Below are 72,089 nucleotides of genomic sequence, written 5' to 3'. Positions count from 1 at the left end.
GCTAGACTAGAGGTTAACAGCTGATCAAGGGTATTTTAATCCACTGATATCCTCCAAGACCCATCTCTCTGCCCCACAAGCCAAATGCAAGTTGTGCAAGGGTGTGAGTTGCCATTTTTCAGGTGCATAATAGTGGTCATATTCTCTACAATCACTTCAAATGTGTACTATCTTTAATTTACTATTTTGGTAGGTGGAAGATCTAAGGGCTACCACTTGGTCTTCCTTCTCAAAACAGCCACCATTGCATCAGTCAGTGAACTAATTTGGAGACTCTGCCAGTTGCTGAATATGCTTGTTCTGACTATGCATTCCCAAACTGGGGAAGTAATCACAGGATGGACTCAAGGACCCATTGGCCTACTCATATCCAAATCAAAACTCCATTGATTACCCTGCATTCATGAGCCCCTTCTCTGACTGGACCACAATGGCATTTGGAGTTTCTCGGAATGTGTCAGTTATGAGACCAGTATCCAGTGATTGCCATAAGCACTGTTTATTCTTCTTCAATATAACACTCTAGTAAATTGTGATAGATCCTTTGAGGAATGTTGAGATTTTGAGTATAAAATGTTGGCTATGTCAAAGGATTCTTCTTCAAGGGGATCAGGTCTCCCATTCTCTCAAGGGACTCTGGATCTAGAAACTGACTCATGTTTAGGAATTGACTGAGAGAACATGACTCTATTCAAGTCTGACTTTCATTTCCAGACTTAGAGTTTGCCATTGAAACAATTCAAGTAAGATTATAGGAGGCTGTAAAAATATATGTTTTACAGACACCATGATCATCAAAGATCTTTCTGCCACTATGATTACTGCTCTAGCTCTGTTGTCGAATATGGTAACTATGCCCCACCTCCCTTCTGGCAATGAAGTGCCATCTTTTTGTCATTCCTGGGCAAAATCAGGAATCTCAGTACCCCCTTTGAATTCAAGAAGTCCAGTTCCCACTGTTGGTTTTGACCTGTAGAGAACAGCCACCACAGACCTTTCCAAGGATACTGGGCTCCTTTAAAAATATATTTCTTAGAGCTTAAATGAATGGAGTTCCCTGGATCCTCCTTGTGGGACATAGTTCAGGGTTGAGTGTATAAGTTTTACATTACAAATCTTCTCTTGCATTACGATCTCCCTAAGCCTTTTATATCTTCTTCTATAGTACAGCAAGGAACTCCTGAAATTTCAACTTCAATTAAGGTCAGCTTTGGACCCATGTGTCAGTGAATTAACACAGCAAATTCTTAGAGCTATCCTAGCTGCTTAAGCTAAAACATTAAATCCAGAATCTCTGCTACTTCATCTTTATCAACAGATTCACCTCATTCCAAGATTATAATTCTCATTCATCACTCCAACTATTTTAGGATTCATTCTCATACATGTCCCCCAGGATTCTGTTAATAAAAGCTGGTAAAATCTTACAGTCATCTTGGTGTGTATGACATGATGTTCTGTGTCACATTTTGTACCTAATCCCGAGCTGGCCCCAGGGTTTGAGCCTGGTTATAGATCTAGAAGATATTGGGTCAAGGTAGTCCACAGAGAGATCAGCAATGCTTTGCAATGTTTTTTTTACCTCAAAGGAGGCTTTATGTTCTTCAAAGAAGTAGAGGTTATCTTCCACAGACAATGGATTAAGAGGCTCCTCTTCACAAAGGAGGTTCAGCAGAATTTAGGAGTCCGACATCTGTAGCTTTATCAAGATCTGTCCACATGTCCCCATATCATCTTTTTTGTTTGTTTCTGCTTCTTCCAAATCAATTCTGCAAGGTTGTAAATTCATTTGCACTGAAATTCAGGAAACTTAAGGACTAGATTTTAGGTTTGGTTTTCAGAAATCTCAGCCCTGTGTTTCCAGTAAATGAAAGCTTATCTTAGGGGAGCCATCAATACACTCTAGTCCATTCTCTGAATCTGGAGATGTGAGACCACCATTGTCTTTCTCCAGTACCCCCATGCACTTAGAAATAGCCCAATGTCTAGCAGAGCACTATGCACCGCTTACCAGTCCCAGGCAGGGACTGCAAACACTTCTGGCCATTACACCTTGGTATTGGAGTAGCCACAGAAAACACAACACAGCTGAGTACTGCATAGAACAATGCTTAACCAAAATAGAGAGGAGACAGAGCAAGATCAGCTCCAATAGTCAGCACTGGTCCCCCATGGCCGGTGGGTCTCTTCTGGCAGACAACACAGGGCAATTCACTCATACACACCCCTCTTATGCTTTACGGGAAGGATCCCCTTTGTTCCTCTCAAAAGACAGATACAGCAGTGGGGTTGGCCAGGTTCCATAAGTTGTTTGCTCTTAAGGAGGACAAAAGAGCATACGTTGGGCTTACAACAAAGAAAGACATTCCCACAGAAGATGATAAGCCTGGCACAGGCTCTGTGAGTGCTTTGCCTCCAGGGGAGGAAGTGTCCCAGGCCCAAGGCCCATTCCTACAAGGCTAAGTTGGGGCACGGGGGTAGGAGGGGGTCACACGATTGCATGCACCAAACTGTCTTTCCTAGCACTGATCATCAGCATTTTGTCATAAGGTGCTGTGGACTACCAACATATGCTTTATCATTGGCCGCAGTGTCCCTAGTGCTGCTGAATTTCATCAAATCAGAAAAATACTTTTAGCTAATTCAGAACCAGTACACACACCCCATCCTCAAAGTTCTGTTTCTATCGAAGCTCAAAAAAACAGGCCACATTTGGCACTACCAAGGGAGAATTAAAGGGGAAAAGCCTGCTTCTATTTTGAATTTTGTTCAGAATAATCCATTTCGTCCACACATAAAGGGTTAAAAAACAGAAATTGGCTTAAACTACAAAGCATAGATGTTGAGCACATTCTTAAAGCCAATAATTCTATTCAATTAAACAAAAATGTAAACAATATTCAAAAGATCCAAAGGTTTTTTTTATTATATGTTTCAAGTTTGGAAAGGACTAGAAAATGACAGTTTTTAATATATTAAATGTTAGTTTTACTGATTAGTTTGCAAGTATAGAGCAAATCCTAGAAACAAAATAAATGAAAAATGGGCACACTAGGTTTATCAGGGAAAGCAAATTTCACAAGGCTATGCATCTGATTAAGCAGAGCATATGGTCTAGATGGCAATTAATGCCAGCCCTGTGGTGTAATATTTGCCTGTATGTGTGCAACAATACTTCCTTTTCACACTATCCAATTACAATAAAATGCATCTGCAGCAGAAGTTAAGTGCACTGTCAGCCAGCAAAAGCCAATGATTGGTATCTTTGCATCTCTGTCAGTATAGAAAAGATTTCCTCTTTTTCTTGAGCTTTTAGAGGCAATGTTTAAAAACACACACACAGCAGCAGCCGCAGCAGCAAAATCCTCTTTGAGGTTGCTTTTAATCTGATTAGCTGACAAGTAATCATTATCAGTATTGCACTGAAATGTGATTAGGCATATACAGGCATTTCTTTCAGGTCCTGAAAAACTCTACCTTCAAAACCAATTCTTAAAGGATTCAGTAGAAACCAGAGATGAGCGTGGTTATCTAAATGATGCTCTCCTTAATGTTACACAAGGCACTAGGATCCAACTCGTTCCTTCAAGTGCCCTACTGACAGTGCCAAACAAATGCTGGCAGGTCCCTCTAAGCTCACTCTTTCTAGGTACAGATCCATCACCTAATGCCAATGTATTTACTGTGACTTGGCTCCTTGTAAATGCTGTCTTCTAATGTGTTGTATTCGGCAACAAATGAATGTCTCAGGGAATTATGTCTGCTATGTCAATTCCTTTCTATAAGACAGGAAACTTTCACTCCATTTTTGTTTAGAAATGCAAACTTTGCTTAAATCTTTTTTAAAAAAAATGGGGGGACATTAATGCATTCCAGAATGTGTTCCAGTTACATTAGTTTAGTCTTTTGGGTCCTTTCAAACTTTTCAAAAATTAACTTTCACTAAATTTCCTCAAAGTAGAGTCACATTTTAAGACTGCAGGATTAGTAACGTCCAAGATCACATTGCAAAGTCAGTATTAAAAGGAGCAAAAATTCTCAAATTAACTGATTTCTCTGCCTTTTGGGTGACCTTACACATGCCCCCTTCTCCCTCCCACCAAGTCAAAGACCCATCTCACTTCCATAGGAGCCTCAATCCTACCAGGTCCAATACTAACGAGGAGGGAAAGACCTTTACCTAACTAACCTCATCACAACAGCACAGACATAGTGCTAGTTCATTAATATGGCAAAGGTCAACAAAGGTCTCTGTAGAAAATTGTCATACAGAAAGGTACAGTTCAAGCAGGTTGGAAAGCAAAGATGTCCAAATGTTCATAATCACCACACCACCCTGCAGCTATTGAACAGGAGAGAGGCAATGATGCATTAAATTTTTGTCTCTGTAGCCTCTTTTGTTCTAGAGTATGTTTCTCTACTTTGTATACATAGAAGTATTAAATACATACAGAAAAGTGCAGAAATCATGTATATATGACTGATAAATCCTCAAAAGCCTAATACACTTGTAATCATTATCCAGATCAAGACCCAGAACATTACCAGAACCTTCTCACCAGTTTCCCCTTATTTTGAACCATCAGAGCTATACTGGCTACCAAGGAGCTGGTGCCGGAATATTTCACAGACTTGGGTTATATAAACTACTTTTTGTAGACTAACCAGTGGCAAAATATTTCACATACTTGAGTTACATAAACTACTTATTGCAGACTAGAATATTCCACATACTTGAGTTATATAAATTACATATTGCAGACCAGGAGGCAGACCTAAGGAAGGTAAATTATACATCACTGAGTTCAAAATATATCCAAACTTCCACCACTTCTTGCCACCCCAAACTGTTACTGCTTCATGCCTGGAATTTTACAATAACCGGCTAATCCCCACTCTCTTCCTTTCCCTTCACAATATTCTTAAACTAGTAGATAAAGTGAACATTTTTAATGGACATCCCAACATGTCTCTCAGGTTATATCATCCCACCCCTCATAGCGATGTGTCTCAGTCTTTGCACATTGAGTGACTTGAAAACTACCAGTGCCTACATTCATCACCCAGAGAGTCTAATTTAATTGGTCTGGGATGTGTCCTGAGCTCCCCAAGTGATTCTAACATACAGACAATGATGACCTCAAGGCCCAAAGTGAGCCTACATTACCCCCCTGATTGCATCTGTTACTATGCCTCCTCATGCACACCATCCCCCACACACTGTTCCTTGAGGACAACAGACAAGCTCCCACCTCTTACTCTTCTGTCTTTCTAGGTTGTTTCCCCAGAGATAGGTAGCTCCTTCACTTGCTTTAGGTCTTTAAATAAAAATTTACATCTCAATGACCCTTCACCAGCCCCCCCGACATTTCGTATTTCCCTTCCCTGATTTATGTTCTCAGCAACAATTGCTATCCAATATCCACTTTCAGTATACCTTCCTTATGTTGCTCCACAAGGACAGAGCTTTCTGCCTCTTTGTTCAGTGTAGTGCCCCAACTCATGGAACAGGGAGTACTTATCACACAGCCAGAGCTTGAGAAGCGTTTATTAAATAAGTGAATGTTTTAAGTAATGAAAATTCTTCTAAAGAGCCTTGAGTCAGCCTCTAACAGCCAATAATGGAACATCAGTTGAAGTCATAAGCATTTAGTGCATTCTAAACTGAAACTGGTTAAATGAAAGCAATCCAGATAAGAAGGTATAATTTACAGTAAAACAATGACATCTTTTCTGCAACTTAAGCTTCAGACAAAAGAAAACCCTAGAGAAAAGTCACATCTTCCTCAAGAAGCATTTAGAACTTTAAGGACTGCTAGACATCTAAAAGCCTCCAGAAATTTATATGTATATAGTATAGTCTGTCTGGAAAAGTCCAACCATTACTAATACAAGAAGAATGGTATGCCTGACATTGATGTAACCTGGCAGCCAAGGAGTGCACAGGAATCCACGTGTGAACAATGGTGACTTCACTGTATTAGTCGGTGTGGGTGGCAGACACCGTCAAATGAGCATATGTACTGTGTGGCCGTCACATTCAAATTAAGCAAGTAGAGCAACAAACCTGCATCAAATTTTTCATTAAGCTTGAACACTCCTCTGAGGAAACTTCAGATGATTCAGAAGGCCACAGCTATGGGCAACTGGTGATTGGCAGCTTCATGACAATGTGCCCGTTCATGTATCACATTTCTTGCAGGGTTTTTTTGTGAAACATCAAATCATCCAGGTGACTCTCAGATTTGGGGCCCTGTGATTTCTGGCTTTTCTCAAACCTAAAGTCACCTTTGAAAGGGAAAAGATATCAGACCATTGGTGAGATTCAGGAAAATACAATGGGGCAGCTGATGGTGACTGGGGAACTTTGTGAGGTCCCAAGATGCCTACTTTGAAGGGAACTGAGGCGTCATTGTCTTATGTACAATGTTTCTTGTATTTTGTATCTTCATCAATAAATGTCTCTATTTTTCATATCACATGGCTTGATAACCTTCTGGGCAGACCTCGTATACATACATGCAATAGGGAATAGATTGACTTTAACCTCTCTCTTGCATATATATACACATACACATATATACGCATATAGGAGTGGGCAAAATAGGTTAATAATGATAATACAATGATTAATACATAAAAATAATACAAGAATGAACTCTTCTGCATACTCACAACTGTAAACCTATTTTTGCCCACCCCTGTATAGTCTTCATAATTCACTCATTTTCAGTATTAGAAACCACTTAACATATGATTATGAAAGTGCACTTATTTGGGATGATTACATTAAAGCACTTGGCATGACAACTACCCCCCCCCCAACTCCCAGCTGCCTCAGAAGGACTTCCCTAGAGAAATATAACATCCTGATTTCATTTATATTTCCCCAAAAAATAAATTTTGAAATAAGAACTCCTGAGGTTTCCGTCCTGTCTAAAACATTGGGCTGAAATATTTTCTGAAGTACCAAACTGGCGAGAGAGAGAAAGAGAGAGAGGGAAAGACAGAGAGAGAAACTCATTAGTACAGCAGAAAGAGAACAGATCAGTAAATACAAGGCCATTTCCAACTGGACATATAAGCACTGCTGGTAAGAACAGAGTCACAATTCCACTGGCCCAAGCTTTCTGCTTGCTCAACGGAGCTAACACATTTTCATCCCATCTCAGAGACAGTGACATTCCTGAGACTTATTTGGAAAAAAAAAAAAGTTACAGTTTCATGATACTTCAGTGTTTTTGTTATCACTGTTAATAATGAAAAACAAACTGTGATGCTTTGTAGTTCTGATGCCCATACTAATATAATAACCAGTCTACCTAAATACTGTAAAATTCATTCTAATCTCAATAAATATTTGATTAAATAATATAACTCTCACATATCTGAATTCTTTTCTGCTTCCTGCACATTCATCTTACTATAAGAATTTCAGATTATAAAAATAGCATTAAAAGAGGGCTTCTACAATTTGGATTTCCACTTAAATTCTGTTTTAGTGATAAAATTTCATTCTCCTAAGCTATAAGCCAGATAATTTTTGTTTCATATTTCTCTTCTCATGTTCCCATAAAAACCTTATTTTCTAGTATTCTATCACTTAGAATGCTCTAATATATAATTTACAAAACAAAAAATAACCAAAAGTTCATTATTTAAATTAATCATTAGAGATAACAAATGTTGGTTAGGATGTAAAGAAAAAGAACCCCCTTGTGCACTGTTGATTGAAATATAAATTGCTACAGCCATATGGAAACCAGTATGGAGGTTCCTCTAGAAATTAAAAATAGAACTTACATATGATTCAGCAATTCTACTCTGTGTATATAAAAGAAGTAAAACTATTATCTCATAGATATCTGTACTCCCATGTTCATAGCAGCATTATTCATGGTAGTCAAGGTATGAAACAACCTAAGTGTCCATCAACAAATGAATGGATAAAGAAAATATGGTGTGTGCATATATATATATACATATATATAAAAAATATGGTGTATATATACACACCATATATTCTTTATCCATATATATATGGTGTGTGTGTATAAATATACACATACCACACACATGTATATACACCATATATATAAAATATGGTGTGTGTATATACACACACATATTTTCTTTATCCATATATATATATATATAAAACAATAGAATATTACTCAGCCTTAGAAAAAAGAAAATCTGTCATTTGCAACAACATGGATGAACCTGAAGATATTATGCTAAATGAAATAAGCCAAAGATACCACATGGTATCACTTAAATGTGGAACTTTTAAAAATAAATAAATAAATAAACAAAATATTTTTAAAAATCCAAATGTGTAGAAACAGAGTAGAAAAGTGGTTGCCATGAGGTAAGAGTTGAGGAAAATAGGGAGAGGCTGGTAAAAGGCTAGAAATTTTCTGTTAGGAGATGAATGAGGTCTGAGGATGTAATGTATAGCATGGTGACTATAACATGGTGATAACACTGTATTGTATAATTGAAATTTGATAAAAGATTGGAACTTGAATGTTCTCACCAGAAACCAAAAAGGAAAGGTGATGAATGTGCTAATAACCTTGACGGGAGGAATCCTCTCACAATGTATATGTATACCGAGTCATCAAGGCACACACCTCAAAGATCTGAGAATTTTATTTGTCAACCATACCTCAATAAATCTGGGAGAATAAAATAAATAATGCTCATCTATCGAGTACACTGTCTTATATGAGTGTGGTTCATGGCACCCTCATCTTATAGTATCTTCAAAGATCTCTGGTCACAGATCACCATAACAAATAAAGTAATAATGAAAACTTTGAAGTATTGTGAGAATTATCAAAATGTAACACAGAGACATGAAGTAAGCAAATGCTGTGGGAAAATCATAGTACTAATAGATTTGCTACTGGACTGCCACAAACCATCTATTTGTAAAAAAAAAAAAGAAAAAAGAAAAAAGAAAAAGAGAGAGTGCAATTTATCTGTACAGTGCAATAAAGCAAATGCAATTAAATGAGGTAAATCTGTATTATGTACACAGGACATACTTTGAGAAATAGTTTATTAATGCATTTATTCAAAAAGTATTTCATAAGGACCTACCACATTACAGTCCCTATTGTGAGTCCCAGGGACATGATGAATAATGAGCAGTGTGCCTGCCCTCGAGAAAGAGTGCCTGGGGAGTAGGGGAGAATGATACCCATAAATTCAATTGCTACACAATACAAACGTTATTCTGGATATATGTGCAAGGAACATGGTAATGCACAGGAGGATGAATTTTGAGTTGGGATTAATTCTTTGAAAAGGGTAATCATTGTAAAGCATATCCCAAGACAATTAATTTTTTAAAATAGGGAATTATAAAATTTAAAAACTGAATGAGACCTTATCTCAAGTTTCTCATTTATACCAAGAAGAAAACTGAGGCTCAGGTAAAGCACTTTATTTACATAAATTGGTAATAGAATCAAGACAAAAACCTCTTGATGGTTTAAAAAATGCCCAGTCCTGAGGGCATTTTATTAATCATGTCACATCATGGTACCAATACTGACGATATGATTTTCTATGTGGTTTCAAGACACGGAAAGATATTTTTCATTTCTTAGCTAACGACTCCCACATACTTTGGCTACATATCTAGTCAACTAGCCCCAGGAAGCATTAAGTAAATAAGTGGCATCAGGAAACTACAAAAGCAAGAACTGCATTGTAACAACAGCTTTGCTACCTTTTCCTCCTAATGAGATACGGAATTAGCAGGAGCATTGTATTTTACCTGAAGCGATGGTTTATGAAAAATATTTGCCTCGTGCATTCGTTTGCTAGGGCCACCTTAACAGTACACCACAGATTGGTGACTAAAAATAAAGAATTTCCTTTCTCAGATTTCTGGAGGCTGGAACTCCAAGTTCAAGGTCCCAGCAGGGTTGGTTTATGGTGAGGCCTCCCTCCTTGACCTGCAGATGACCCTTTCTTTGTGAGCATGCACCCGTACTGTCTCTTTTTCTTCTTAAGCAGAGGTGTCCAACCCATGGCCCATGGCTGCATGCAGCCCAGGATGCTATGAATGTGACCCAACACAAAATTGTAAATTTACTTAAATCCTTGCTTTTGCTCATCAGTTTTCATTAGTGTTTGCAATTTAATGTGTGGCCAAGACGAGCTTTCTTCCAGTACAGCCCAGGCACCCCATAAGGTTAGACGCCTTAGAGGGTCACCAATCATATAGGATTAAGGCCTCACCTTTATTATTTCATTTAACCTTAATTACCTCTTAAAAGCCCTATCTACAAAAACAGGCACATTGGTGATTAGTGTTTCAACCTTGAATTTTAGGGAATACAATTTATAACACCTAGGGCTCTGCACATGCTAAGGACAGCCTTGCTAAAAACACTCCTTTTATATCAAATAAATACACCTAACCATTACCTAACAATTGTAATTTGGCAGGCATAGAGATATTTCCAGGGTGTTTCCAGAAATTAAAAAAAAAAAATCACAGATTTCCCAAGTTAAAAGTGCACCTGAACAGCAAGCTAAAAATGGTCTCCACCAATAATTCAGCAACCAGCATCACAAACTGTGAGCAAACACTCAGAAACAAACGTATGCTGAAGAGAAATTACAGGATCAAATGCACAATGCAATTCTCATGATTAGAGCTGAAATTTTAAAAAATAAAATAAAAGTTATAGAAAAAAAGGAGCAGAACCAAAGAAAAATCTTTACTTGTGAATTTGTTTAAAATTCTTTGAACACATATTTTCTGTGTCCTTTTGTTATGTTTTTCAGCAAGTAACAGATGGATTTATCTTTCTGCAGGACCAAAAAACAAAAACAAAACAAAATTAAAACTCTCAAAGCCACCATGATACCTCTTAACCCTGAGCTAGAGATACCATTCGTTAACTTATCCCTTTAGCGGACTAATACAGCCGCTTGGCCTGAAAAGAATTCAGACAACTTGAAATTTGCAGGGTAGTTCAAGAACTAAAAGATTTTGACTGGTTGAAAGGTAGAATGAAAGCATTATCAGTCTGAGAAGAAGCTTCTATTTAGGATTGACCCTAAAATCTTTGATCTAAGATTAGATTTCTAATCTGTCAGACTACCTACTTACTAAATGAATACCTTTATTTCCCAGTAAGTTATATTGCAAGGGCATTAATGAAAGTATTGAGAATAATATGAGATCATAAAAAATCAAAAAACTTTTCAAGGAGGACATGATAGCCTCTGGGACATCTGATCTCAAAAAAGAAGAAACACTTTAATCTGAATATTGAATTTCACATTTGCCATTATTCTTAGAAGAAACATAAATATTTGATAGATTAGGAAGGAGAAACGACTTTTTATCACAATAATTTTCTATTCATTTATCTGATGCAATTATTTATAATAAAACACACTGAATAGATGAGTAGGATGGTAAATCTTTAGGACATAAAAGATAGTTATCTCTACATTATCAAACGAACAAGTGAAAGTTCAAATTTAAAATGTATCTACTATGTAGTCCCATTTAATATGGACCACTCAAGACATCTGCTGTACTCTGTTTCTGTAAAACATAAAATAGCATCTATGTTCAGACTATTTCCACAGATACCTTTCCTCTGTTAAAAAAATATTTTTTTGAGAATATCTTATATTCATTTGGCATCCATATTAGGGCTCTTCAGAGAAACAAAGCCAATATATTTATACAGGGACAGATTTATTACAAGGAATAGGCCCATATAATATGGAACCTGAGAAGTCCCAATATCTGCAGTCCGCAAGCTGGAGGCTCAGGTAAATCAGTGGTGTAGTTCCAGGAAAGCCCGTGGTAGATGCACCAGTCTAAAATGCCGCAGGATGCAAACTCATGAAAAGGTAATTTTTCAGCTGGAGTTTGAAAGCAGGCAGAGACCAGTATGACTGCTTCAACAATCCTGCAAGAAGTTCTCCCTTACTCAAAGAGGAGTCAATCTTTTTGTTAAATTCAGGTCTTCAACTGATTGGATGAGATCAACCCACATCAGGGAAGGCAACCTGCATTACTCAGTCTACCAGTTGATTTTTAATTTTTATTTTCTTAGTTGTATTTTTTAATTTATATATTTTCATGTGTATGCTATTATACTTGTTCCAATTAAATGTTAATTTTTGCCAGAAACATTCTTGCAGACACACCCAGAATAATGTTTGACCAAATAAATGTCTGAGCACCTATGGTCCTGTCAAGTTGACACATAAAATTAACCATGACAGCATCTTTTCAAATAAAAATATATGACTTTTTATTTTTTATGAATAATTTAATGCCTCGGATGTGGTGTTAGAAATTAATTCTTTTCTGGTGCTAAAAATAGAAAGGCATAGAAAATAATTAACTTGGAAATTCAGAAAAAGAATACAGAAATAGGGGTTTCTAAAAAAAAAAGAACAAGAGTAGAATTTTTTTTAGAAGTCCTCAAATATTTATTTTAAGATTTTATTTATTTGTATACTTTTATTTAATCTTTATTGTATTTTTTCCATTACCACTTAGTTCCCTTTGACCCCCTCACCCCCGCAATCACCTCGCTGTTGTCCGTGTCCACGAGGCCTCTTTCCTTTTTGTTCAGTCCCCCCACCCCGGCCTCCAGCACTGTCATCCTGCTCGTCATCTACGGGTCTGTCCTATTTTTTGGTTAGTTCAGTTTGTTCATTAGATTCCACGTATGAGTGAAATCATATTTTAAAGCTTTTTAAAAGATTTTACAAGAATCTAGCTAAGAGCACAAAATCACACTTGGATCAATATTATCAAAGGCATAGAAGGCGATGTCCTTTGATTTAGCCCCATAATGATCTGTTAAGAAATCATGAGCCCTGGCTGGGTGGCTCAGTTGGTTGGAATGCCATCCCATGCACCAAAAGCCTGCAGGTTCCATCCCTCATCACAGAATATAGCTACGGTGTGGGATTTATCGCCAGCCGGGCACGTACACAAGACAACCAATTGATTTTTCTCTCACAGCAATGTTTTCCTCTCTCTCTCTCTCCGCCCCCTCATCCTCTCTCTCTAAAAAAATCAATAAATATATCCTCAAGTGAGGATTTAAAAAAAAAAGAAATCAACAGAGACAAGAGGGAAGGGGGCAGCAGGGAAAGGGAAGGGAAGGGAAGGGAAGGGGGAAGTCAAGGAACATATAGCAAGGACTCATGGACAAAACCAAAGGGGAAGAGCTGAGGGAGGGAAGGAGGGAGGGGGCAAGGGAAAGAGGTGAGGGGGAGGCAGAGACAAATGTATTTAAAAAGTAAATAAATTAATTTAAAAAATCATTAATATAATATATAGAATATGTAGCACTATAATATTAAAATAAAATATTATATTGTAACAATTTTACTATATTTTAGCAGACATATCTTGTGCAAATATATGTAATTAGATCATTCTTGTAAATTTTAAGTTTAATCTATATTCCTATTGACAAACAATAAGGAAAAGGAAAAAATCTTTAAATGCTAAATTTAAATATTTAATATATAAATAATACATAAATAATATATAAATATAAATATTTAAAAATTTAATTTATTCAAATTTTTACCAAACACTTGCTTCATACAGTTCCTGTTGAGGAATATTTGTGCTCTTCTTTCCAAATTGTTCTAATTTATAAGCAAAACTAGAAATTCATTGTGTGTGTACATACATACTTGTATGTGCATGCGCGTGCATATGGAGGACTCCAGCCCGCGAAGTCCCCCGATTCGCCGCGGATAGAAGAAAGAGTCATTCCACACACTGTTTGCCTGTCCAGGAAAGGGGAAGGTGATTCTCTCTCAAGGAGAATGCTTCAAACCCCTGTGCCCAATGGCTTTTATTGAGAGGGTTACAAGCAGGGTATAGGTAGCAGGAATGTATAGGTAATCTACTTACATCAGTAACTCAAGCTTACAGAGAATAGGTGATGTTCAAAGAAGACAATGGCAGGAACACACCGAATTGCTTGAGTCCGAGATGAGCAAACATTATAGTGCCAGATGGGATTTGGGTCAGGGTCCAGGAATTTTGTGAATTTCTTTCCCATCCTAAACTGATTATCTGGTATAAGATTAACAGAGTTTGAGAGAGAAACAAAGCATACTTCCAGGAGTGTAATTTACTTCCAGGTCTGACTTCCCCTGGGGGCACTCAGAGCTATTAGCAGGTGCTGCCTATCGACTGCATTACCAGTATTCCCGCCAAGTCTTATGGAGCCTCTCCCAGGCCCAGCTTGCAGGGACTACAGTCCTTGATACCACTCAAAGCAGCCCCCTACATGTGCATGTGTATGAAAGCTATTTAAATGATAATAATTTAATCAAATTTTAAAAACACAATCAAATAAAACATATTTATAGTCTAAATATGACCCCATGATGCTACTTTCCCCACTTCAGATCTTATCATCATTTCTCTCCCAGTTCTATGCACTTTTAACTGCCTGGCAATTCTCTCTTATACAATAGGACTTCATGGTTCAGATCACAATCTTCCTGTATATTCCAAGCATTCCCACCATTCTTGTTGACTTCAGTTACGGAATGAATTTCTTGCCCATCACTTCAAACCCATCATTTCCTAACATCTCAGCTCCAGTGACATCCATTTCACCTCAACTCCAACAGCCACATCCTGGACCTTTTTCTTGGTCCAGGTTCACTAAATAGGTACTGATCTATCACAAACTTCCTAAACTAAAGGATGAACCTCTCTGACCACAACCTTCTTTCCTCCAGGATCTTTCACCCAGTTATTTCTACAGCATCTGTTGTTTTATTACTCCTTGATCCCTTCAATGAGGGTCTATCTCTTACCTTCAGCCTTTACTTCATTTTCCCTAGACTTCACAGTTCATCACAGCAGCAACCTCTTGCCATTATTTGTAATGTTTATTTTTTGTTTGCCTTCACCAGTTATTCCTAACTAAACACCAATACATGATCAATCCAACTTCTCATCTGCTCTGTGCTTACACCCAGACTGGTAAACTTTTCAAGCAAAATCTCACAAATAGGTACATTGGTATCACAACACATTTTAGATCTCTAGTATTGACAAAGTGCTTGACAAACTTTTTGATGTTTTCCTTCTTAGCTTTCTCATTCACTCTGCAAAGCATGTAGTTCAAATCTCTCCATTACCCTCAAACTCCAACGAATCCTACATCACTCAGTAAATGCCCTTTCTTCTCCTGTACAGAGAAAAGAGAGGCCAGTGGAAGGAAACTACCTCAGCACTTTGCAACCTCGCCTGCTGTGTTTCCTTCCTTCCACTCACAGAGAAGAGGGGTTAATTTCCTGGGACTGATGCCTCCTCCCCGTGCTCTGGATCCATCCACAGGGGCTTCCTGGGGGCCTTTCTTTTTATCTCCTCTCTCCTTTTTCTATAATATTTTTTCTCTTGTTCTTTCATTCATCTAAAGAGAATGTAAGCATGCTTATGATTCTGCTACCTTAAGAAATGATTCTATGTCTCCCTCCACAACTGCTTTCTCTCCCATTTACCTTCATTTATTCAAAAATAGGCACATACTACAGAGTAACCACAGTTCCTTGAGTCATCCAGTTTTTCAGTCTCTGCTTCCTCACCTTTCATTTACTTCTCAGTTCACTTATATCAGGTTTCTACCATCAGTTCACTTACAGCTCTAACTACTGTGATCAAGGACCTTTATTTTGGTAAATCCAATAGCCACTGTGCAGTTATTTGATGTCTTTGCAGCAGATAATATGTTGAGCATTCCCTTACATCAAACTCTTCCCTTCATATAGGTGGTACCACAATTTCCTAATTATATTATCTACATTTTTGAGATGGAATAGGCAGAGGATGGGCCTTTTCTGGTCATTGCTTAAATGTTGATAGTCTCCCAACCTCTCCATATTTAGTCTACAAACTCTCTCCCTAAATCACATTATTTATTTTCATGAGCATAATTATCATCAGTAGTTCAGTATCCTCCTGAGTTCCAGAAAAGTTATGCAATTGCAAACACATTTATCCACTTAAATGTCTCAAGCTCCACTTGTATAAAAATGAAACAATAACTGCTCCCACAAATGTATTCTCCCTTCCATGTTTCCTAGCTCTATGAAAGGCACAATCCTGCTCATTAAAACCTTCCAATATCTCCATCCCAGCAAAAAGCTCAAAATCCCCACTAACTGATTAAGCCAAAAAACCTGTATGTTTTTAGATAATTTTTCTTCTTCCTCATCTGGTTGACTCCACCTCCTCAAACTTTTGCAAAACTGACACTTCCATTTGTCTTTGCTGCTAAATGCAAAGTGCCATTATCCCTTGTGTGGTCACTCTAACAGCCTCTTACATGACCTCCTCACTCCTCTGCCACCATTCCCATGACCCCCACTTTCTTCTCACACTGTAGCCTGAGTGACTTTTCAAAAGCATGAGTCCAATTGTGTCACTATCTCATTCAAAATCTCTCAACACCTAATAATTTTTTTCCCTGAATAAAGCCTGAAACAATAGAGGAGCTTTTTAAAAAAAAAAACTGAAGAATTTACACAGGTCAATGCTTTTCCTGTAACAACTTTGCAAAGGATTTTTAGAAAATATTTAAAGGCATAAAGTTCTAACTCCTATAATCTGCCCCAAAATAATAATAATACTTGACATTATATAGCACTTCTATTTATAAAGCACTTCCATATGTACTCCTAAATGTGCTCGTTTCACAAGTACTTGAGATAAGAATTATCTCCATTTTATGGATCAGAAAATGAAAAACCCATGGTTAAGTGGCTTAATCAAGATCAATGATTCACTAAATGACATGACTATTATTCAAGTAAAACTAAATCACTTTATAAAAGAGACTGATTTAAAGTATCTTTTGGGAGTTTCAATAAACTCTTTGGAATGAGATTAAAGTAAGAGTCATCTTATGTTGAGTTGTGATAGATGATAAGTAGATGAAAACATAGATAGATAAAGTTTATAAGGAGACTCCAGTGCAGAATTAAAGTAAATGTTTAAAAACAGAATTCTGATCAATAGCACTTTAAAAGGATTATACAACCTGACTGAGATTCATCCTTGCAATGAAAGGATGATTCAAAATATGCAAATCAAACCATATGATACACTACTGTAACAGAATAAAAGATAAAACTACATGATCATCCCAATAGATGCAGAAAAGCATTTAGCACTGCTTCATCTAAAAACTCTCAACAAAATGGTATATAAGGAACTTATCTCAACACAATAAAGGCCATATATAAAAACTTTACAACTAATAGTATAACCAATGACAAAGCAAAGCTTTTTCTCTATAATCTTATACAAGGTAAGGATGTCACTCATATCACTTCCATTCAGCACAGTATTGGAAAGCTTAGAACATTTAAATAAGAAAATGAAATAAAAATCATTCAAATATGAAAGGAAGAAATAAAATTACCTTTTGGCAGATGATATTATATATATACGTGAGTCTTAAAAACTCTACAAAAAACTGTTAGAACTAATAAAGTAATTCAGTAAAGTTGCAGGATACTAAATAAGCATTCAAAAATCAATAATGTTCCTACACACTAACAACAAACTATCCAAAAATGAAAAAAATTTAAAGTTCCCATTTACAATAGCAACAAAAAGAATAAAATACTTAAGTAGTACTTAAAGTGGTGAAACACTTGTACACTGAAAATTATAAAACATTGATGAAGAAAATGAATGAAAACACAGATACATGTTTATGGATTAGAAGAACTAATATTGTAAAAAAGTTCATACTGTCCAAAATGACATTTAGATTCCATACAACCCTTATGGGAATCCCAATGGCAACCTTCACAGAAACAGAAAAAAAAAGTCTTCAATCCTAAAATTCATATGATAACACAAAAGGCAACTTAAAGTCAAAACAATCTTGAACAAGAAGAAAAAAGTTGCAGGCATCATATTTCCTGATTTCAAAATATATTGTAAAGCTACAGAAATCAAAACAATATGATGCTGGCATTAATACAGGCATGCAGGCCAATAAACCAAAAACAAAGTAGAGAACTCATATCCTGGCCAGCGCTTGTTGTTTGTTGATAGCCATTCTGGCAGGTGTGAGGTGATTTATCTTATTATGGTTTTAATTTGTATCTTTCTGATGATTAGTGATGTTGAACATTTTTTTATAAGTCTATGGGCAATCTGTATGTCCTACTTGGAGAAGTGCCTTTTGCCCATTTTTTAATTGGCTTGTTTGTCTTCCTGGTGTTGAGTCATTTAAGTTCTTTATTTATTTTGGAAACTAAACACCAGATGTATCATTGGCAAATATGTTCTATTCTGTGGGTTCCCTTTTCATTTTGATGATGGTTTCTTTAGCTCTGCAGAAGCTTTTTTTTAAATTGTTGTTCAAGTACAGTTGTCTCCATTTCCCCCCCACCGCTCTCCCCTGCCCCCACCACCTCCACCTCCCACCCTCAATCCCACCCTCCTTTGGCTTTGTCCATGGGTCTTTTGTGCATGTTCCTTGACAACCTTTCCCCTTCTTTTCCCCGTTATTTAATGTAGTCCCATTTGTTTATTTTTTCCTTTATTTCCCTTGCCCTGGGAGATACATAGGCAAAAATATTGTTACATGAGATATCTGAAATTTTACTGTTTATGATTTCCTCTAGGATTTTATGGTATCACAACCTATATTTGTCTTTTATCCACTTTCAGTTTATTCTGGTATATGGTGTGGGGATTGTCTGAGGGAGTGGGGAACAGGCTGGAGGGGAACAAAGAGGGAAAAACTGGGACAACTGTAATGGCATAAACAATAAAATTTAATTTAAATTTTTTAAAAACAGAGAATTCAGAAATAAAACTACATAGCTTCCCTGACTTGAGTGACACAGCGTGTTGACATTGTCATCCCTCGAACTGAAAGGTCATCACTTTGATTGCTGGTCAGGGCACGTGTCTGGATAGAGGGCCATGTCCCCAGTGGAGGGTGTGCAAGAGGCAACCAACTGATGTCTCTCTCACGCACTGATATCTCTCTCCCTCTTTCCCTCCCTTCCTCTCTCTCTAAAAATAAATAAATAAATGAAATCATTTTTAAAACTATATGCATAGCTAAAGACAAGTGATCTTCAACAAGAGTGTCAATAAACACAATGGGAAAAGAATAGTCTATTAAGTAATAGTTTTGGAAAAATTGGATAGCTACCCAGAGAAGAATGAAATTGTACATTTATTTCATACCATATTAAAAAAATAAACTTAAAATGGATTAAAGGCTTAAACATAAGACCTAAACTGTAAAACTTCTACAAGAAATTATAGGGGAAAACTTATTGACATTTGTCTCAGCAACAATTTTTTTAATATGAAATTAAAAGCATAAGCAATAAAAAAGAAGTAGATAACTGGGATCACATCAAACTACGTAGCTTCTGCACAGCAAAAGAAACAATCAGCAAAGTCAAAAGGCAACCTATTGAATGGGAGAAAATATTTGCAAACCATATACCTGATAAGGGGTAACATCCAAAATATATAAGAAACTCATACAACTCAATAGCAAAAAATAAAATAAAATAAAATAACCAGATTTTAAAATAGCCTAAAGACCTGAAGAGACATCTCTCCCAAGAAAACATGCAAATGGACAACAGGTATATGAAAAGGTGCTGAACATAACTAATCATCTGAAAAACTCAAATCAAAACCACAAAGAAATAATACTTCATCTATTAGAATGGCTATTATCAAAACAATAAAAGTGTTGGCAAGAATGTAGAGACAATGAAACTCTTGTGCACTACTGGTGGGAATATGAATGTATAACCATTATGGAAAAGAATATGGAGGCTCCTCAGGAAAATAAAAAATAGAACTATCATATAATCCAGCACTCCCACTTCTGGGTCTATATCCGAAGGAATGAGATCAATATCTTGAAGACTTATCTTCATTCCCATGTTCACTGCATCATTATTCATGATAGCCAAGATATGGAAACACCCTAAGTGTCCACCAACAAATGAATGCATTAAAAATGTGATACACAGACACACATACACACACACACACACACACACACACACACACACACACACAGAGGAATATTATTCAGCCATGAAAAAGAAGGAAATTCTGCCACTTGTGATAACATGACTGAACCAGGAGTACATTAAGCTAAGTGAAGTAAGCTTGACACAAAAAAAAGAGAAATACTGCATGATCTTACTTATAGGTGGAATCTAAAATAGTCAAACTCACAAAAGCAGGAAGTAGATTGGCAGTTACCAGGGACTAGAGGGAGGGATATATAGGGAGATGTTGGTCAAAGGGTACAAAGTTTCAGTTATGCAAAATGAGTAAGTTCTGGAGATGGGGACCACAGTTAACAATACTATTTTGTATACTTGAAAATTGCTAAGAGGGTAGATCTTAAGTGCTTTCACCACCAGAAAAAAAAACAAAACAAAAACAAAAACAAAAAAAGAACGGAAAAAAGGAAGGAAGGAAGGCAGGAAGAAAGGAAAGAAGGGAGGAAGATGATGGATATGTTCATTAACTTGATGTGGTGATCATTTTACAATGCATCAAAACATCAAGTTGTACATTTTTAACATACAATTCTTATTTGACAATTCTACCTCAATAAAACTGGGGGGTTGGCAGAGACGAATGTATTTGAAAAAATAAATTAAAATAAAATTTAAAAAAAAAAGAATAGCTATCAAACTTCCAAAAAAAAAAATCAAGTTGTACATTTTTAACATACAATTCTCATTTGACAATTCTACCTCAATAAAACAGAAGAAAAAACCTGATATTTAGAAGAAATATTGTCCCCAGGACAGGACCGAATTATTTTCTAGCTTAATTTTATTTTGTCAGAGACTAGGTCTAAAACTAAATTTTATGTATGCAAAAGATGTCAGAAGCTATGAAAAATTAACTAATTGAGGCTTTATCTTGTTTTAATTATTTCAACATGAGTTGACTTTCAGAACTAAAATTTCTTAAAGCAGTCCCTGCTATAAAATGACCCAGTTGCCACTAAATAGAAGGTTCGTTGAACTGAAGTGAAGGTTGGCTGAAGGGTAGCTGAACAGATAAAAGAGATTCAGTGTTGTCATCAGAAGACACGAGCACCAAACCGCAGCCCCGCCTGGGGAGCTCCGCCAAGAACAAAATGAATGTCCACAGCCAAGACCATCTGACAGAGGGAGTCACAGGAGCGCGTGTGAAATAAAGCACAGAGAACAGGGCCAATTCAAGTCAGTGCGGCCTAATGAAAGACCAGATGAGAAAAGGGAGAGAAGGCAGCCAAGTAAAAATGGCTGTCTAGTTAACAGTAAATGAAAGAACCCACTAAAATTAACTATGAACAAAAGGTTGTCCTCTCGGGCCAACCCTCCAAGTGATTAAAATGCAAATTCTTTATAGGAAAGCAGTCCTCTCCAAGCAGAGAAAAAATGCAAAATGAAACTTTTCAGAATATCACCATTTTTAGAGGGGAAAAAAATGTGACCGTGAAACTTATTTTGCCTTAAGGGGAAATTGCCTGATGTGTTACTAAGTCCCTGAATTTAGTGAAAAGCTTTGAAAAGAATAACTCATAACAGTAGTTGCTACTCTTTTTTCAATAATTAAGTAAAAACAAAAATAACAATAATAAAAACAAAGAAAACCTCCTGGGGTTGTGTATGACTACACAGCCATCCAGAACCAGATTCTCCACTGATGCTAAGTGTGGATAACAAAGCAGTTCAAAGGCTCTCCAATTCTAAAGGAAAGATTTTATGCCTAATTTAAAACAATCAAATAAATAAAAACCATGGCATAAAATAAATTTTTGTAAATCTCTTCTTTATTTCATAGCTGTAACTATGAAAGTTATTTTTATTAAACACTTTATCAAGAAAGTATATCAATTATTAATAGCTATAATAAGCAATTCCCATTGCAGAAAAAGTTTTAAAAAAATAGTAAATAAAAATGACCTGGATAGAAAATAGTTCAAAAATTACAGCAGACACAAGAAAAATTTCTGTTAAAACTAAGGAGACATTTAAGTCTGTCTTTACATTCCCGAGAACACAAGCCATGTACACATCTGACAGGTGGCTCAGCTATGCATGCATTTCCCAGTTTTGAATGACTCCAGGGATAAATTCTTTAATTCAGCTTTTAAATTCTCTAGATCCTCAAACCTCTCCCACGGTTTTGCAAAGGAAAGAATAGAGTTTTCTTTTTCATTAATTTTCTTTGCAAAAATTTCACCAATCATGTAACGCTTGCCCACACCTCCAAGCTTGTCATCATATATCACCAGAAACTAATTCTAATATAAGCCAGTTCCAGTAAAAGTGTGGGGAAAGGGGCACTCTTAGACATGACGGTAGGACTGCAAACTACCTACGACCTTTTATAGTACAATCTGGCAAAATCACCAAAATTTTAAATGTATCTGCCATTCAACCCAGCAATTCAATTTCTGGGATTTTATTCTGTCATAATCACTAAAAGCTATATCCTTGGGTATTTGGGGACAGCATTATTTGTATTAGGAAAAAAAAAGCTAAGTATGCATCAATAACAGAGTGGTTAAATAAATTGTCCACCTATATTAAAATTAGCGTACATTGATTGAAAACACTGAAGTAGATCTACAGTTATTGCTAAGAAAAGCTCTCCAGGATGAACTAAATTTAAAAAATCAGATTTAGCATACGGTGATAATAAATATCCTTTCTTTCATAAACAATTTCTAAAGCATATTTTCCAATTGATATATAAGGATGTATTCATTATACAGATATTCAGGCATAAAAATGTTTTTGTAGATGCATGCACCAAGAAAGTTTCAAAACTGGCAAACTTTACATTTAGGACCTGCAGGGGAATGGGAGTATGTTTTTAGTTTTCATTTTACCTTTACCATCAAAATTTTCCAATCATGTGTATTTACATTTCCCAAATGTCTATGGGATTTATTCTAGTAGCTGGGATTGAAGACCATTTTGAATGTATTTTTAGTACTGATAAAAGTATTTTTTTAATACAGCAAGAATTATCAAGCATGAAAGAAAAGCTCCAGTTAGCCATGGTAGGGTCCTTTGCTAAAAAGGAAGCACAAACAAATACTTACACCTAACCCTTAGCACATCCCTAGTACTGGTTCATGTGATCGCATTCTGTTCCTCACTCCAGAGTAAGCATATTTGGTGAGACACTAGTGTTTAATTAAACACAGTTTTCAAAAGCTGGATCAGGCCCCACTAGGCATATAAATGCAATATACTTAGCACCATAAACTTTGCTAATAATACACATCCATAAGGTAAAAGCCCTTTTACAACAGGGTATTAGGTTAGCTAGAAACCAATTTATGAAAAACCTCCTGTATATTCTCATTGGTAAGCAATAATGCATTTCAATTCCATCCTGACATGAAATCTCTCAGGTTCCTTTATGTTTTTTAAATAAGTATCATAAAACATTAATATAAGTGCTCTTCTAGGTCTCTGTTCCAATGTTTCTTGATTTGCAGATTTCATTAACAAAATCAAGAAAATTTTCTTTTGCCAATATTACAGAGTGGGACAAAGTTGCCAGTACTTGCTTTGTGCAAACTTACATAATGGCATTTAAAAACATTTTTGTGTGGCAGTTGTTGAAATCAGAAATGATCTCTTCTCAGGACCAGGCCTATTTTCTCTTTTTAATAAGTAATAAGATAGATGTTTCAGCATACCAGGAGGCTGAAACCAGCCAGAGGATTGGTCTACACTTCACTATATTCCTTCCCCTAGGGCGATGCTTTAAAAAAATCAATTATAATGCATCTTGAATTGCATTTCATCCCTCTCCTGAAGAAGGAAAATTCTAAGTGATCTAGGACCTTCTCCAGGCCCAGCTCCGAGCTGGCATGGCCCCTTGGTCCAGGGAAGCAGGCAGAGAGGACTGCACAGCCAACGACTTCAAACCTGAGGGTCAAACAGGGGACTTCTTCAAAGGCAAGGGATATTCTGATCCCTTTATTACATGCTCTGGAGCAGAGCTGGGAACAATGGTCATAGCTCACTTCCTCACTGAGGCGGGTTCAGGGGACAAATCTCCCTCTCTTCCAAGGGCAATATTAAACAGCAGTCAAGCCTATTTTCCCAAAGAGCATCTTTCATCAGATTTTTACAAGTATTACATGTTCTGTTTGTTATAATGTATATTGTTTTCCAGGAAAATTACACAGATAATAGCTTGATTGTAAGACTTGCTTATGAACAAGAAATACTTGTTCCCACAACACTGTTTGTTCTCAGGTTAGTGCATTAAGGGAGATTTTCAGCCAATAAAAAGTATTTGAACATGTGCCTCTCAGAACTATTCTAAATAGAACCACCAAAGAAAAATCTCACATTTATACCAGAACAAAAACTCAAGTTTTCACCTATATACTGACTCTTAATTCACCTCACCAGAGAGAAATAACAGCAGTTATAAAAAACTTTGAGTTATAAAACTACATGTTGAATGGAAAGCGATGTCTTTTTCTTGCAGTCCCAAGAAACTTCATGACTAAGAGAGTTATACCCTTCAGAGAACCACGTATTTTAATAATATGTAATAATTCTAATTAACATACATATCATGTATCAGCATTGTCTACCCACAGAGGATTTTTTGCATGTTTAAAAATAGTCTTGTGGTCTTAACTGTTACATTATATAAATTCTATGAGGTGTGAATACTATTTATTCACAAATATCACACCTCATGAAGCTGCCATCAGATAAGGTGTATGCTAATATTTCCTTTGTTTAAATAGTGAAAATAGAAACTGAGAAAGAATGAGTTCTTAGGATCACACAATACATTCATAAATTGAGTTGGGTATTTCTGCCTCCAAATCCCATGCCATTCTATTTCTATTACTATTACTACCTTATTAACATGCAATTTAATGAGATATACTATTAGAAATATTATGGTTTATATTAAATATGCTTTATATACATTTGAACTATAGAATAAAATTCCTATCTTTGAATGACATATCTTTGTAGTGTAGTCAATCAGCTAAGAGATATTTATTGGGTGCCTTCTGCAATGGCAAGAGCTATTTTAGACTGTAACAGTGAACATTAAGATCTTTCCTCTTAATAAGTTGACATTCTAGAAAGAGAGGAGCAAAAAATAAACACAATATGATAATTTAAGATACTGATAATTGTGGAGAAGATATATTACTATAGCATGATAGAAAGTGGCCAGTATGGGAGGCTTTTTAGGATAAGGTGATCAGGAAAGGTCTCTTTAAAGAAATGGCATTTGATTCCATATGCTCTCACCTGTAAGGGGAACCTAATCAACAAAACAAACAAGCAAGAAAAATATAACCAGTAACATTGAAAGAAAAAACAAACTGACAGTAATGAGAGGGGAGGACGGTGGGGGATATGGGAAATAAAAGGGGAAGGGTCAAGTCAAGGCACATGTATGAGGGACCCATGGACAAAGCCAAAGTGGGGAAGGCCGGAGGGTTGGAGGTGGGGGTGGGTGGGATAGGAAAGTGGTGGCAGGAAGATGAAGACAACTGTACTTGAATAATAAAAAAAAATTAAAATAAATAAAGAGAGGTGAAGGGGGAAAAAAAGAAATGGTGTTTGAGTTAATAATCCAATTGAAGAGAAGGAAGTAATTATATTTCTCTCTGAAAGGAAGATCAATCCAAGTAGAAGGATAACAAGTGCAAAAGTTCTGATTTGTATGAATTCATGAGTTAAACAGAGACCCAGAGTAATTGTGGTCTATTGAGCAAAGAAAGATGTAAATAAAAATGAGGTTGAAGAGATGGGCAGGAGCTGAACCATGTGGGGACTCATACTGTGGCTGAACAAAGTAAAGCTTTATTTCTTACACATGTCATATTGCAAAAACAGTCAGCTGGGGCGGGTGGTCTGAACCATGGAAATACTGCAGATCCCATCCTCCTTTAATCTTGTGGGAATACCATCTTTAATGCATGGTCTGAACTTTGCCACACAACAGGAAGAGAGAGTAGAGGATCCCACATGGGAAACTTTCACAGGCCAGGCCTAGCAGTCACATCCACCATTCTGCCTACATTTCATTGTCCAAACTCAGTCCATCTCCACAAGGGAGGTAAGGAATGTAGCTTAGCTGTGTTCCTAAGAAGAAAAGAAGAAACGAGAATATTGGTGAGCGCCAGCAGTCTTCTGCACTGGCTTTGCACACATAATTTAAAAAATGAACTTTCATGTACAATGTGAAACCTTTCCAAGGTTTTAATTCGAAGAGTAAAAGGAGGCTATTGTAAAAATCATGGCAAGAAATTAAGGTTTTCTGAACTGATTATGGCAAAGTAAATAAAGAGAAGTAGACAGATTTGGTATATAATTATTTTAGAAGTGGGAGCAAAGCTTATTGACATACTGGATATAAATAGGAAAGAAAGAAAAGAGTCAGAATTGACTTCTTACCTTCACTTTCTTCTTTTTTCTTTTTTTATTGTTTATGCTATTACAGTTGTCCCAATTTTTCTCCCTTTGCTTCCCTCTCTCAAGTCTGCCCCCCATTCCCATAGTCAATTCCAACACCTTTGTCCATGTCCATGGGTCATTCATACATGTTCTTTGTCTAATCTCTTCACCTTCTTTCAACCTTTTGATTGGCCTATTGGCATGATTTACTGAAAAATAATGGCCTGGAAGAAATTAAATTTGGGATTGAGGTGGGAGACACTGGAGAGGCTATACTTCTATTTGGAAACATTAAAGTTGAAATAACTATTAGAATTCATTCAAAATAAGGATATCAAATAAGAAGTTGAATGTGTGAATGTAGAGCTCAGGAGAGCAACTCAGTTCGGAAATACAAATTTGAGATCATGAGTGAGTAGACAAACTAAAAAAATTTAAAAATGTTATGTTTTAACACTTGTAAGGATCTAGAAAGAAATGTCATTTTCCAATACTTGCAAGAAACTAGAAAAACAACACAGATATATATTTTTAGAAAATATTTTTAAATATAAAAACATAAAATTCTTCGCTTTCTAGGAAAATTATATTTTGGAGAATAAAGTGATACATCATACTATGAATTTACATCAGGATATGGATATAATTTCTTGTTTGCAAATCATACAAACATGGTGAGTCTGGCTGAAACAGTAAGATAAAACAGCTTTTCTGTAAATCTTATTACATAGGGATATATGGCACTATACAGGCAAATTACGTATTTTCAGATTTTAGCTCTTAGAAAACTGAAATCCATGACTCAAAATTTAAAGTGACATATAGAAAACCAAGATTCTTGATATTATCCACTGAATCCTAAATATGTTAGGTAGTAATACGACTAGACCCAGTCACAGCCAAAAGAATTATTTGATCCATTTTTGAAATTTGATTATATTGTAAACATGCTACACTCAATAAAATGTTTCAAGTTTTATTTTTAGTTCAAAATGGCCACATATATATTTTTAGTTATTTTATTCGGTGCATGAATAGAAGTTAAAAAGCTTCAGCATCTGATGCCCCTCTTTATTAAAAAAGGCTGCATCAAAATATTTTAAGAGTATCTTTTTAGCTTCAACTCAACACGAACACAAGTGTTCACCATTATGTGGGCTGTTTTTTTCAATCCCAGTTTGGTTCTTCCTCACTGTGCTAGGGTTATATATCACCTTATTACCAGTTTTCACTTGTAGTCTTTGAGGATGGGATGGTTTTGCTTTCATTTCTTTGCTAGGAATTGCTTAACCCTAAAAGTCTCATGGAAATATAAGGCAAAAGCAAAAACCAAGTATAACTACTAAAATGGAAAGAAAGGAAAGGAAGGCTTAGTTTTATTATAGATGCCATAGATAACTTTTTCTATAAGGGACTAATGAATCCATTTTACCTGTGTTAATGGAGAAAAATCATTAAAATCAGTAGTTGGTCAACACAATCACTGTTTAGAAAGAGAAAAGAGCATTACCAAAGCTTTAGGTAAAAAAAAAGAAAGTTAAAATAGTGTAAACTTTATCCATATTAAAGACGAGTTATTGAAAAATATAAAATTCTTCTTATGAAGTTTAAAATTGTGTTATTAAAAATTTCTAATAACCTTCTTCTTGGGGCATACACACATTATCTTTAATTAAATCCCAGTAAGGGGTCTGTATAGCAATATTGATCTCTTCTTCAATGACTATTTTAAAGAATCTATATTTGAAGTAAAAACAAGAGCATTGAATCACACAAACATCAAGAAATTTCTAAACTCCTCATGCACAAGCATGTAAACAAACACTGCCTGGAACATCATAATCTAGAGCAATTTAGTCAACATCAGACTCATTCAAAAAGTGTACATGTAGATCCCACCTTTTCTTCAACCAAGGAAAATCATAAGGTCATATCTAATCTCACCCCTCACAGTTAAACCAGGTCCCCATAAACAGGAAACAGTTTTAAGGACACACAACAATCCTCAGCATGGTCATTGCAGCCCTCCTGGATTTACACCATAAATCTCTACTTACCCCCCACAAATCCCTATGTGCACTTTGTATCAAACTGCACAACTCTTCGTTCTCCTAATCCATGGCTTTATCTGCCACCTTATTCTACTTTATATTTTCAAATATTACACATACTGAGGCCTGTTTCTTAGGATACACTCTTCTCATAAATGTCAATCACCATCTTACATTTTTGCTTTGCACAAGCACTGGGACACAGACACACACACATGATGCCACATTCTTGATATTTCCACTGCCCTGCCACACCTCTATGGAGCACTTGTCATGTTATAATCACGCAGCTATTCCAGGTTCCTTTTATCCATTCTGAGTAGGTAAAAAACTTCATAAAGGCTAGCCCAATGACTTGTACAGAGAGTAGCTGAGAATACACTGGAACAGAAGTTCGAAGACGAGTTTGAAATCCACTTACCACCTGCTTACCCTGTTTCTCTCTCAAAACTTCCCTTTATTCATCTCTAAAATGCATGTATCAGAAATTACCGTGTTGTATATGATATGAGGCTTAAATTGATAATGTATAAAAATCCTTCTACAAGAAAAGCATAAACAAACATACACAATTCTGCATCTAAAATGTACCTATTTTATGGAAAATGTTCAAAAGATATTTTACTATTCTCATCACATTGAAGAAAAGAAGACATGAAATATTATAAAACAATGGTAAATCTACAGTCTGTCCAGATCCGATCAGAGACCAGGCAAATGGGACAAAGACCTAAAAGGTGCACCATTGTTGATGTCAATAAACTAAATCCTACTGCCCCACTTACCCATTCTATCTGGGTAGCGAAATGGCACAAAAGAATACCCTAGGGCTGGGAAATGTTAAAAATCTTTGTGCTGATGTGGAGGCCCAGATAAAGTGCTCAAGCCTTTAGACATTAAGGCGTTACTCTCGGCACTGCCCTGCCGCCAACAAGGAGGGTCCTTTCCATCCAAAATGATTAGAGTAGACAGATGGAGAAAGTGCAGTTTTATTATAAAGACAGAAGTAGGGGTCACAGAGGAGAACCTGACACCTACAAGTCTATTATCAAGAAAAGAAACTGAAGAAAATGTGAACTCAGACAGAAAAATGTTTGCATAGAGCAAACAGCTTATATACCTTGGCATGTAATGTATTATATAGCATAATATTAGAAACAACATTCATAATAATGATCCTGAATCATCAATAGCTTTAAGTATTCTCTGTAGTCTTCAATTACCCAGAGATGCTTATAATACTTGGCAGAAACATTTCATACAAAACTATATAAAAATGAAGTTTCAGTGCTTTCAATATATGGGAAACTGTTGCAAAAATGATATAATTTGCAATAATAACAGATAACTGAAGCGTTGCATTAATTAAATAAAACATTTCATATAATTCAATGTAAATGCACTAGGAGTTTAAAGAAAGCATTCAAAAAGTGCTAGAGTTGTCCGGGAAGATTTCAAGAAGCTGATAGTGTCTGCTTGGACTAGTTAGCAATAATAAGAGGAGACGGACTTGCAGGACAAAGGAACATCATCTTTAAAAATGTGAGGGAATAAACATATATGGCATGGTCATGAACCATAAAGAGACCAGTTTAGAGAAAATAAACTTGATACTGTTGACATAGGAAACATCTAAACGTGGAATTTTTATGAATTTTTTTTAGCCAAACTGACAACAGTTGCCAGGATGCACAATCCCAATGGATGCTCCAGAAAATGGCAGTTTTGCCGCTTAGTTATAAATTAGAATAAAAGGAGAAGACAAAATGAGGCTTACATGAAATCCATTGGTGATAAATTAAGGGAGCAGGAGAAAGGAAAGCAGAAACATCTCTGGGACTGGATAAAAAGTAAAATGAAAAGGCGCATACGTCTTTTACATTGGTGGGTACAGAATAGTTGATAGTTAACAATTACAGCACAGAGATGATAGGGCGGGACAAGATAACAATGCGGGATGCTGTGATCTCACGCCGCGGTGGGTGTGCCCTGAGCCCTCTGGAGCGGGGCTTACTCTCACATTCCAAAGACATGTCCTGTTAGAGGCCAAAAGGCAATGCACGGGCGCACTTAAGGCAAAGACTGATTTTTGTTTGTTTGTTTGTTTGGATTTTTGTTTTCTTTTGTTTTTTAAAATATATTTTATTGATTATGTTATTACAGTTGTCCCAATTTTCTCCCTTTGCCCCCTTTACCCAGCACCCCCCATTCCCTCTGGCAGTCCCCCAACCTTACTTCATGTCCACTAGTCATGCACGTAAAGTTTTTTTACCTTTGTCGGGAAAGCTACAGGTCTGGCACAGAACTACCTGCCTCTACTTGCTTTTAGTGAGGAATTTTTATGGTCAGACCATCCTATGTGGTTACTTTCAGTCTCTGAGTTTGTAGAACCTGCTCTGCAGGCCTCACCTGAGTTCGTTAGGCTTGGTATGTGACCCCTTTTTTTGTCCACTATACCTAATAAGGCGGCCAGAATATAGAAACTTAAAAGTCATGCAGAGAAATTTGGTTCTAACAGAACATGAAATAGAGTTACTGAAAACTTCTGAGCTTGAAGCTATCTGATAAAAAGCATTATTTAAGCAAGGCTGTTTTTATTTGTGTTTTGTTAATTTGTTTCATCATTTGTTTTTAAGAAGATACTGTATGAGTAAAACTGGACACCAAGAAACCAGTTACGAAATTCTGGAACATGACTGGAAAATGATCCTTCCTTCCATCCTTCCTTCCTTCCTTTAAATGAATGCACCAATACATTAAGCAATCCTATAAAAAGGGCTCTATCATCTAGACAGTATTATAACTTATACAAATGAACAGCATTTAATTATTAATGCAGCATTGTTCCCAGCCCTCCATTGCCTGTGCCCACTAAAGAAAATTCTAATTTAGCTCACTCTGTGTCTGTCTTATCCTGCTATAATTGGGGGGTCCAGAAGGGTTGTTAAGGGACTTTTCAATTGAAAAATATAGGAAGAAGAGGCAAAAGCCTGTAGCTAGGGAAGAGGTCTTTGTGGGAATAAAGGAGAGTTTAAAGAATAAAACATGGAATGGAAAAGCAAAAATTACTCCCTACAAAGTTCAACAGGCAAAGCATTCAAGACCCTTCCTCAGAGAATGGGAGGTAGTGGCGGTATCTTCTTGAGGATTCCGCATCAGGGGGATAGCTGCTAGGCCCTGGAGGAAAACAGTCTTGGGCTGTGAAACTGGCCTTTAAAAATGGTTTACATATCAAAGGGTCAGAGAAAGAATTTATAAGTCTTCTAGAGTAAATGCTCTAAGGAAACAGGACTCGGGGACCCAGGGGCAGGAAGAGGCCTCTCTAAAGTCTGGTCAACTTGAAGGAATCATTAAGGGCTGGCTTGGTCAGGAGCAAAGTGCTCTGTAAGAGAAAACTAAAAGGAAAAGCAATTTAAGTGTTATTGCTAACATGAACAAATTAGTGCCCTGCATGGTATTTGAGAAATATGAGGAAAAATCCTGAATTTCTATGAAATTAATTCTTGGTTTTAGTTTTTCTTAATCACCACACTATTCAGAGGTGAAATGTTAAGGTTTTTTGAGTATTACAAAATAGTATTAAAATACCAACTTCCAGGATAAAAAAAAAAAAAAACTAGCATATCACATTAAACTTTGATTAGCCTCCTAGTAAGGTCTCTAAGAGAAAATCATTCTCTAAAGGAAGGAATATATCCTGATCTATGTTGGCAAAGGAAGTCTTCATATTAAAATTTTTTCCTGGAAATCAAGAAAACCACATTTCATAAATAGTAATGATATTGTATCCACAGAGAGAAAAACAGAAGCATACTGACAACCTCCTTTGTCTGTGGCCAGTAAAATATTGGCAAGATGACTCATTTAAACACCAGCCCACACCAACATCCCTGTTTAATATGCAATATTTCAGATATAGCTACTTCACAAAGATATTGTCAAGTTCTTAAGAGAAAAAAGGAAGAAATTTCTTTTATTTTAAGTGCATACGGCTACATATGATAAATTATTTTTCTAGTGAAGTTGGCTTTACACTTGCAGGGTTATATTAACAGTTTCCAGAGAAAGAGCAGAGAGCTCTCTTAACACAATTGTTTCCTTTTTTCCCCTAGTTGTCTGCGCTTGCATGACTAGATAAATTACCAAAAGATTCCCCAACCTAGGTCTAATTGCCAAAGAAAAAGTGACTGAAGCAACAAAGTACTAAAGACTGATTTTTTTATCCCAACGCTTCATGTGACAGCCCCAACCTGCAAAGGTTCTAACCTCTGAACTCCCCACATGCATTGCTCCCCGATGTCAAGGTCACAGACTGGCCATGCTGCACATCAGTGTGGCAAAGGTAGGAAGAGCTATTAAGAGGAGGTGCCCTCAAAGCATTCAAGTACCTAAATACTTTCATTAAAATCTTTATTTGTAAACTATAACCCCCTCAACAGAAATCACTGACCATCTGTTGGGCTTAATGAACTACCAATAGAAACTATTTGGATCTTAATTGGACCTCAGTGTGAATGTTTCTCAGGAATAAACAAATTACAAGTCTCTCTAAATGCCAATTTTCCCCATTGTTGCCTTTTCAGTGACTTTTCATTAGACCTCAAATACTGAACTGTCAAATCAGTAATGCATAATAGGCTTCCTAATCTCTCTAATTCTCTAATTCTTTTCTCCTATATAGTTGATTGTTGGCAAATTTGGGGATTTTCCAAAACATGCTGGACATACTGAATAAAATACCTTGAAGTTTCTCCCCATCCCCAATGAAGAGTTAACTTTTGTCTTTTTCCTCACATTGAAGAAAATGTAAAGGAGAAAAAGATGGTTCATTTTTTCTTGTAATGGTGGGAACTTAGAAAATAAACTGAGTAGAATTTATTTATTTATGCAAATAATGTTATCATTACACTCTCCCTGTTTTGAGGAAAATCAAAAGCTTATCTGTCCACTCGATTTAATTTGTCAAATATTCATGAAGTGCCTGTAGAGAAAATATATTCTGCTGAACACTATGGGAGATTTAGAAAATGGTGTCATATATTTCTGTTCTAATAGTAGCAATTAAGACGTTTACCGAAAAAAAAAATTATTTCAAGTCTGAATGTGGTAAGAGAGGCATTACAAAATCACAAGGATGATTCAAAAAGTAAAAGTCCACCTCCATTTGAAGAGAACCAGAAAATAACATATCCCATCACTACAGTTCTGTGTTAAGACATGTGACTCAAGATTGGCTTCTTTAACCAGGGAACACTAACAATAATAATAACAACAATAACAAGGGTCTATTAATTATTAATAATCAATTTATGATTTGAGAGCAATATCTAGAGAACTTTGATTATGAAACAGGAAAGCTTTCTCTTCAATTACAGCTGACATTCAATATTACATTAGTTTCAGGTGCCAAGTTTTACTATGGCTCTAAAGTAGAGAGGAAGAGTTTGGATCTTAAAAAACATAGAAGGCCAGTTTAAAGGGTTGTGGTAAGTACTGAGTTCTTAGGGATATAGCTTGAAACGATATAAAAGATTGAATTGTAAAATTAGATTCACAAAGATCAGGGATGTTATCAAGAATTACGTCACACTAACAATTTCAAGGAGGCAGGAATCCTAAGCACAGGGAGGGATGCAGGAGTCTGGGATGGCCAGCGTCCTTCCCAGACCCTTCTGTGCAATGCTGGCACAGCTCTGGCCTGGCTTTGGGCTTTACGGGATGCCTGCAGAAGCGTTACATAAAATGAGGTAGTTTTGTTGTGAAACATCTCCATTTTCTTCTACACAGATGGTTATATAGCTTGTGTGATATTTTCCAGGTACTATGCCCCATAAGTTCACGTATTTCCAAGTTTAATACGATCAATCCTAGACAAACCAGATACATGTACTAAAAATTTTCCCACTAGTAAATACCACTACTGTGTTTGCCAGGAGTTCTATTTTTAGAAAGTTCAAGAGGTTTTTAATGTATCTTTCCTTCCAGGTGCATTCCACAGTAAAAGGAGAAAATGACTTGTAGGTCTACAACAAACATTTTCCTTTCCAGTCCACACTCTGACATCAGTCAATGTACCTCCTTGACGTATATTTCTTGGGTATCTTTCCATTATTTGTCTGACAATATTTTATATAGAAGAATAAGCCTACTAATATCCTGACAACTACCAGGATTTGAGCCCATCCAATGGAAACTAGGAATATCCTCCACAAAGCATGTTAATTGTGACCATATCCTTTCAGGTGTCTTTTCATATTCTCTTACAAGTTTGATTACTATTTTTTCCTCTATCATCTATAGTATTTTGAGCCATTTATGTATTTTGATGAAGGTATTTGGGTACATAATTATTTCTAAAATAATTAGAAATAAATAAATGCACATATTTCTGGCCAGTTGGTATTCATACATGTTATCTGTGGGCTTCAAATCAACCTCCCAAAATAGTTCTAATTATTGTGTAATCCTATCAATTACCAAGTAATTTGTGACACTATAGCACTTTGGAAGAAAGATTATAGTGACACTTAACACACCGCAAAATAGGTTCTAATTATAATGTCATTTTCCATTCCCTCCCAGCAGAAATGACATGTTCCCATATATCACAATATCCCAATGACTGGTATGATGACTTAGAAGGTATTGTTTGGGACATTCTAGACTCCATGTATTTTTTTGATATAACCATATTCCAGATATCAGTGTACAGGTATTTACAGACACAGGTTTCCATATATCATGTTCTGCTATCACCCTTCTGGCTCCCACAGGTACACACGGTGTTCATCATCTATCTTACCCCAACCAGTTACAAAGGGAAGACGAATTCATTTTGTACCCATGATACCTGAGTCATTAGAAAACAATAATAAGCATCTCACTTTCCAGCGACAGCCTGCCATACCATAGGATTAGCATTTTCTTCCCGTAGGTTTACTCTGCCAGCCTAGCCTTTCAACACTCTTGGCCACTGGCCTTTAAAAGTGTGAGATTCAGTAGTGACTGGAATATCTCATAGCCCTTCATTGGTGAGGGTACTAAACTTCTCCTGGCATTGTCAGTGATTATGGTACTCCAGTAGAATAATTATTAATTATTGACTAGGTTGTTTACTTAGTTTGATTGGCTTTGCTTCAGTGGTTTCTGAGAGCTCCCTCTAATGTCCCTGTCTGGGTTAACAAGTCTTTTGTATCACAATCACCATCACACAGGAACATTATTTCAAGCTGACTCAATACCCAAAGGCATCTCCTATAGTCTCCACAGGACATATGGAGTGGCTAAGCCGTTGCTTATTAAGATGCCATATATGTTAATGCCATTTAACATGTATGGGATTTGTGCAATTTGTAAATACAATCTACAATGAAAAATACTTTGTTCCACCCTGACTGGTGGGGCTCAGTGGGTTGGGTAATGTTGTCCTGCAAACCCATAGGTCACTGGTTTGATTCCCAGTCAGTGTGCATGCCTGGATTGCAGGCCAGGTCCCCAATTAGGGAAGGGGCATGTAAGAGGCAACCCATTGATGTTTCTCTCCCTATCTCTCTACCTCCCTTCTCTTCTCCCTAAAAATAAATAAACAGAATCTTTTAAAAAATTATTTTCTTTAGAAAAATACTGTGTTCTACATGAGTCTGTCAATCAGATCCATTTTACCCTCAAATGCAGCTAGTTCTGAGTACACTATAATGCTTCTTATAAACATTGCTCGTGTACCTCCAGAAGAGACTTACTGGTACTTTTGGATCACTAGGTTCCATTTCAGCTTTTTTTAAATGCATTCCATGCACGTTTACATTTGATACACTCAAAGGGACAAGCCAAGCTCTAATATATTTGGCAGACATCAGCAATCTGCTCTCCATCACATCCAGGCAGCTGTTGCAGCATGCATCACCATAACTTACGCCCACATAGAATGCTGAAGCTCTGCTGTTTGGCATTTCTACCCAATAAGATTCAGTGGCAGTGTCTGTCCCAAGTCAACAGAGAAATAATCAGAATGGCAAATGCTACAGCTTAAAAACAATGAACTCAATGAGAGCTATAGTTAGGAGCACTAAGCTGATTCGTGAGAGGATACTGCATTGCTTCTTTTCTCAAATTGTCCATGTATGTCCAATTCCCCTTCTTTAGAAAAAAGAGTCTAAGGTTGGAGGCAGGGAGAAGATGGCAGCCAAGTAAGTAGAAGCTGAGTCCATTTGCTCTTGCTCCCAACCCGGAGTTTTGGCTGACCTTCTGACAATTAACCAGAACAATTAATGGAATCTTAGCTGATATGAAGTTTTTGAAGCCAAGGAGTACAGAAGTTGCTTTGTACTGTCCGGTAAGGAGATTGTATAAGTTAAAAGGGAAACACCTTGTGTGCGTGGCACCTACAGCAATAGAAGGACCAGACAGAAATCATAGCTTTGGAGCTCTCTCCCCTTCCAGAGCAGGGGGCCCCAGTCCCACACAGGGATCCCCAACAATAAATGAAAGTGATCTGGGAGAATATACGGAGTCTGGGAGCCCCAGACTACACACACACAGCAAGTAGCATGTCCATAGCTGGCATGCCAACCAGGAAAGTTTCAGATAGGGACGCAGTCTCTTAAAACAAGCAGGTTGCCACACCTGGGTCTGTCAGAGGCACCTTCATGCTGCAATCAGCCATAACCTTGAGAGACATGTTGCTCTTGGGGGAGGTGGTATGCACAGAAAACCAGATAATGACTCAGTGATGCAGTGTAGGTACCACATGGAGACTTTTTAAAGTGGAGCTGAAATGTGGCTGGGCAAAGATCCTGCACACAGCTGCTCTACCAGCACAGACCAAATTGAAAGTGCAGTTACAGAGAGAAATCTAGCGGAATGGGAAAAGTGCTTCTCTTGGACCTGTTCTGAACCTCTCTCAGCCATGTCAAGACACACTGGATCTACAGGTTCTTTCCCACTGAGACCAGCTGGGCGGAGAGATCGGAGACTGGAACAACACAGAGGGGAGGCCAGAACAGAGATGCTGTTGAGTGGATTGAGGAAGGAAAAGGTTTTCTGTTCTTTTTTCAATCTCAAGGTTGAGGGGCGCCCTGCCCCCCAACCCCCAGCATGAGCCAATCAGCTGCTGCTGATGCAGCTGTGGAGAGTAACTTCACAGGAAAATTGCTTTTTGACATGTTCTGAAATTTTCGCAGCTGCACCAACACAGCTAGGCCTCTGAGTCCATTCCCACTGCATCCAACTATGCAAAAAGATCCGAAAGTTGAGCAACCAGGTATTTGCAGGGCCCTGCCCAGCTCGGCCAGCAAGCAATCTGCAAGATGTGTGGAACAGAGTGGTCTGGATTGGGTCTCATGCAAAGGCAGTGGGCTGGGATTAGATGGGCAAAAGTGGAGTGCCTGAGATTCTTGGCAGCCAAGGATACCTCCTCTGCCCTGTAGAGTTCAAACCTCCAGGAAGGGAAAGGTGTGCCCACCCTTCTCCTTCAGAATTGCGAACACCACATCCAATGGAGAAACTCTCCATAAAAGTTCTGCCAGGCTTAAGTTCTCCCTGCTGGGTGCATTTCTGTAGGGAAAAGAAAGAGAAATTCCAAAAGGGGCCTTTCTGAACTTTTCTCAACCTGACAAGCCATGCTGGCTCCCCAGGTCCTATTCCACTGAAACCAGCTGGACAGAGAGAGCAGAAACTAGTGCAACAAGAGGTATTCAGAGCCCTTCCCAGCCTTGGCTCTTATACAGAGCTGCCATCAGCAACAAGCAGGAAAGAGCTGATCCTTTTACACAGATTGGACCCTCACATGAAAAGGATACCTAACTCATCCAAAACTGTACATTATTGGAAATAATCTAGGACAGTCCAAGATATGTGGGCCAGGGGTGAGGGAACACCCAACATCTTCCCTGAAGTCTGAACAGCACCTCTCAGAGGCGATCCAGGGGCCCCATCCTGCCTATCATACCAGGTGGGTCAGCGCTAAGGCTAAAACTAACAGCAGGACCTCAGATAGAGGCAGGAGGAGATGGTAACTGTGGTGTTTTCAGATATTAGATGACCCACTCCTGGACCTTGCGCTTATAAAAAGCCAGCAGGACAGAGCAGTGAGGCCCATCTGGGTGCAGCGAAGCCTGAAGGAGACAGCCACAGAGTCTGGAAGGCTTATAGCCTCAAACAGGCTTCCTGGAGCTAGGTGGGGACAGTATCTGACCTTACCAGAGATGTATCCAGAAGGAGAAGCTAGCAGGCAAGCATTAAGCTCTGCTGAGATGAATTCCACCTTGTTTTTTTTCATTATTTGTGTTATATTTTCTTTTGTATAGCTTTTAACATTTTTATTTTTCTTCAACTCTGTTATTTTTTCACTATTTTTTATTTCGAATCTTGTATTTTTCTTATTTTTTCTTACAGCATTTTGCCTTCCTTATTTCCCTTTTTATTTTCATTTTAAATTTTTTTCTCCCTTTCTTTGCCTTGAAGAAACAAACTTCTTTACTCTTATTATTTCTCCTCTCTCTATTTGCTCAACACCATTTTTTCTTTCCTTTAATCATTTCATATTCTTTTTCTCTCTTATAATATTTTATTTTCTTTCCACCTTATTAATTTGCTTATTTGTAATTGATATTGCTATTGTAATTGTGGGGTACTTTTGCTGGTTAGTGTGTTGTTTTCTGATGTTTTGTCAGGACCTATCAACAGACTATAAGGAGAGTAGGGGTTGAGACTCAAACAGCCAGGCAGAGGGTAGAACCCACCAACAAATGACCCAACAACAATCTAAATCCAAATAAAACAGGAGAGTTCACATAAACTACATATAGGGCAACCCTGGAGCAGCTACCTCAGGAGATCAAGGAGATTGCACCACTGAGTCCCACATGACTCCAACCATAGCATGAAGATGGGGAGTTAAAGCACATCAATGTAACATGTAGAAACAAACAAAAAGAGTCACCTAAAATGGGGAGACAAAGAATCCCTAATCTAAAGGAAAGAAGGAATTCCCAGAAAAAGAGCTAAATGAAATTAAGACAAGCAATTTATCAGACATAGAGTTCAAAGTAATGGTTATAAGGATGCACAAGGCACTTAGTGGGAACTACAAGGAACTTTAGGGGAGCTACAAGAAACTTAGTGAGAACTACATCAGCATGAAAAAAGACATAGAAACTATGAATAAGAGCCAGGTGGAAATGAAGAATACAATATCTGAAATGAAGAATGCACTAGGATGAATCTAGAGCAGGCTAGATGAAGCAGAGGATCGAATCAGTGAGTTGGAAGACAAAGTAGGAAAAAAAACACCCAGTCAGAGCAATAAAACAAAAAAAGACTCACAAAGAATGAGGATAGTTTAAGGGAGCTTTGGAAAAACATGAAATGCAAAAATATTTATATCATAAGGATACCAGAAGAAGAAAATGAGCAAGGGATGGAAGAAGACCTGTTTGAAAAAATGACAGAAAACTTTCCTAACTTGGTGAGGAAAAAGTCACACAAGTCCAGGAAGTACAGAGGGTAGCAATCAAGGTGAACCTAAAGAGGCTCACTCCAAAACACATTACAATCAAAATGGCAAAATTTAAAGACGAAGAGAGAATCTTAATGGTAGAAAGGGAGAAACAGCTAGTAACATACAAGGGCGCTCCAATAAGCCTATCCACTGATTTCTCAACAAAAACACTATAAGCCAGAAGGGACTAGCTTGAAATATTCCAAATAATGAAAAGCAAGGACCTGAAATCAAGACTACTCTATCCAGCAAGGCTCTCATTTAAAATGAATGATAAAATAAAGATCTTCTAAATAAATAAATAAATAAATAAATAAGGCTAAAAGAATACCTCCGCCAAATGAGTATTGCAAGAGATGTTAAGAGGACTGCTTTAAAAAGAAGAAATATAGAGAGACAGAGAGGAACACAGGTACAAAAGGGAAACATGGCAATGAATAAGTACCTATCAATAATAACCTTAAACGTAAATGGATTAAATGTCCCAATCAAAAGACATAAGGTAGTGGGGTCCAAGACGGCTGCAGAGTAGCTGGAAGCTCTGTCCATTGCCTCCCAGACCCAGACCAGTCTTTCAACTAAGCCACAGAGCAATCGGCTCAAAAATCCGGAGGAGAGAGAGAGAGAGAGTGAGAGTGTGTGAGAGTGAGTACATATGCAGACAAGAGTGTAGGGACTGTGTGTGAGTGGGGAAGAGCCTGCCCACCTGCAGGGCTCTTGGGAACAAGCGGTCCAGGCTCCCCTAGGAGATCAACTGCCACCCCTGCTGCCCCAACTGGCACTTCTGGCTGCGTAGATTTGGGGCAGCTGCGGATGAGCTCAGAAGCCGTGAGTTTTGGGGGTCAAGAGAGACAGCAGGGGAGGAGCTGGCTGCAGAAACAGCATGGCAGGAGCAGACCCGTCTGAGGCGCAGAAGCTCTGGAGGGAGTGGGGACAGTACCCACTACCACTCTGTGTTAGAGTATCCCTGCGGGACTCTTCCCAGTGCCATCTGGGAGAGATCATGAGAGAAACTTTAAAACTGTCAGAGGCTCTACAGTGGCCAGCCCTCACTGAGAGAGAGACTGTGATCTTTGGGGAGGGGGAGTCCATAGAGAACAGGCCCCCCGGGGCTTAGTGCTACAGTGTGGGGACCACACAGAAACTCTTTTAAAAGAGGACCTGAGGTGAGACAAGAGGCTTGGCAGGGACCTGGTGCTTGTGTGCATGTGTGAATAGTGGCTCTAACAAAGAACTCAGACGGACAGTCATGCTGAAAGGAGTGCTGGACCCAACCCAGCATGGCTGGCAAGCAGGGGATTGGACAGAGTGGAGAGTTCAGGCCTGAGCCTCCAACGAGGGAGCGGCAGACTAGGACTGGGTGGGCAGGAGCTGAACACCTGAGATTTGCTGCAGCCAGGCAGGTCCCTTCACAGATAGGGGACCCCAACCCCCACCCGCAGAATTACAGGCTCTGCAGATCAGTGAGGCCTGGCTCAGGGGCCCTCTGCTCAGTGCATTTCTGCAAGGGAAGAAGGAAACGCTCTGAAAGGGCCCTTTACCAGACTGAGCTACACTGTTCCTCAGGCCCAAACCCACTAGAACCAGCAGAGCAGAGAGATTAGAGACAGGTGCAACAAGCGGGGGATAAGGGCCCCATCCAGCTTTGGTGCCTTGACAGAGCTGCTGCCTGCACCAATGAGGAAAGAACTGCCCGTTTTATACAGATAGGCCCCTCACAGAAAACGGACAGCAAATTCACCAGAAACCATACATTATTGGAAAGAATCAGGTACACACAAAGGCATGGGGTGAGAGGATGGGGAAACACTCCCAACATCTTCCCTGAAGACTGAATAGTGCCCCCAGGCAGTGTGACCCAGAGTTCCCATCCTTCTGATTATACTACAGGCCCCCTCTGGAAGCAGGTGGAGAAGGTACTGGCAGTCTTCTTGGGTCATTATGTGAACCCATCGTGTGCCCTGTGCTGATGGAAAGCCTGCAGGGCAGAGTGGGGACCATCCAAACCTGAAGGAGACAACCACAGACTGTGCATCACCTGTCTTCTCAAACAGGCTGCCTAGGGCCAGACTAGGACACCATCTGACATTACCAGGGGCAGATCCTGAAAGAGAAGACAGTGGTAAACACTGGATTCTACAGAGACAAATTCCACCGTGGTCTTCTCTATGATTTGTGTTATTTTCTCTCCTGCATAGCTTTATAACATTCATTCCTTTTCCTTCAAGTTTGTGCCTATTATTTCACTAGTTTTTATATTTTTGTCTATTTCATATCTTATATTTTCTTTCCTCTCTTCTCTTATTCCACTTTACATTCTTCTTTCTCTCCTCTTCTTATTTTTAATTTACTTTTCTCTTGCTATGACTTGTTTCTATTGACTCCTACCTTTTCTCCACCTTCCAGCCCCTCGTAACCATTCTTCTTGCCATTAGTCATCCCACATTTTTTCCATCGTTAAAATGCCCTTATTCTCTTTCCACCTTCATCCGTCTTTGCTCATTCATTGTTGATATGGTGGCTGTTGTTGCATTTGTTCAATCGTATTTCTAGGTCTTCACTATTTTTGTATTTTAAATCTCAAATTTTACTGTTCCCCTCTCCTACTCCATTTAGCTTTCCTCCTGCCCTTTCTTTTTTGTGGTTTAAATTTTAATTTTTCCCTATCTTAGACTGGTTTTCATTTCTCACTCTTAGTGTTCCTTCTCACTCCATCCTCTCAAAATCAATTTTCTTTCCCCTAAACATCTCATAAGCTTTTTTTCTTTCTTTTTTCCTTCTTATTCTCATTCCACCTATATTAATCTTTACTCATTTGTTGTTGATATTGGTGTGGTGGATCTTTTTCTCCAATTAGGTTCTTATTTTTTTCACTATTTAAAAAAAAATTTTGTTTAAACCAAATACTATATGCTTCCCTTCTCTTCCTCCATCTGCCTTCCCCCCTTTTTATTTACAATGTAATTTTTTTCTTTCTTTCCCTTGTTTCTATTCCCTACTCTTATTATTTCTCTTCCCTGTACCTTCTTAAAATCATTGTTAGTCATCTCATATCCATTTTTCCTTTCTTATAATAGTCTTAACCTCTTTACATCTTTATTAATATTTGTTCATTGCTGTTGATAGCGTGGTTGTGGGTTATGGTTATTTTTTGTGGGTGTGGGTTTGTTTCCCAGGTGTCGCACTGTGAGGTGGCTAGACGGGGCGGGCCACCACGGGGGAGCGCCGCAGAGAGCTCAGCACTCCCTGAACCTGAGGGAAACTGGCAGAGGCCACATCAGGTGGGAGCAGGGCTCTGAATCCCGCAGGGCCCATCCCTGAGTTGTCACGGATGAGGGAGATAAACACAAAACGTCGCCAACACTTTTCTGCTGGGAGAGCAGACGGGACACTTCCCTCCTACTGCAGAAGGCTGTGGCACATCCCTCTAGTGGAGAAGGACCGGTCGCCCTTTGTTCTAAAGCTTTTATTGAAAATCTTATCAGTGGGGCTAGGTAACAAGAATGCATATGTAATCTCATTATATTAGTAAGTTAAGTTTCACAGAGAATAGATGATTTTAAGAAAACAAGTGAAAGGAATACACTGATTTACATGGGTCTGAGAGGAAACCACTATAAACAAAAGAGAATGAAGATAAGGGCAAGCACCTTAATGATAAAGGGTAAGGAGTGAAAATAATGTGAATGTCCTTCACAGCATCAGCTGGCCAGAGATCCTAGGGAAGAACAAAGCACGCTTTAAAGAAATTACTTTTAGGCCTGATTTCCCTGGCAACTGCCAGACCTGATTTAGAGCTGACTCCTGAACTGTTTCAAGACTGAGCCAGGTGTGGGGAGGGAACCACCAAGAGATAAGGAGACTACTTTTCAGCTGCAGTGAGGACTCCAGCTGAGTCCAAGCCAAACCAAGAGGCGAAGGAGTCTTTTTTCCCCTTCTCCGTGTCCCCCAATTTCTTGTCTGCTGTCTACATCAGTCGATGCCTGGCTTAGGTTTCCCTTCCCCTGAGGGGTCTTACCCGTCATTGACAGGGACCATCACAAGGCAAAGCAGAGCAGCAGGGGCATAGCCCCTGCCAGGGTGGTGGGAGGGTTGGGGCAGGTCATGTTTCCTCAGGAGCCTCTTTCTCCAACAAACAGGCTGTTTGTTCCAAGGCCTCCTATTATTTCCAGCCTTGGGGCCCTCCAGCCTGTTGGCAGGGTTACCGCTCCTGGGACCAGGCAGGGCGTTTTCCAAAACCTGGGTTGTTTGGTTTTGTTCTGGCAGCCCCTGTACAACAGCATACAAGATGTGGTGGGTGGTGACTTTCACTCAGCCAGGTGGAAGGAAGGACCCACCAAAGAGTGATCCAACAACAACCAAAACCCAATTATAACCAGAGAGCCCACATAAAGGGCATAAAGGGCATCACAAGACAGTCAAGCAAAGGAGATCAAGGAGATTGTACCATTGAGTCCCACAGGTCTCCTACCACAGAAGTTCATACCGCAAAGATAGGGAATCAAAGCAGATCAATCTAATATGCAGAAACAAGAAGAGTAACCTAAATTGGGGCGACGAAGAAATAACCCCCAATCAAAAGGAAAGGAGGAATCCCCAGAAAGAGGGCTAATTGAAATTAAGGCAAGCAAACTATAAGACATGGATTGAGTTCAAAATAATGGTTATAAGAATGCTCAAGGAGCTCAGTGATAACTACAAGGAACTCCAGGGAAGCTGCAAGGAACTTACTATGAACTGCACCAGCATTAAAAAGGACATAGAACTAACCAATAAGAGTCACAAGGTAAAGAAGAATAAAATATCTGAAATGAAGAATACATTAAAAGTCATTAAAACCAGGCTAGATGAAGCAGTGGAACAAATCAGTGTCCTAGAGGACAAGATAGAAAAAAACTCCTAGACAGTGCAACAAAATGAAAAAAAGACTCAAAAAGAATGAAGAGGGTTAAGGGAGCTGCAGGACAACATGTAATAATATTTGTATTGTAGGGATACCAGAAGGGGAAGAAGAGGAGCAAAGGATAGAAAACCTGTTTTAAAAAGTAAGGACAGAAACCGTTTCTGACTTGATGAGGGCAAAAGCCATGCAAGTCCAGGAAGCACAGAGGGTCACAATAAATGTGAACCCAAAGAGGCCCACTCCAAGACACATCATAATTAAAATGGAAAAATGTAAAGACAATGAGAGAATCTTACAGGCAGCAAGGGAGACACAGTTAGTAACACATAAGGGAACTCCAATAAGGCTCTCAGCTGATTTCTCAACAGAAACACTAAAAGCGAGAAGGGAATGGCAAGAAGTACTCCAAGCAATGAAAAGCAAAGGCCTGCAACCAAGACTACTCTACCCGGCAAGGCTCTCATTTAAAACAGAAGATGAAATAAGGAGTTTCCCAAACAAACAAACAAACAAACAAAAAGCTAAAGAATACATCTCCACCAAACCAGGACTGCAAGAGATGTTAAAGGGCCTGCTTTAAGAAGATGAAGAAAAAGAAAGAGGAACACAAGTACGAAGGGAAAAAATGGCAATGAATAAGTACCTGTCAATAATAACCTTAAATGTAAGTGGATGAAATACTGTAATCAAAAGTCATAAGGTAGCCAAATGGACAAGAAAACATGACCTACATATATGCCATCTACAAGAGACCCAGCTCAGAACAAAAAATGTACAGACTGAAAGTGAAAGGATGGAAAAAAAATACTGCAAGCCAATGGGCATGAAAAAAAGGCAGGAGTATCAATATTTGTATTAGAAAAAATAGATTTCAAAACAAAGGCCATATAAAGAAACAAAGAAGAGTACTTCATAATTCTTAAGGGAGTAATCCATCAAGAAGAGATAACATTTGTAAACATATACACCCAACATAGGAGAACCTAAATAAATAAGAAAAACCTTGGAGGACTTCAAGAAATTACCATGGGCAACACACTCATTGTAGGAGATTTTAACACCCCATTGTCAACAAGGGATGAACCTTCCAAGCAAAGAATCAACAAGAATATCGTGGCATTGAACAACACTCTAGAACGAATGGAGTTAATTGATTTGTGCAGAACATTTCAACCCAAAGAAGCAAAATATACATCATTTTCAAATGCACAGGGAACATTTTTAAAGATAAACCACCTAATAGGACACAAAACAAGTCTCAACAAATTCAATAAAATTGAAATCATATCAAGCATCTTCTCAGATCACAATGGCTTGAAACTAAAAACCAATCTCAAGGGAAAAAACTCAAAAACATTAAAATACATGGAGGCTGAATAACATGTTATTAAATAATGAATAGGACAACAATGAGATCAAGGAAGAAATCAAGAAGTATCTAGAAACAAATGGAAATGAACACACAACAACCCAAAACCTATAGGCACAGCAAAGGCAGTCCTGAAAAGGAAGTTCATAGCAATACAGGCCTACCTAAAGGAAATAGAAAATTCTCAAATTAACAACCTAACCCTACACCAACAAGAATTATAGAGGAACAACAACAAACAAAGCCCAGAGTGAGTAGGAGGAAGGAAATAATCAAGATCAGGGCAGCATTAAATGACATAGAGACTGAAAGAACAATTAAAAGGATCAATAAATCCAAGAGCTGGTTCTTTTAAAAAATGAACAAAATTTATAAACCTTTAACAAGACTCATCAAGATAAAAAGAGAGAGGACTCAAATAAATAAAATCAGAAATGAAAGAGAAGAAACAACCACTACCACAGAAAAATATATGATTGTAAGATATTACTACAAACAACCATATGCCAAGAAATTGGACAACCTGGGTGAAATGGGAAGTTTCTAGAAACACAAAATCCTCCAAAGCTGAATCAAGAAAAAGTGAAAGCCTGAATAGACCAATAACAACTAATGAAATTGAAGCAGGAGTCAAAAAAACTCCCAGCACACAAAACCCTGGAGCAGATGGCTTCACAGGTTAATTTTCCAAACATTTAAGGAAGAACTAAGTCCTAAATTTCTCAATCTATTCCAAGAAATTCAAGAAGAGGGGAAGCTCCCAAACTCTTTTTATGAGGCCAGTATTATCCTAATTCCAAAAACAGCTAAAGACACAAAAGAAAAAAACTACAGGCCAATATCCCTGATGTACATAGATGCTAAAATCCTCAACAAAATACTTGCAATCTGAATTCAGAAATACATTTAAAAATCATACACCATGATCAAGTGTGATTCACCCCAGGGATGCAAGGATAGTACAACATTCACAAATCAATAAACGTAATACACCACATAAACAAAATGTAGGACAAAAATCACATGATCATATCAATAGATGCTGAAAAAGTATTTGATAAAATCCAGGTCTATTTATGAAAAAAAAAAAAAAACACTCAGCAAAGTGGAAATAGAGGGAGCATACCTCAACATAATAAAGACCATATACAAAAAAACTACTGCCAACATCATACTCAATGGGCAGAAACTAAGTGTTTCCCTTAATGTCAGGAACAAGACAAGGGTGTCCACTTTTCACCACCCTTATTCAGCATAGTACTGGAAGTCCTAGCTCCAGCAATCAGTCAGGAAGAAGAAATAAATGTATCCAACTTAGAAAGGAGGAAGTAAAACTGTCATTATTTGCAGATGACCTCATGATGTACACAAAAAATCCTGTAGACTTCACCAGAATACTACTCTATCTAATAAGTGGATTTGGCAAAGTAGCAGGATACAAAGTCAATATTCAGAAATTGATGGCATTTTTGTACACCAACAATGAATTATCAGAGAGAGAGAAACTAAGAAAAAAATCCCACTTACAATAGCAACAAAAAAATAAGTAACCAGGAATAAACTTAAGCAAAGAGATAAAAAAAAAAACCTATACTTGGAAAACTATAGAACACTGAAGAAAGAAATTAAGGAAGATACAAATAAATGGAAGCATATACTGTGTTCATGTATTTGAAGAATAAACATCATTAAAATGCCCATACTACCCAAAGCAATCTATAGATTCAATGTAATTCCTATTAAAATACCAATGGCATATTTCACAAATCTAGAACAAATACTCCAAAAATTTATATAGAACCAAAAAAGACCCCAAATAGCCTCAGCAACCTTGAGAAAAAAAGAACAAAGTTGGAGGGACTCACTATACTTAATATTAAACTATACTACAAGACCACTGTAATCAAAGCAGTCTAGTACTAGCATAAGAACAGGCACATAGATAAATGGAACAGAATAGAGAGCACAAAAATAAACCCATGTCTTCATAGTCAATTAACATTTGATAAATGGGACACAAGCATGCAATGAAGTAAAGACAGTCTCTTCAATAAATGTCATTGGAAGAGCTGGATGGGTACATGCAAAAAAATGAAGCTAGACCACCAACTTTACACTATACACCAGAATAAATTCAAGATGGATAAAAGACTTAAATATAAGTCACAATACCAAAAAAAAAATCATAACAAAAATCATAAGCTGAATAAAATTTCAGATATCACACATAGCAATATTTTGCCAATATATCTTTTAGGACAAGGGAAATAAAGGAAAAATTAAACAAATAGGACTACATTAAAATAAAACCTGCACAGCTAAAGAAACCATCATCAAAATGAAAAGCATACCAACTGCATGAGAAAACATATTTGCCAATGTTACATCAGACAAGGGTTTGATCTCACAAATCTATAAAGTACTAAGGTGACTCAAGACCAGAAAGACAAACAATCCAATTAAAAAATTGGCAAAGGACCTGAATAGACACTTCTCAAGGAGGACATACAGCGAGGCACAGATATATGAAAAGATGCTCAACATCACTAGCCATCAGAGAGATGCAAATTAAAACTACAGTGAGATATCACTTCACACTCGCCAAAATGACTGTCATTAATAAGTGAACAAACAAGTGCTAGAGAGAATATGGAAAAAAGGGAACCCTAGTACACTGTTGGTGGGAATGCAGACTCATGCAGCTACTATGGAAAACAGTATGGAATTTCCTCAAAAAAATTAAAAATTGAGCTACCTTTTGACCCAGTGATTCCACTGTTTGGAATATACCCTAAAATCCTGAAACACCAATTCAAAAGAACTTATGCACCCCAGTGTTCATAGTAGTGCTATTTACAATGCCAAGTGCTGGAAACAGCCCAAGTGCACATCAGTAAATGAAGAGATCAAACACCTGTGGTGAATGGGAGGGTCAGGGAATGTGGAGCAAGGTCTCATGGAAAAACCAAAGAGGAAGGATTGAGGGAGGGAAGTGGGGAGAGGGCAGGGAAAGATGGTGGGGAAAGACAGAGACAAATGTATTTGAAAAAATAAAGAAAATAAATTTTAAAAAATTAAATTAAATTTAAAAAAAAAAACCTGTGGTACATTTTCACAATGGAATACTATGCAGCAGAAAAAAGTAGGAATTCCTACCTTTTACAACAGCATGAATGGAACTGGAAACTATTATGCTAAGTGAAATAAGTCAGTCAGTGAAAGACATATATCATATGATCTCACTTATAAAAGGAATCTAAGGAACAAAATAAACTAGTGAGAAAAATAGAGGCGTAGAATCATGGAATAAACTGACAACGGTAAGAGAGGAGGGAGGTGCAGACTGTTTAAAAGAAGGTATTAGTCACAGAACATATATGAAGGACACATAGGTATGGACAATCGTGTCAGGATTGACTATGGAAATAGGGGGCGGGCTTAGCAGAGTTGAGCAAAGGGAGAAATAATTGGGACAACTGTAAGAGCATAAACAACACAAATTAAAGAATTAAGTAACAAAAAAAAAAGGAAAAGGAGTTCAAGAAATTTCTCCCAGCATGCACCATTTAGTCAACACCTGACCAGTTGCAGTTCTCCCTGTGATCACATCTCTCCTCTGTTTACCAAGACATTCCCCTTGTATCTATTTATTAACTGTTCATACTTCTCATCCTTTCCTTTGTGAGTTTTCCAGTTCAGATATACTATTTAATCATAGCACAGATAATAACAGATTTTTTTCCTAATGCTTCTTTCTTGGCTTGCTCCCTGAAATAACTTGTCAACCCATACAATTTCCTCCATGCAACAATATCCAGAATTAATGCTACATGCCCCCAATTATTAATTTTAAGAATCTATGACAATTATGAGAGATTCTATTATAGGCCTCTTACTAACACTTTCCTTTCCATAGCTTAAGCGAAACAGGATAGAATAAGGGGATAATGAGTCAAATGAAAATATTCCAACAGGAACAGACAGAAGTGCCAAATTTCAGCTAATTCAGCTTTGCATAGGCTCAGACTCTATTAAAATAGTGACAACTTTTATTTTAATTTCATTCAAAGTTTATGAAGGTTCTTTCCTCAAAAAAATTATTAATGATTACAAATTAATAAGGTAGGTTAGGGTAAAACATTAAACCCTAAGTAATTATCCTCCTGGCATTCTACAGCAAACATAAGAATTTAGTTAGATTTTTGAAGAAACTTCCTTGTACAAAGAGGTTCCACAGTAGATGATGAGGAACAAGAGTAAAATTATGATTCTTGGAGTTGAGACACTGAAGTCTTCACCTAGTCTTTGCACTAAAGTGCTGGGAAGCTTTGAGCAAATCACTTACCATCTCCTTTTTTTGTTTCTGTATCTGGGAATTAGGATTTTTTTTCCTGTACTATTTGTGATAGTTGAGGAAGATACCCTTGATGGCTTTCTTTTGCCTACGAAACCAAGTCCCAACTCCTTAGCTTGGCATACCAGATGCTTCACAACCTTCTTCCCAAAAAAATGCTCTGTTTGGCCTTCAGAATTTTTTTTCCATAAATGACCAGATAGTAAATATTTTCACCTTTTCAGCCCAGATAGCCTCCATCCCAACCACTTAAGTCTCCAATTTTAGTACAAAAGCAGCCATAGGCAACAGTAAATAAATGAGTATTGGCTGTGTTCCAATCAATCTTTGTGGCACTGAAATGTGAATTTCACCTAGTTTTTCATGTAACAAAACATTGTTCTTCTTTTGATTTTTTCCACCCATTTTGTATAGCTCATAAGCCTTACAAAAATAGGCAGTATTCTGTCAGCCTCTGATGTAATTGCACCACACGGAATACCACAACACTTCCCAAATAATTAAAGTACTTTCAAGGTTCAATGCCATTTCACATAATAATCCAACGTGGTGAATACCAACATGCCCATCAAGGCTTGCTCACATATTGTACTTCTCCCTCAATCTTTTCCTATAATCTTTCAATCTCAATCAGTGGTACCTTCAACCATTCAATGTCTTAGGTCACATAACTCATGCTTGACTTTTTCTCTCACATCTCATATCCAGTCCCTGATCATACCTTCCCAGTGCCATTTGACACAGGATATGCTTTGCTTTTCAGTTTATCATCTGTTTCTCCCCACCACAATGCAAGCTTCAAGAAGTCAGGAAATTGTGCCTACCTGTTCACTGCAGAGCCTCCAATTCCTCAATCAGCGCCTGTAAGTCGCTGTAAGTCAGTAAATTTGTTGATCATACACAGAGTGCCAGATTCTATTACTGAATCCTCAGTGCCAAATTCTTATTTAAAATCTCTGTGCTCTGAATTTTCCTTCAAAATTCATCATTATAAGCCACCCATTAAAACCAAAGGAAAAGATACTCAAATCTGGCATATATCTATGAAAAACTCATTTTGGACTCTACTCCAGTACAAGCTTCCATGACGACCAGTGCTAAATTTTTATGGCCTTCTAAGGAAGGTTTTGTATATCAGAAGTATAAAAGAATAGATGTTTTTAAGTATTTAAATCAAACATATATGATGCATTTTAATGACTTTAAAGAAATGAAAGTATTCATTTAAGTTACTTTCTTTGGCATACTCTGTCTGCTATAATCTAAAATATCAACTCAGATCTTTGCTACATTAAACCAGTCTCACAAAATGTTACCCATATACAAAAGTCTTTAACCAAATTACCCACTCATTTACTATTTCGTGAGGATGCTTTTAAAAAGCTGAATTAGTAAGAAAGCCATTTTACTAGCAGAGTGTATATAGCCGTTGACCCTGAATAAAGAGCTACATGCAAATTGGACTAAATATGCTATACATAAGCAAGTCATTGCTTTTAGGTAGAAATGTTTTTGCTGTGCACTGTAAAATGTATTTGCTTAAGTCATTTGGTTCCATTAGATGTACACTTCTTGCTATGATAGATGTTAGTGATTGAACAGCAGTAAGTTTAACTTATCTCTGACCTTCTCCTCCAATCCATTCGATCCAAATTTCAAAAAATAAAGATAAAGTAGCACCATTACAAAGCAATTTAGAGGCAGAAATTCACCAAATGTCATGATTCCATTACCAACTTTATACCTAATCAAATATTTTATACCAGGCATACCTGGTATAAAATAAGTAACAGAAAATAATGTTTAGTAATGATCACAAGATATAAAATTGATTAGAAATCTTAATTTAAAATTGCCACATAAAATTTAATTTGTACATATATCTGCCTCCATAATTGTTACTGGTATGAGCAATTTACATTGCTTTAAACAGTAGAAATCTCCTTTCTTAGGGTACGGTCAGAATTGACAACATGTGAAGTTATCAAAGTACTCACGAGATTTCATCATTACTGCAAATTTTCATTATATAATGACAATTCTTTATACCCGCAACCTAAATCAATATTTAAATACCTTATCCATCACTCCTGGGGAGGATAAATTAATATATTTTAATGGACTTAAAAAATTATGTATTTAATGGGCTTTGAATAGTGTCTAGGACACAATAAATACTCAGTAAATGTTGGTTGTTATTGTTTTGGGCACGGAGAGTAATAAAATCAAAAATTTAAAACTGCACACCCCATATGGATTGATATTCTACACTGGGTTCTTAAAGGTACAGGACAAATCTACAGAGTTATAGAATATCAATTATCTGGAAGCAAATAAAACAAATCATTTAGAACATTTATTAAAATGTAAACATGGATATACAGTACAGTTGAACACAACATTCAATTCAGTATTTTAACTAATAAGGTATTTTTTACAAGAAATTTTCCTGTTCATGGAGGAGAGCTTTGGAGTCCATTTACTGACCCAGTTCGGTCTCTCTCTCCCGCTTAGGGATGAAGTGGTGGCGTGGCAGGGGTAGGGCGGACCTTGACAAGCACAGATCTATGAAACAATCTCTGTGTGCTTTTATCTACCCTCCCTTTCTGTGCAGATGAAGAGTGAATTCTCGACACCTTGCTCCGTCTAGCTTTTCACAGGCCATGGTTTTATTTCCTTGCTGCCCTCCTCGCAAGGAAGGCTGTGTACCCTACACGTGTGGAAGCAAACCCGAGCCAATCCTCCTTTCTGTAATTGTTTCCCCTTATTTTGAGCATTGCAGAACCGAGGCTGGCTAATACCTAACTGCAAAGTCCTGAAATGCAGCTGCTTTTTAATTCTTGATTAATAAATTACAATTAGGAAATATTAAGTGCCATATATTTGCATCTTGATGAGAATATTGGAAAGGATGAAATCAAAATAATCATTTCTCATGTTTTTCAGTTCTATAGAATTTAGTGTTTACATCTTGATTACAAAGCCTCTTCACAATTTATAAGATATTCCTTAGCTCTGCTTCCCCTTTAAATCTGATTAATCCAGATGTCCTTGTTCTATAACAGCAGGTGGTTTCCTGGGACTTATTTTTCAAAATTGCTAATGAAAAAGAAAATGTTAACTTTAAAATATCTGTGTCCTAGGAAAATTAAATATAACTTTTATGGGGGACAAGTATTTGAGAATCATACTCCAAGCTGGTGTATTTACAGCTTTCTACATTACTTTAAATTTTTCTGAATATCCTCCTCTCATAGAAAGACTTTAAAATTAAGTGCATCTAATTAACACCAAAACCTAAATATGTCTACTATGGAAAAATAATTTTTCAAATTAACTTATAAACACCTGATATATATACCTAATTGTTTATTTTTATAATTTTTCTATATAAGTATTTGTATACATTTATGTATATATACATGTATACAGAAAAAAATTGTAAAGCTTTACAAAAACTTGATTAATGTAAGATATTTCCACCGGGTAAAACTAATAAATGAGCTGAAGCAAAAAAGAAAATACATTGCTTTTGATTTTTTTAAAAATATGATATAATACATCTATAGGCATTGAATAAAACAAGACTGGTAAGAAGAAATGGTAATTCTGGTGTCATCCCTTTTGGAGTTGCTAAAACAGGTTGTAACTGATTCCTATATCATCCCTGTAAAACACACATTACCCACATTATATTATAAGTAGTTATTGAAGCAGAAATACCAGAAAATTACTTACTTTGGCTTATTGAAAAAAACTCATCTTAAATGTCGAAAGAAGATTATCTAAAAAAGTTAAACCAGGATTTAACAATATCCTTTTAAAATTTCATGAATACAGACAAAAAATAAAACAGACTATTAATGGTCTCCTAGATCGTTCACTGCTCACCAGTGATTTTACAGAGTTAGAGAGTTTGAAGTAAGTTCAGCGGAAAAATAAGGCCTAAGTTTTTCTGTAAATGTATCAGGAAAGGTATACATATGAAATCTACTATTTATGTTATAAAATAAAACCTGTTCCAGCTCCCAATCCATCCATATGAATTTTCCATCTCTCCTGGACCACATGGATTAGCTCAGTTCTGCATCTGTGTCCTTGGAGGAGGCCGATGCAAAAGATTCCTTTCACACACCTATGACCAGTCACCTGTGCCTCTCCCTTCTATCTGGCAGTAAGGCCTGGCAGCTTCAAACCCTTCAGGACTTAGAACAACTGGGTGAAAAGTAAAATATCCTGGTGTTGTAAAAAAAAATGATTTTTTTTCATGTCACAATTTTTCTGTCTTCAGTTAAGATTGAGCTAGGCAATTTCAAGATGTAGTGTCAAACCTGTCTTCAATATGCTGATCATTTTATGTAGGTCAAAATATGAAGGAGGGGGACTGCAACTCTCTTTCTTTAATTTGTATGAAAACACTGCTGGGGTTTTGGGGGTTTTTGTACCTGTTGAGGAAACTTTCTATACTTGTCAGTAACTACAGTTTATATTGCACATGTTCTGGTGTTATTTCGCTTAGCAGATTTTATAGTGTGGAAATAGGGTGAGAAAGTATGATTTTGTTTCCAATTTGGCTACCCTGAAATTTCTTTCCAATTAGAATGGAAAAGTAAATGCTTTTATTTAATGATCAATGTTTATGTTAAGGAATTAGTGTAATAGCCATCTCCCCTGATAACAAATATGGTTCTTGTTTTGTTTTCTCTTTTCTGATATCATTATGAAGATATAGCCATGTATGTCAATCAAGTTGAGCATTTTTTTCTTTCAATGATAAAATTGTCCCACCTTTGGCCAAGGAGCCCTTGGTTCCTGTACAATTTTGACAAGACTTCATTAGCTCTGGAAAGCCACTTTGCTTCCTGGCACAACATCTCTCTGGCTCACATTTTACACTACCTGTTTCATACTGGGAAAATGCCATAGTTCTAAGGAATCTTGTTCTTTGCAGCAAATCATATTTAGAACCCAAAATCAGGGTACTGAGAAAGCTCATTGCTAGGGGAAGCGTTTTCTCTGTTTCAGAACAAATCTAGGAAATACATTTTGTAGTTAGAAAAAATATACAAGTTCATATGGTTATTTCCAACTCACATTGAACGTTACAGGGTTTTTATTTAGAATATTAGATTTTATTTCATTTGCCAACACAAAAAATTTAAATACTATTAAAATTAAAGCAAGTAAGTAGTATCCTATGTGAAAAATACTGTAGTTTTTTAATCCTTAGAATATATCACTCCAAGTTATAATAATTAAAACAAAATAGTGTCAGCTCAGAATTGCTAAATACACATCAGTGAAAGAAAATTAAGATTTCTAAAAGGTCTTTCAAAAGGCACTTCAAATCAGTGGTGTCTTTGTCCACTTGTGATGCTGTAACAGAATACCGTAAACAGGGCAGCTTATAAACCACAGAAATTTATTTCTCACAGTTGTGGAGGTTAAAAGCCCAAGATTAAGACATTGGCAGATTTAACTGTCTGGTGAAGCCCTGCTTCCTGCTTCATAGATGGTCATCTTTGCACTATAACTTCACATGGGAAGCGGGCAAGAAAGCCCTCTGGGATATTTTATAAAAGCACTAATCTAATTCACAAGGGCTCTGACCTCATCACCTAATCACCCCCCAAAGGCCCCACTTCCTAATACTGTCACTCTGTGGGGCAAGGTTTCAACAAATGAGTTTGAGGGGATACAAACATCTGCTCTATAGCAAGTGGTGAATGTATCAATATCCGGTAAACAGCATGCATAAGTCAGCCACACACTTGGAAAAAATTCCTTAGATTCCTGTCATACACAAAAAATAAATTTTACCTGGACTCAAAAGCTAAATGTAAAAAGCAAAAGTACTATAATAAGCATACTAAAATCACTTTCAGTCTGAAGGAAAAGAATGCCTCTCTAAACAAGAAAGAAAACTGATGTTCAACAAAGGAAAAGATTAAAGGCTCCTTGAAACAAAAGTATAGGATACGAGACACTAGCAGAAAATATTTCCAAACGTATTACCATTATATAATAAGGAGAGGGAACAATTATTTTTTGGAAAAATAACCTTATAAGCACTCAAAAATAAATAGTAAATCCCAGAGGACAGATAAAATTTTATACCAAAGTTTCAGAAAATGGGGCAATACCGCTGTGCATGACCCAGGGGAATAATATTCCAGAAGAGGTGGAAGGTGGCAGAACAGATGAGAGGAAATAAAGGATAAGAAGAAAGAACCCAAAAAAAGGATGCAGGGGAGGGTGACCAAAAATAATTTAAATGGTGGTCAAGAAGAAATACTATACAGAAAAGAGAGTGTCTACAGTGAGACTTGGAGATTTCTGCAGCATTGCTAAAAGGTACCCCTCCTAGGGACGTACAATTCATCCCCCAAAAACCTGATAAAGCATAAATGCTCAATGTGGGCAATTATTGTAAAAAACAAACAGATTAAAAACAGTGAAGGGGCTGATATAACCTCTGGGGAAGACAACATAGAGCAAAGTCCCCAGACACAAAGGTGGCAATAATAACAGTAAGATAATAAGAAGCGCGTAGGCATCCAGAGGAATCTGTATGATACCTCTGGATAACACATCTGGATGAAAGCTCTAGAAGCATTGCATGGAGGCAAGTTTTAGATTTTGTCCACCTCTCAATGGCGCGGGAGACCCCAGCCAACATCAGAGTCATGTGTGCTTCTAAATTGCTTAATTTTTTTAACTGTAAAAATGTATTCCTACTGTCTGGAGAGAAGGAAGAGAGGGAAGAGGGATAAATAAAAAAAGAACACATGAATAGCTGGCACTTGTAATGCACTGGAACTAGGAGCAAAACTAGCCAAATAATGTCCAATAATTGCTCCTCTTCCCTCTAATTCCTCCTCCAGCATTGATTAAAAATAAAAATCAACGTTCATCTGAAAAAGATATCCTCTTCACCCCAATTTCAAGAGGAAAGTACGTGTTCTGCAGAAAAAGAGACTAGAAGTTCACCTAACCAGCCCGATCAGGCATAATCAACCTTGGTAATGAAATAGTGACAGACGATGCAGGCTGTTCAACCTCATATCAAAATACATATCTCTTACATACAGGCCCTCTTCTCCATTCTGACCACCCCTGCCCTCATTCAAGAGACATCATTTCTTACCGGCACGATGGCAGATGCCTACTAACTATTCCGGCTTCTTGTCTCTACTCATTTGTAGGGTAAGTGGAGGCAGTCTGGCTTCCTCACCCAGGTGTCTGGGTAACTAAGGGAAGCAGTTTCTCACAGCCTTGAGACTGGGTCTCACAGCCTTGAGTCTGGGTCCAATAAATGGTTCCCATAACATGAAGTTGACGCACATGCACAAAATCCTGCTATGTTACTTAACTTTTTGGCCTGAGGTTAGCTTTGTTTGTGCTAGTGTTTAAGAAGGTAGGGGCTTCTTAGAGTAAGGGGGTTGCAGGCATAGACACAGGCTTGTGGCCTGCATGGCTTCCTAGAATAAAGGCGTGTCAGACATCCCAACAGTTCCGTGAATATTCTCTCGTATGCATGAATCCCATGAACCTGTCTGGCCCTGATTGGTCACAACACACCATTCCACTCCCTTCTGTGTGAAGATACCAGATCATTGTTTCAGTCATGGTTCTGGATTATAAACCACCAAAACTGACTTGGCTAATTTATGCAAAAAGGAATTGTACATCAGGAAGTCCTCAAAAGCAGATGAAAGGCTACAGAACCAAGTTTAGGAAATGGGAAAGAATCAAAGCAGGCCAGAAGGTGGAGAACACAGTCAAGGTCATGTTGCAAGGAGAGTCAAAGGTGGACACAGTCACTTCTGCTACTGCCACTGGACACTCCCTACCATCCAAGCTAAATACATTGTTAATGTGATAGGTTGCTGTATATCACTACCTCATTGCGTTGATCCCTCAAGTTAAGAATTGCATAGAAGTTTCTAATTGGCTGAGTGAAGGCCGTGTTTCTCCAGCTTAAAGTGAGGAAAAGAAATGTGTGCCCCTCTTTGGTCTCCATAGTGGAAGACAGATCTCAATCTCCAATTAATACTTCATAAGAGAGAATTCCCCCCAGAGAGGAATGGTCATTGGATTCTGGGCAGCCAAATAAATAATTATGTTAACTGCAATCTTCTTTAAAACAACCCCTTGCCTTTCAATCCACATTCCTAAATATAGTATCAAAGCAATAATCATTCTATCCCCCAGACTTCCTTTCCAGAACTTTCTTCTCTTTTTTTTCTTTAAATTAATTATTCACTGACCATTCCCCAGTCTCATTGTACCTCTCAGATAGTTATTTCTGCTGGTAATTATCCTTTCTTATTTCTCTCTGTACGGAAGTCACACCAGCCCTGGCTTATGTGGCTCAGTGGATTGAGTGCTGGCCTATGAACCAAAGGGAAGCCAGTTCGATTCCCAGTTTAGGGCACATGCCTGGGTTGCGGGTGCCCGAGATGCAACTACACTCTAATGATTCCCTCTCTTCCTCCCTTCCCCTCTCTAAATATAAATAAATAAAATCTTTTTTAAATAAAATTTTTTAAAATGTTATACCACCCTCAAGACTTCTCAAATCAACCTCCTCCAAAAGTCTTTCACGTTCCCAGATAATCTTTACTTTTAGGGGAGGTCCCAATTTATCATAGTTACCTTCTTCCTAATTTATATTTTAATTATTTGCATGTATTTTATCTATCCCTCTAGATTATAACCTTTTTAAGAACACAGAATGATTTATTTTTATTTTTCACATTTTACAAATATCTTTAACATATGTGACAAATAAATGCTGAACTGATCATGTAAATGTAGTACTCAAAAGCAGATACAAAACACAAGTGACAAATAGAAACTGATGACAGAGTTGCTGTGGAACAAAAATTCAAGGTGATATAATAATAGAAATGCCCTCTACTTTAAGAAAGCTCTATGTAAACATAAAAAGCTGAATTTAAGAAATCATCTCTCTTTATACATTTACCTAACAAAAGCACACATATTCAAAAAGCATAATCACCTTAAAAATGTAAACTTGCTAGCAGTATTAAAATACCATTTGCTTTGCAAAATATGTTATTTTAAAGATTTATTGTATAAAGAAAGGTACACATATACATAATACAAATGATGAAATCCTTTCATCAAACTACATACTCTTCCAAAAATATCCTCTCTGGCTCTGTGATCTACAAGTAAACAAAAAGAAAAGAAAGAGCTGGTTTAGTGGAAAGCTACAAACAGTGATTGATGGGTATGGAAAAAGATTTTCCACTATCTCCAAATTAGCACAGGAAATTAACCAAGTGTGTTAAAAGTCTCAGGACTTAAAGAAAATTTGATTGTTTTCTAAAAAACTTTATATATTCTTCATTCAATTACAGAAAGTTAAAGAATTGTTAAAATAATTTTACTGATGTATCAGTCAGGGTTCTCCAGAAAAAGTGGAACCAATCGGGTATATGCAGAGAGAGAGACCAAGATTTTAAGGAATTGGCTCATGAGACTGTGTGGGCTGGCAAATCTGTATAGCAGATCAGCGGGCTGGTAACTCTAGTAATAATAGTTGATGTTGCAATCTTGAGTTCCATATTTGTAGGCAGGCTGGCGGGCTGGAAATTCAGACAGTATTAATGTGTTGTAGTCTTGAGATACAAGTCCTTATTCTTCAGGAAATGTCACTTTGTGTTCTTAAGGACCTCAACTGATTGGATAAGGCCCAGCTGTATTTTCAAAAGTAATCTTCTTGACTTAAAAGTCAACTGATTGTGGGTACTGGTTACATCTACAGAATACCTTTACAGCAACTTCTAGACTAATGTTTGACCAAACAATTGGGCACATAGCCTAGCTAAGTTAATTTATAAAATATAACTATTACAACTGGGTTCCTTGTTCTTAAACTTAGACAGTGAGGGGTTTTATTGATCTATTTGTTCTGAATTCCTGAATGTCTTCAATAAACTTATCCTTGATAATAGGTATAGATGATTTGAAAATGATTTGATTTGTATACTTATTGATTTAGTCAACAAATATTCATTGAGCAGTTATATAACCTGGCACTGTTTTATGCACTAAGGATATGGAAATGGAAAATATACACAAGGCCCTTGCCATCACAGACTTTAGATTCACCTTGTTTAGAGTACTTATTACCATTCAACATTTTATACCTGCTAGCTTACTTATTAGTTTACCCCCAACAATAATATCATTTTAAACAACCTGGGAACATTTTTATTTGTATGGTTTATATCCAACACATATGGGTCTGGGCAGATAATAGGTAACCAAGACATGTGCTAAATGAATTAATGAATAGTCTGATACAGTCTTTCCATTTTGCAGATGATAAAATAAAGACCCAAAAAAGTTTACTTACTTGAAGTCACACAATTTCAGTCACTCAACCAGGACTAGATGACAAGTATCCTTGTTCAAATATCTTTCAATGAACCACAATAAAAGGTATATTCAACCAATTCTTTTGAAAACCATGTCAAAAAAACTATTATGAAAACAATGGTCCCAATAAAGAGCGATTACACTCATGAAGTAGTCCAATCATGTTATTCATTCTTCCTGATCTTTATTCCCTCTGTAAAATTGTCAGTCTGCCTACCTTCTTCAATCCTACATTTAAAAAAAAGCCTTGATATTTTAGAACAAACATATAACTAGAGTTCCAGTGACAACTGCAAAAGAATTACCATAAATAGTTTCAGAGCCTTAATATAAACAATTTATACTATCAACCCCCACTGCTCAGCTTTGATACACATAAGTTTAGTACTTAAACTAAACTATAATGACTGATAATCTTAAATTACCTCCAAAAATATCCCTGATTTCCTATCAGAAATTCTCTTATGAAACTGAAATAAAACAGTCCCCAAAATGCTATATATCCTCCTGTACCCTGACGGCAGGTGTAGGACCACAACCAGAATAAGTCATTCAAAAATACTCCATTTCTCAGAAATTAGTTTATAAAGAAATCTACATTGTGCTCTGGCTGGTATGGCTCAGTGGATTAAGTGGTGGCCTGCAAACCAAAGGGTTGCCCGTTCAATTCCCAGTCAGGGCACAGCTCTGGGGTGCAGGCCAGGTCCCTGTCAGGGGGCATGCAAGAGACAACCACACATTGATGTTTCTCTCCCTCTCTTTCTCTGTCCCTTCCCTTTTGTCTAAACATAAATAAATAAAATCTTTAAAAAAAAAGAAATCTACATTGCGATACAATTAAATTATCAAAATTCAAAGGCAAGAAAGTTTTGAAATTAGAAAAAGTGACTCATCACATAAAAGGAAACTCCCATAAGAATATCAGTGGGTTTCTCAGCAGAAACCTTGCAGAACAGGACAAGAGTAAAATAATATATTTCAAAGTACTGAAAGAAAAAAAAATCCAACCAAGAATATTATATCCAGAAAAGAAACTACCTTTTAAAAAAATAAGGGAGGAATACTTTCCCAAAAAAGCAAAAACTAAGGGAGTTCATCATCATTGGATCTGCTTTATAAGAAAGGTTAAAGTGAGTTCAAGTGAGTTAAAGTACTGTAGACAGAAAGATGAAAACATAAGTATAAATCTCACTGGTAAAGGTGAATATATAGACAAATACAGAACAAAGTAATACTGTAAGAGTTGTAAATAAAGCACTTTTAACCTCAGCATAAAAATTAAAAGACAAAAGTATCATGAATAACTATGACAACGATAATTGCAATTAAGGGATAGGCAATATAAAAAGAAGTAAATTCTGATATCACAAATGTAAAATGTGGGGAGAAATAAATGCAGAGTTCTTTTAATAAAACAAACAAAAAGCTCATCTTTATTCTGTGTAGCAGATGACATCAACATATGTGTTCTTCCACACATTTCACTTTATAGTTTTTAACCTTCAATTCTGTTTTACTTACAGGAGTAAGATGTGGGAATATAAGTTATCTGCTGAATAAAGAGGCTACTCATTGGATAAAAGTGGATTTTCTCTTTGAGAGAGTAGGTAGGGTTTTTGTATTCAATTGAAGCTAAGTTGTTATCAGCTTAAATTAGACTGTTATAACAATAAGAAGTTTTATGCAAGCCCCATGATAAGCACAAAGAAAAAAAACCTATAGTAGATACCAAAATGGTAAAGAGAAAAAACATCAAATTATTAAATCACAAATGACATCAGAAAGGAAAAATAAAAGAACTGCAAAACAGAAAAAAAATTAACAAAAGGACAAGTCTTTACATATCAATAATTACTTTAAATATAAATGGATTATACTAATCAATCAAAGATACTGAGTGGCTGAATGGATTTTTTTAAAAAACAAAAAACCAGAACTTGGGATCTGACAAGATGGCCGTGCTGCCCGCAGGATTATAAAGGAAACCCAGCGTTTGCTGGCAGAACCAGTTCCTGGCATTAAAGCAGAACCAGATGAAAGCAATGCCTGTTATTTTCATGTGGTCATTGCTGGCCCCCAGGATTCCCCCTTTGAGGGAGGGACTTTTAAACTTGAACTATTTCTTCCAGAAGAATACCCGATGGCAGCACCTAAGGTACGTCTCATGACCAAAATTTATCATCCTAATGTAGACAAGTTGGGAAGAATATGTTTAGATATTTTGAAAGATAAGTGGTCCCCAGCACTGCAGATCCGCACATTTCTGCTATCGATCCAGGCTTTGTGAAGTGCTCCCAATCCCGACGATCCATTAGCAAATGTTGTAGCGGAGCAGTGGAAGACCAACGAAGCCCAAGCCATAGAAACAGCTAGAGCATGGACTAGGCTGTATGCCATGAATAATATTTAAATCAATCTGATCATCAAGTGTGCATCACTTCTCCTGTTCTGCCAAGACTTCTTCCTTTTTTGTTTGTATTTAATGGACACAGTCTTAGAAACATTACAGAATAAAAGCCCAACATCTTCAGTCCTTTGGTGATTAAATGCACATTAGCAAATCTATGTCTTGTCCTGATTCACTGTTATAAAGCATGAGCAGAGGCTAGAAGTATTATCTGGATTGTTGCAAAACGTTTAAAAGCAGTGACCCCTCTCTGCTTTTATTCATTTCCCCCCATCGTGATTTAAGTATAAAGCACTGTGAATGAAGGTAGTTATCAGGGTTAGCTGCAGGAGTATGGGTGTTTTTCTTTATTTTATTTTTTTTGAGGGGGGAAGTAGTTTTAAATTTATGGGCTCCTTTCCCCCTTTTTATGGTGATTTAATTGCATTGATTAAAAGCAACTAACCAGTTCTTTAGAATATGCTCTCTAGCCAAGTCTAACTTTATTTAGACACTGTAGATGGACAAGCTTGATTGTTTTGAACCAAAATGGGAACATTAAATATTACTGTCCTCACTAATAACATTGTGACTTTGCCGTCAAATGTAGAATCCCCCCTTCAAGAAAAAGCTTGTCACCATTTTGTATGGCTTGTCTGAAAACTTCTGTAAATCCTATGTTTTAGTAAAATATTTTTTGTTATTCTAAAAAAAAAAAACCAAAAATCCAAATAAATACTATCTACAAGAGACTCACTTCAAAGAACACAACCAGGCTAAAAATAAAGAGATTTAAAAAGATATGCCATGCAAATAGTAACCAAAGAAAAGCAGGGATGACTATATAGATATATATATATATATATATATATATATATATATATATCAGACAAAACAGACTTTATACATAATGATAAAAGGGTCAATCCATCAGGAAGACATAACAGCTATAAATATTTATATGTAGACCCAAAATAAGAGCACCTAAGTACATAAAGCAAATATTGATGGATCTGAAAAGAGAAATAGCAATATAGTAACAGTAGGAGACTTCAGTAACCCACTCACTAATGGATATATCATCAAGATAGAAATCAGTAAACAAACAGGAGACTTGAACAACACTAGAGATCAAACTGACCTAATAGACATATACAAAATGTTCCACCTAAAGGCAGAAGGATGCACATTCTTCTCAAGCACACATGTAACTTACTCCAGGATAGATTCATGTACTAAGTCACAAAACAAGTCTTAACAAATTCAGAAAGATTGAAGTAATTCCAAGTATTCTTTTGGACTACAGTAGAATGAAACTAGAAATCAATGAAAAAAAATCATAACTATATAGAAATTAAATAGCACTCTTGAACAATTACTGAGTAAAAGAAAATTGAAAGAAAAACTAGAAAATATCTCCAAAGAAAATGCAAAGTAATATACCAACACATATGAGATATAGCAAAAGCAGCACTGAGAGAATTTTATAACAATAAATACCTACATTTCAAAAGAAAAAAAGATATGAAGTGAACAATCTAATGTTACATCTCAAGAAATCAGAGAAAGAAGAACAAATTAAGCCCACAGTAAGCAGAGGGGAAGAATTAGGAAAATTTACAGAAGAAATAAACTTAAGTAGAGAATAGAAAACAAAAGAGAAAATTATAAAACTAAGAGTTGGGTCTTTGAAAACATAAGCAAAGTTGGCAGACAAATAAACTCTTAGCTAGACTAAGGATAAAGAAAGGAGGCTTAATAAATCTCAATCCAGAGGTAGGTCTGACCTTCTTCAATTTACTATAGGTTTGTCACACTTCAGTCTTGAACTACATGCAGACCCAGGCACAACTGAAACACTGAATGGCCTGGCGCAGATTTTTGCATTAATTCCCATAGTTTCTTTGGTCATTCAGATATATAGGTTTTCTTTAAAGCATGTCTGGCACAGAATGGGGAAGTCTGCATTCTCCCAGTTCTGCCTGTAGTAGATGTTGGAACCCAGAAAAGTCACCATCCTGGGAGTGTCCAGAGGTAGTGGTGGCTTCTGAGTTGAGAGAGAGGACCGCCACAATCCCATGAGGCTGCCTCCTCCCTTCATGAGCCTCACAGTCCAATCCACTATCCCTCTCATGACCGTTAGAGGATGAGAGCTCATGCTAGGGAAATATAGCAGCCCCTCACACATTATCACCACTCTGGAGATCTACAGAAGACAGAGCACTTAAAATTCCTAGTAAATCAATCTTGAAATAAATACTATATTTTTCCTTAAAAAAAAAAAAAGAGAAATGAAAAAGGAGAAATTACAACTGTTGCCACAAATAAAAAAGATCAGAGGGACTATTATGAACAATTATACACCAACAAATTAGACAATCTAGAAGAAATTAATGAGTTCCTAGAAACTTACAATTCACAAAGACTAAATCAAAACCAAGTGGGATTTATCCCTGGAATGCAAGGATGGTTCAACATAGACAAACCAATCAATGTGACAAACAACATTAAAGAATAAAGGATAAAAACCATGTGATCATCTCAATAGATGCAGAAAAAGCATTTGATAAAACTCAGCATCCTTTCATGATTAAAAAATCTCAACAAATTAAGTATAGAAGGAACTTACCTCAACACAATAGAGGCCATATAAGACAAGCCCAGAGCTAACATCACACTCAATGCAGGCTCAATGCACTCCCAAACAAAATCTAATGGCAATCTTTACAGAAATTTTCAAAATTGTAAAATTCATATGGAAGGCATCTAATAGCCAAAGCAATTTTGAGCAAGAACAGAGCTTGATGGCATCATCCTTCCTGATTTTAAAATTTATTACAAAACTATAGTAATCAAAATTAATATGTGTACAGACATAAATATATACAGGCCCATAGAAAAGAATAGAGAACTCAGAAATAAATTCATGCAGAGATAGCCAACTAATCTTTGACAAGGGTGCCAAGAGTACACAATGGAAAAAGGATAGTCTCTTTATTAAATGGATGTCAGGATCCATTGGTCCATTAACGCAAAATGCAGTAAAGACTTAAACATGTTTTGAGGTAGTAAAACTCCTAAAAGAAAACATACAGCAAGAACTTCTTGACATTGACTTTGGCAATTATTTCTTGGATACAACACCAAAATATAAAAAACAAAAGCAAAATTAGACAAGTGGGATTATGTCAAACTAAAAAGCTTCTGCATAGTAAAGAAGAAAATCAACAAAATAAGAAAAACAACCTAAGAAATGAGAGCAAATATTTGTAAACCATATACTCATAAAGAGTTAATATCCAAAATACATAAGGTACTCCTATGACTCAATGGCAAAATAAATAATAGCATAACAACAACCTGATTCTAAAAATGGGCAAAGGACCCATAATAACACTTTTCAAAGAACATAAAAATAGACATTTGGTATATGAAAAGATGCTCTACATCAATAACACTCAGGGAAATGAAAATTAAAACCACAATGAGATATCACCTCACACCTGTTAGGATAGCTATTATCAAAAAGATAAGAGAGAGAAAATGTTGGCAAGGATGTGGGCAAAAAGCAACCCTTATATTGTTGATGGAAATATAAATTGGTACAGTCACTATTGAAAAGAGCATGAAGATCAAAAACTTTAAATAGATTTATAGATCCAGTAATCCTACCTCTGGGTACATATCCATAGGAATTGATATCAGTATCTCAGAGGAGCATCTGCACTCCCATAGTCATTGCAGCATCATTAACCATAGTCAAGAAATGAAAGCATTCTAAATTGACAGTTGAATGAATAAAAAAAGTGGTAGATACATACAATTGAATACTATACAGTCTTAAGAAAACCCTGCCATTTGTGACATCATGCTAGCTGAAATAAGCCAGACGCAGGATAAATACTGTATGATACCATGGAAGCAGAGAATAGAATGGCAGTTGCCAGCACCTGAGGGGGGTGGAAAACTGGGAGATATAGTCAAAGGGTACATAGGTTTTGTTATACAAAAATAAGAAAGTTTTAGAGATCTGTAGGATATGGTGCTTAGAGTTAACAATGCTTTATTGTATATTTAAAAATTTCCTAGAAGTTTGGATCTTACATAAAGTATCTTTCACAGAAAAATAACAATAATAAAAACAACAAATAAGAGAATAGGAGGAAAATTTTACAGATGATGGATAGTTTTATAGCATAAATTGTGATGATGATTTCATGGGTGTATACTTACCAAGTCATATACATTAATTATATACAGATTTTTGTATTTCAAAAACTAATTTTAAAGTCTATAAGAATATGTCAAAATAAAATGCTGAGTGAAAGGAGAGCAAGGAAGGATACAAAATAAATTCCTTGGTTGTATCATAAGTTATGGTTTAGAATAAAATTTTATTCAAACTGACAAGGCTTTTGTATATTTGAAAGTATAAAATATCAATACTAAATAAGTGAGTACCATTGACTAAAACTAGATGGTAGGAGAGGGAAAAAGATGTTTCTAGTCTAAATGTACTGTTTATCATAGACACAGGGTAAATAAGAGGACACTACTTATATTATTTGAAGGTATTAATATAGCCCTGACTGGTGGGGCTCAGTGGGCTGGGCATCATCCCACAAAGCAAAGGGTCATGGGTTTGATTCCTTGTCAGAGCACATGCCTGGGTTGCAGGCCAGGTCACTGATTGGGGCCAGAGTCTTGCGAGCAGCAACCCCTGTTTATTTCCCTCCCTTTCTACCTCCCTTCTTCTCTCAAAAAAAAAAATTAGAAAGATATTAATATAAAAGTAAGCACTAAAACAAAAATACAAATCTTCCAAAATACCCAAAAACTTAATAGATGGAAGAAAAAGGGAACACAGATAATGCTATGATTGTGAAATGCACTTTCTTCTTTTACATATATATTTATGTAGTTACTAATACGCATAACATATATGTATGATATATTATATATATGATATCGTCAACCAAGGATCAAATTTATCAGTCATATCAACGAGTATAAATGTGGTTAGCTCATCTACAAAATAAAAATATTGTCATATTAGCACTCAAAGTAAAATACAATTTTATAATGTGCATAAGAGAACCACCTAAAATATAGCGAATTGGGAAGGTTAAAAATAAAATATTGGTAGAGTGTTGCAAAGAGACTCTTACGGGCTGAACAATGTCACCCCAAAAATTCATTTGTTGAAATCCTAACCCCCAATTCCCCAAAATGTGATTGTATTTGAAGAGTTTTTCAAGAGGTAAGTAGGAGGCCATTTGGGTGGACCCTAATCTAATATGACTAGTGTCCTTATAAGAGAAAATAATAGGGCAGAGACACACACAGATCAAAGACCATGTGAATTTATAGGGGAAAACATCATTTGCAAGCCAAGAAGAGAGACCTCAGAAGAAACCAATCCTGTCAACACATTGGACTTCTATGTTCCAGAGTAGTAAGAAAATAAGTTTCTGTTATTGAAGTCATTCAGTTTGTGCTCTTGTTATGGTAGAGATGGCAAACTAACATAGAGACCATTGCTCTGGCCCTCACAATGAGAACACACCAGATAAACTACAATTTTTTTAAATGTTATCAGAGAGCTGAAAATGCAAAGAGATCTAAAACAATAAATTCTAGAAAGTTAAGAGCTCTTCTTAGGAGAGGAGAGATTCACAGCTTAGTTTCTTCCTGGTGGAGCTGTGGGATAAACAGAAATCCATTCTATATAGAATATGGAAAAAACAGACAAATTTTCATCAAACTTTGCTATGCATGGGCAGCTATGGTAAGTTAGGATCACTAGGAGCACTAAGCAAAGTGAGTCTGCCCCACCACCTTCTCTTCCCACAGATCTTCACTGAGTTCACAGGATGAAATGCCAAATGCTAGGGAAAATCAGGGGTCTGAGAGAGATACACAGGGCTTTCTCCAAGTGCAAGGCAGCAGGCTGCAGAAGGCTGTGAGTAAATTAAGCACTACGAGGGTGAGAGAGGAACAGAAGAGTAGAAAAATCCTTAGGGAAAAAAAGTGGAGGGTGGAAATTAAAAGAAAAGAGAATTCCCAATGGTCCAAAAAGCTGGCATCTATGCATTAAGATAAAGCAAGAAATCTCCCAAGTTCAGAAAGTTAATGACTGGGCTGAATAGGTAGGTGTGGAGGTAGGTAGGTAGGCAGGCAGTTAAATGGATAAATGGCCATCTGCCTGAGTAAGAGACAGTGACAGATGATCAATGGACAGATAGATAAATATAGTGTTCAGCAGAAGTAACACCTGCTTGAATGTGGTTGGTAGGGTACATGAATATCTCACAGGAGATAACAGCAATTTGAACATTTCGCCTAAAATGTCATATGGTATGATTGAGTGTGATATTATGTTAAAGAATTACATGCTTATTATTTTGCAATAAAAGATTTTATAATAAAAAATGGGCCTTATTTGTGCCAGACCTCGTACATAAAGGGAGATAATGATAGATGAATAGATGGATGGATAGATAGATAATAGATAGATAGATAGATAGATAGATAGATAGATAGACAGATAGATAGATAGACAGACAGATAGGTGGATACTCTTTCTCTTTTTCAAACTATACCATAGTACACTCTAGTTATTCTTTGTTTTAAAAATTTTTTTACATTTTATTTTAGTAAATTTATTGGGGCGATATTAATTAGTAAGATAATACAAGTTTTAAAGAAATACATTATAAAAGATTTCTTTTGTGAGGGCCTCTTGCCGTTTTTCAGAGACCAAGACAGCATTATCTCCACTGTGAGAGTCCTCGGAAATCAACCGCAAAAGTCCCCTTCTAAATGCGTGTGAATTGCTTTCTTTTTACAACTTCAGAAAAAGAAAACCTGGCAGGGCATTACTGAGAATAAAATCCATTCTTCTGTTCCTAAACCTAAACCATTGCCTCAATGTAGACCAAGACCAGCACAAAATATCACAATAATGCTTTGGGGGATATATGCTTCATTAAAGATAATCCACTACAATATGACGAAATGTAAAGTAACTATTCTTTCTGCAGCAACACAGATGAAGACTTTATTTTAAACCCATAGCAGATTGAATCTTTGCATGATGTTTTCTTTAAACTGCCTTGCTTAATCTGGAAATACATTAAAACACTCATCCACCAGCTGTGCAGGTTTTTGCTGTAGCAAATTGATGATTAGCTTCTTCCTGACATTTTCCTCCCACAAAATTTTTAAACTGACTGAAAAAGTATTAAAATTCAGTAATAGAAAATACAACTTCATTATTATTAAATGCTTTACAGGTATTCCATCTTTAAATCATTTGAATAACTAACATATTAAATAAAACTATTAATAGAAAACACTAATTAGGATAATTATTATTCATTTTTTTGTTTTATTGAATAAAATTCAAAACATATCATCCTAAAACCAGATAAATAGGCAAAATTCATTGTAATTGTGTGCATTAAACTCCAACACAAAATTTGTGACTCTTGTAGTAGCCTCAGAACTTGATGGTAATTTAAGGCAAGCTTGGCTACTGCTACAAACCAATTTTTTATCTTCTCTGCTATCTGATTAAAAGACCAGTACTTTCTTATAGTCAAATTCAGTTAATTTTTTTGTTTTTGAAGTTAATTAAATTTGACTAAAAGAAAACACATATACACACACACAAAAAAAATTTACATTAGAAGGATCTAAGCAAGAGTTGACAAACTGGGTCTTACAGACAACTGCCTGTTTTTGTAAATGAAGTATTATTAAAACAGCCACACCCATTCACTTCCGTATTGTTCCTGGCACATTTCACTCAATGGCAAATTCGATTAGTTGTTAAAAAGGCTTACAGCTTTCAAGACTAAAACACTTACTATCTGATTCTTTAGGAAAAATGTGTCCACCATAAAAGTCCTAGAGGAGAACATAGGCAGAAAAATTTTTAGATATCCCACGCAGCAACATTTTCACCAATATGTCCCCCTGAGTAACGGACATAAGGGAAAGAGTAAACGGTACTACGTCAAATTAAAAGGCTTCTTCACGGCAAAAGAAGACAACAGAAAAATGAAAAGGGAACCAACCATATGGGAAAATACATTTGTCAATGACACTTTGGACAAGGGTTTGATGTCCAAAATATATAAAGAACTCACATGCTGGTGAGGTTGTGGAGAAAAGGGAACCCTAGTACATTGTTGGTGGGAATGCAGACTGGTGCAGCCACTGTGGAAAACAGTATGGAATTTCCTAAAAAACACTAAAAATGGCACTGCCTTTTGACCTGGCAATTCCACTGCTGGGATTATACACTAAGAATCCTGAAAGACAAATTCAAAAGAACCTATGCACCCCAATGTTCATAGCAGCACAATTTTACAATAGCCAAGCGCTGGAAGCAACTTAAGTGCCCATCGGTAAATGAGTGGATTAAAAAACTGTGGAACACTTACACAATGGAATACACTATGCAGCAGGAAGAGAGAAAGACCTCCTACCCTTTGCGACAGCATGGATGGAACTGGAGAGCATTATGCTAAGTGAAATAAGCCAGGCAGTGAAAGCCAAATACCAAATACCGTATGTTCTCTCCTATAAGTGGAACCTA

General features: G+C 36.8%; 1 pseudogene; it reads left to right on the top strand.

Moving 5' to 3' along the window:
- The first annotated feature begins 22,403 nt into the window (after window positions 1-22,403).
- LOC129063148 (ubiquitin-conjugating enzyme E2 N-like) lies at window positions 22,404-63,713 on the top strand (annotated as a pseudogene).
- Window positions 63,714-72,089: the final 8,376 nt, after the last annotated feature.

Source organism: Pteronotus mesoamericanus, unplaced genomic scaffold (genome assembly GCF_021234165.1).
Source record: "Pteronotus mesoamericanus isolate MK-2021 breed Mesoamerican mustached bat unplaced genomic scaffold, CSHL_Meso_final scaffold_85, whole genome shotgun sequence".
NCBI classification, from domain to species: domain Eukaryota; kingdom Metazoa; phylum Chordata; class Mammalia; order Chiroptera; family Mormoopidae; genus Pteronotus; species Pteronotus mesoamericanus.
Note: the sequence above shows the minus strand (reverse complement) of the source record. Positions and strands in the feature narration are given on the sequence as shown.